Consider the following 72089-nt stretch of genomic DNA (forward strand, 5'->3'; position numbering starts at 1 on the left):
TTTGGGTGAAGTGCAACCCAAATGGACCATGTCGGGTCGGGTCAAGTATGTACCAAATAAGTTATGGACTTAGACACCTTATCCAAAAACATACTACTCTACTTAGCTAATCAGCATATAGTGTGCCAGGAGCCACTTCCTATTCTTTCATACATAATAGCATACAGTGCGCCAGGATCCACCTCCTGGTCTTTCATACATATTGCCTAAGGCTAACCCCGGGGTCTTCCTACCATACATAATAACATATTGTGTACCAGGAGCCGCCTCCTGGTCTTTCATGCATAATGCCTAGGGCTAACCACCGGGTCTTCTTATCATAAATAAACTAAATGGGCCGGCATTGGTGCCTTAGACCCATACAAACAGTGAGGAGACTCACCTCACTCTCCGAAGTCCCGTGGGTAAAGTTGTGACTGCTGGCTGATAGATTCCCAAATCTGTCAACATCAAAATAACACCCAATTAATAATCGAGTTCCAACACATATCCATAAGTCCACACTTGGGGTAAAAGACTACTTTACCCCTATCTTATCTTGATTCAAGCCTAAGGCCCAATCCAAAGGCCCAAAAGTCCAACTATGGCTCAAAGCCCAACATATGGCCCAATTTTCCCAATTAGGCCCAAACCTTTACATGGTCTTATTCAAAGTCCCAATCATTATATAATCATTAAGGTCCAATCTATGGCCCATCTATGGCCTAATTTTCCAAATTGGGCCCAACTCCTCATACAGGCCTTACCTCAAAGCCCATTAATTATTCTAGTCCATTTGCTTGATCTTGGATCGCCCATTAATAACCAAATCATCAATCCCCAATAGAAAGCCCCAACAATAAACCTAAGTGGGGTGCAGGTTTCACATAAAATGATGATTACGGTTAAGTGTTCCTCACTTAACCCATTAATGTAACATCCTGTTTCAGATCGTCTGTGATCAGGGTTCGCGGGCTACAAACCAGGTATGAGGAGGTCTCAGGGTTGCGACGAGTTGCTAGAATTTAGGGCATCTTGTCACCTTTCCGTTGGTTTGAGGTTCATGGGAATCTAGGTTATATCGAGGAAGCAATGGAAGTTTGACGATTATAGCAAGGTAAGTCCCTTATTTGAGTAAAGTGACAGCAGAGTACACTGGGCGTACATATGTGTACGCTTTGCATACTTGTATGCATCATTTTCAAGCGAAGTCACCTAGTATGTTGGGCGTACCAGGGGGTACGCTGGGCGTACTAGGCACAGAGTGGAAACCCTAACTTTAGATGTGTCCCTATATAAAGAATGAGATGGTCTCATTCCTGGCCACCATCCTCCGTCTATAAACCCTCTAAAACCCTAATCCTTCATTCATGGAACTTGTGAGTGTTGGGTTTTGAGCATTCCAACACTCCTAAGTGTACATGCAACCCTAAATACCTTGGATCTATGTTTTCTCTCTTATACATGCAAATAAGAACATCCAAGGTATTATCCTAATCTAGCATACAAAAACTATGAATGTAACAAGATAGAATACATACCTCTTGATGTAGCTTGATGTCTTCAAGCTTTAAGAGTTTAGCCCCAATAGTGTGGAAGCCTCAAGTGGAATCACAAATTACCAAGACACCTTGGAATACTTTAGAGAATATGATTACTTGGTTCTCTCTAGTGAAATTGGCTAGCCCTTTTTTAGTGTATCCACACTAGTGCCAATTTCACCAACCAAAGACATCTTTATATAGTATGGAGGATTAGGGTTAAACCCTAATACCCATGACCTTTCATTTCCTAGGATCCATGGGTTAAACACTCCATGGACTATCCATGAAAGCTTAGCCCAACCTAAATGAACTTGGCCCATTTTATATATATAAGAGTCCATATTTAATTAGTTCCTTTTGATCACTTAATTAATTATAAATTAATTCTTGATCAATACTAATTAAATAATATGATTCCATATTAATATATTAGAACTTATAATATATTAATATTAATCATAAACATACTATTCTCAAAAGATTATCCATATAAATTGTGTCGGTGAAGTGCAACCCAAATGGACGATGCCGGGTCGGGTCAAGTACATACCAAATATAGTTATGGACTTAGACATTAATCCAACAGTCTCCCACTTGGATAAGTCTAAAACTATTATTGCGTATGACTTCAAACCTAACTGGCAATCGTAGCTCTTAAAGCCGTTGTCGAACTCTGATCTTGTCAACGAACTTGTCCATTAGATAAGGGATCATATATTCCTCCATTCTAGATATCATATGGACATAGACATGGATTATAATCATTCTCTCTGTCCATTTGCTGTTTCCCAATTTTCGATTTATGACGACTGACTAATTGAACAAATCAAATCAGTCCTGGCCCGGCCGAGCACTTCCATTTGTCATCATCAAATCATCGAGGGGCCCACAGATATCGCTTTTATCCCGAAGGTAAAAGGAACGGATAAACTTCGACTCATATGGCTTGTTCTACTACTTGTTGAATCATACACAAAGGCACGTTTTATAACACCGAGTTACCGTATGCGTTTTCCTGCAATCAATGTACTATCAACTCATAGTAACAACTCATATCTCTAGGTTTGAAGAATATAAGATATTATCGTCTCATGATCACTCGTGATAAAATCCATGAAGTGATTCCAATGAGCGCGGGTTGAATCCAATACTCAGAACTTATGAGCACTCATGAGTGTTGTAGCCCTTTGTCCAACACCTTAGACCTCTACAAGCCAACCCATGACAGTCTTAATTCATATCTACTTCCAACATATGACCGACTGTGGATGGTTTGAATAACTTAGTCATTCCGGAAGAATAACCCAGTTTATTCGGGAAGTCAAAACATGCAAAATGAAACACAATAATAATTGAATCCAATATGGTATCAACCCTTTGAACATAAATAAAACACCTTTTATTTATCACCATATGATTACACATTATTCATTGTATACTGTTTCAGCTATCAACTTTATTCTTGAATTTAAAACAATAGTTGTCCCATGCTCCAAGCATGTACACTATGTTTTCTTAAACACTAGTCATGCCACACACCAAGTATGCATACTATGTTTGTCTATGATCTTTACTTTGTGAACTAGATCAATTGAACATAGCTTCAATGATTCTCTTTTCACACTCCCAAATCCTTACTGCAAATGCAAGAATTCCAAATTCATGCCATTTACTGAAATCTGTTAGATTCTAAACTTATATGCATTGATACTCTTGTAACGATTATGCACAAACTCACAAAGACTTGGCAACAATCATTACAGAGTATTCCAAAGGAGATCAACTCCTTGGAAATATCCTTCTTGCATTAAGTTTCCTTAATCTTACACAGATTGAAAAATTCTAACTTTGAAACATTTCCAGATTCCATTTTGACTATCACTTCTGAACAAGAGTTGCCTCGTTACAGATTATGTCAATATGGTCCTTCCAGAATTATCACTATACTTCCAATTATCCTTGAGTAAACAATCTTTGGTAAACCTTAGGTTGTCCTCAACAATTGTTTAATCCTTTTAGTCATATCCAGTTCTAAACCTTTTCCCTCCTTAATGCCCCAGGCATTTGGAAAATTTTAGAAAGGATGAATATAGCACATGTAATCGATCCTATATCCGAAGCATATGGGACACGATTCATGATGTCTCACATAAAGACTAAACCAGTCTTTTGCTATAACATTTCCATTTCTATTTGCCAAGTTCTCATAATTCAGATTATGAAAAGGGATGCCGTAATCATAATCGAATTTTAGAACGCAAATAATGGACCCATATACAGAATTTCCTTATGTTGAGCCATTCCAACATGAAATTCATATATATCCTTGACTAAATGATTAAAACCTCACGATCTAAGCTTATAGATTTGAGATGAAGTATAATTTCCTCTCCCTTAATTATAGCAAAACAACTTTTCCCAATTAAAACCTTTTGTTTTCTATAATTAACATTGCTAACTTGCAATATTTATCATAATTATCATGCTCCCACTAACATGACGATTATTAGCATAACACTTATGCTCCCACTAGCTTTGACATGTTCTCAGAAATCACCTGGACTTCTAGAAATCAATACTTCATTGACTTTCTTACCAAAGTTTAGATTTCTTATGCTAGATTGTTTTGATAAAACTTTATCAAAATCATACACCTTCCCTTAGATAGCACACTTGTGTATCTAAACAATTATGAAGAGGTATGCCGTAATCATAATGGTTAGACCTTTTTGCCACTTCTCACAAGTCCAGGTTAGTGTGCCGGTAAACCACACACGCTCCACTAACGACTTTGAGAATGCAAATATCACAATTGCTATCTAGCTAAAATCTACTTAGTGAAAGTGTTTCCTCACCATCATTTTCATGAATCGGAGAGAAACCTTATGACACTTAGATTTTTATGGTGTATGAGTTCCTACCCATATGAATTTGTCAAAACCATAATCACAAGACACAGATAATGACAAATCCAAAACCATATGGATTGAACTCAATCTTAATTTCTTGCCACCTGGCAGCTCAAGGGCCGGCCATTGCTTCCAAGTAGTTGTGCAACCAATTGAGAACTCTAAGAACTCATATGCAAAGCCAACTTTAACTGGAATGGGCACAGAATATGTCAACACGATAGGTTATAAACCTCAAGTCGTGTGCTAGGGAAGACCTTCAGGTTTTGTTCTTGATTAGTTCTTGAGACTTTCAAGACCTTTAAGACTCCCACTGTCCTCTTGACCTATAAGACTCCCTTGTCAAACATCCAAGAGACAGTGTGGATTCTAATCAAGACAAACACTTCACACAATTGGCCTAAGTTGGTCTTTGTTTTATCCAAAAAATCACAACTTACCAATTTTAAATGTACAAGAGTAGAAAACTTTTACTCTTACATTTAACAAGTGTTTTAAACCTTCTTTAAGACCTGTCACTCAAGTTACAATCTTGGAGTATGACTCTAAGACTTGTATTGGAACGAAGTATGACTCATCTTCTTGATTTAACCATTTCAACAATTCAAGTTCCTCTTCTTAGTCATAAGAATGCACTAAGATTTTCCTTAGAGAACTAATTTTGATATGGTTTCTTAATCATTAAGATGATCACAAAAACTGATACTAAAGTACTCTCCCATCTTTTCAGATTTGAGAAACTTTTATCCTTCTGCCTAATTTGATTCTTCTTATTCGCTCTGCCATACATTGGAACCTTTTCCAATGTCTCAGAGTTACACTTAAGCTTGTAAGTATAATCATATTTACTGAGCTTTAGTAAACTATGACGAATAGTCTTATCAAACTTTTGTGGTGGACTTAATCAGTGCACAAGAATGTGTACTCGATCCCTTAGTCCTTTACTTGACTCACACATCCATGTGAACAAGTAATTAGTCTTAATTTTTCCAAAACTTGAAAGTTCTCATTCATCATGCTATACAACTTGCATGATTCCAAGTTTCGGTCCAATTGAAACTTGGGTGATGAGAATCTTTCCTTATTTGGTAAATATAGACATTACCACAAATGAAAGAATCAATTTCATATTTCCACTCTTGCTCTTAATGGAATCATATAAGCAACAATTTTTCCTCAAATGCCATTGTAAGGATATTTTAAAATAAATAAAATAAAAATTTTCATATATTTTAAACTTTGCGGAAAACTTATCCTTACAATCCATATGAAAACTTGTTGTTACCTATTCCTAAACAATATCTCATAACTCCTAAGAAGTAGCTCAAGAATCCGATCTTCAAACTATGCGATAGAAATCCATCTACGCCATCAGATTCAGCATATTCTTTCTTTAAGTTTCTTCACTTTTCTTTGATTCTTAAAACATCACCATGTGACCCAGTCACATCATGTATCAAGAATCTCAGAATAGAAACTTAACAGAGTTAGATAGTGGAATTTACCTGAAGTAGAGTCAAACTTATTGACTTTAACATCCTTAGGTAGATTTGGCAGCTTCGCAACCAATGCCCCTTCCTTTGGCAACATAAACATATGGACCCTTTGATAATGGTACACGGGACTATCACAGACTTAGCTTTTCTCTTTACCATTTGGTCAACCGAGTTGACTATGGCCGATCCCTTTCCATCGGGAAGAGAGAGCTTTACTAGATATCCAATGTCATCATTGTCAATGTCCATAAAGTTTTAGGAAGTTGATCTTAGCAAATAGATAAGATCATTAAGGGTCTTGTCATAGTCTGTTTCATAGGTGTCCCAAAGGAACTCACTATGTGACTTAGAAAGTGATTGAACCACCAACTTTCTCAAGACTTTGACACCCAACTCTCCCGGCTTGTCAATATGTGACTACATCTCCAAGATGTGATCACACCTAGACCTTGCCTTGCCAATAGGGCTTGAGTGACCTTAAACTTTTCAAGAACTTGTGGGTTAGGGAGATTAGTTGGAGGAGGAGAAAGAAGTATGATATCCATGGGACATCATCTTCATTAGGAAACCTTGTTTCAAGAGATTTAGGAAGATCATAGGTGTCTAAACCAGACATCTTTTGGGAGATATTCAAGATAGTTGATTTAAAGTCCTTAATATGACACCCAATATGAAATATTAAGGTTAGGACCCAACAAACTATTTTATAACTTAGAAGAGGTATGCCGTAATCCAAGCTATAAAATATTTGAAGGTAGGTGAATGACGATTCACCAATTTCCACCAAGATAAACGAAATGTATTATTAGGTTTTAATTGGTTTTGAAACTCCTAGATCTTTGAGATTAATTGAACTGTTCAAAGGCATGTTTCAATCTCGAGTGTGCCCTTCAAGTTTTGTGACTGGGATGCCGAGGATCACAAAACAAGGTGTGAAGTAACCATGCAAATCACTTGGTACCCTTAATAAATTACCCCTCAATCGATGTGCCGGTTAACCACACACGCTCCATCGATACTATGATAAATATTAAGTCACCCTTTACCTACCTTGTTAAGTCCAAGTTAGTGTGCCGGTTAACCACACACGCTCCACTAACGACTTAGACAAAGTGTAAAGTGTAATTTCATGGGTTAGCACCTTATTCACATTTTTCCTAAGTAACTAAGATTGGGTATTAGTAAGAGTTTAGTTACTTAGTATTATCATTAATACTTTTAATGAAGGGAGAATTCTAGTCCTGTCAAACCCGTTCGGCTAACGACCCTCCACCAGTCAAGCAAGCGGTGGGTGAGAGTGGACACCCATTAAGTTGCCATTTTATAGGCAACAACCTTATACCCAACTTATAGACCAGCTTCGTGAATGAGACGTACTAGCGGTAAGACTGACTTTACTCTTATACATATATATATATATATATATATATATATATATATATATTATTAACTTATAATATTATAAAGTATAAGGGTTGAATTTTAACTTTTAAAATTCTAAGGGCTAACTTGGAATTAAAGTATTCATAAGTGAAAACTTTTCAAATTCCAAAACTTGAGGGCAAGTTTTGAAACTATTCAAAACTAATTAATTCCATAACTTATGTGTTTAAAGTAGTTTTAATCCAAAAACTCTTCAAGTTCCATAACTTGAGGACAAGTTATGGAAGACTTTAAACTAATAAAAGAAGTAACTTTTTCTTTATTTTATAACTTATGGATTTAATTATGGTTACATATTTTTCTTTAATGAAGTGACTCTTGAACTTCCATAACTTGAGGACAAGTTATGGAGTCATAAAAAAAATTATTCAATGACACAAGACTCTTCATTTTGTAACCATTGCCAACTTTTATGAGTTTTATGAGTCTTAAATGTGACTTTTCATGTAACTTGAGGACAAGTTACACAAACACATTTTATACTCAACTCTTAGATTAAAATGGATTGAAAACAACTATTTCAATTAGCTTTTCTATTAATCTAAGCAACTCATAAGAACAAGATAATTCAAATCAAACTTTTTCATGTAATTAGTCTAAACCTTAAACTAATACAAAACATGAATCTATTGACAATTATCTTTGAAAATGGATTAGCATGAACATTACCACATCAAAAAACACGTTTATAAGTTCAAAAACAACTTAGGGTAATGTTCCTAGTCCATTTCTAGCCAAAAAAACTCGAAAATATGCTGTCTGGGGGTCCAACTCGTCGAGTGCATGAACCAACTCGGCGAGTTGGATCGAATTGATCACATTTTAGGCATGGACTTGCCGAGTCCTCTAATGGACTCGCCGAGTCTGATGATCAGACAGCACCAAATTCGTTTTTTCAGCTTATATTGCAGGTATAACAAGAAAACAAACCTAGGCTCTGATACCACTGTTGGGTTTTGAGCATTCTAACACTCCTAAGTGTACATGCAACCCTAAATACCTTGGATCTATGTTTTCTCTATTATACATGCAAATAAGAACATCCAAGGTATTGTCCTACTCTAGCATACAAAAACTATGAATGTAACAAGATAGAATACATACCTCTTGATGTAGCTTGATGTCTTCAAGCTTTAAGAGCTTAGCGCCAATAGTGTGGAAGCCTCAAGTGGAATCACAAATCACCAAGACACCTTGGAATACTTTAGAGAATATGATTACTTGGTTCTCTCTAGTGAAATTGGCTAGCCCTTTTTTAGTGTATCCACACTAGTGCCAATTTCACCAACCAAAGACATCTTTATATAGTATGGAGGATTAGGGTTAAACCCTAATACCCATGACCTTTCATTTCCTAGGATCCATGGGTTAAACACTCCATGGACTATCCATGAAAGCTTAGCCCAACCTAAATGAACTTGGCCCATTCCATATATATAAGAGTCCATATTTAATTAGTTCCTTTTGATCACTTAATTAATTATAAATTAATTCTTGATCAATACTAATTAAATAATATGATTCCATATTAATATATTAGAACTTATAATATATTAATATTAATCATAAACATACTATTCTCAAAAGATTATCCATATAAATTGTGTCGGTGAAGTGCAACCCAAATGGACCATGCCGGGTCGGGTCAAGTACATACCAAATATAGTTATGGACTTAGACATTAATCCAACAGTGAGTACATTTGAGAGCCTTGAGTGGTTTTGGTGTGTTCTTGGAGTAAAGAAAGAGCTTTGGAGAAGAAGGGGTGAGAAGTCCAGGCCTTGGATCCGAGCATATCTGAGTTAGAAGCTTCATATGGAGGTATAAAGCTTCAAGCTTTCTCACTCTTTTGTTTTGAGCATCATATTAGAGCATTTTAGGGTTTTATCCCAAAAGGTGGAGACTTTATGAGTTATTGAGCTCCAAAGACCTTGATCAACACCCTTTGAGTGTATTTGGGGGAGTAATGTCATAAAATCCAATCTTGGACGTTAGAATTGAGTCATGCATCAGTTATGAGCTTAATGAGAAAAGAGGATGAGTGTTTTGAGCATTTGTGACCAAATCAGCCATGCAAAGGCTTAAAGTCACTGACTTTATGGAGTAAGAGATATTAGGGAGTCCAGATCTGAGAAATAAACTAAGGTCTTAACGGGTTAAGACCAAGGGAATGGACTAAAGCAAAACTGAGCGTACGTCCAGCATAAGATCCAATACGCCCCACGTACTGGGTTGGTGTCCCCGATCAGTTTCATGTATGCATGAATATGCTGAGCATACCAAGGGAGGTACGCCCCGCGTAACCTCAGTGTGGACTTTTGGGCTAAGTCTCATTTTGGGCCTTGAGTGTTGGTCCTAGAGTTTGATCTTGTTGCAATAGAGTTTCGGATTAGAGGAAGATGTATATGTGTGTTTTTTGGCCCTTGAGTTGGGCTTGCCTTTTTGGATTTGAGAGTTGGGCCTCGGAAGAGCCCATTTATTATTGGGCCCAATGGGTTTTAGGTTATTGATGGGCTGGTTAGTGGACTACCTTATGACCTAATGAGTGAGAGTTTGGACTTAGTTCCTAATTGGGTTAATTGTGAATTTGGCTCAGAGTTAGAGGTCGGTCCGTAGCAGCAACATTTTTAGGGGTTGTCCATCATCCGAGGTGAGTCTTCTCACTATACTTTACCTAGAGTGGTAACTTATGTGTGACCAGAGGATCTTATGTGTATGTGTTGTGTATTGAGATATCCTGCTATTTGTTTTGTGATATGCTTATTGTGTATTATATTGACCTGCTGAGTTAACGGACCAGAGGTTTCATCTGAGTTGTGGGACTAGAGGGACCCACTGAGACACATTGACGGGAGGGTCGTATTGAGTTATAGCCTCGAGTGGCTAATGTGATATGTGTTGTATTTCGGGGAACTCACTAAGCTTCGTGCTTACCATGTTATGTGTTATGTATTTCAGGTTTTTCTCAAGATCGCGGGAAGGCACCGGCTCGATTGTACACACCTGAGAAAGAGTTATGTTTAAGGATCGTGGATTATTAATCAAAAAGTTATGGAGATGCATTGTTTAAACTAAATAAATGAGGATTTGTGAAATGCGTCATGAGAATTATATGATTTTAAAATGAAAATTTTGTTTGGAAAAATTTGGTGTTACAATTTGGTATCAGATCCTTGGTTTGAGGGAGTCGGATGCACCTTAGGTATATCTAGACCCAAACTAAGGATTTGAGAAATATTTTCAAAAGAAATAATTTTTCTAAAACGAGCAAGAGTTTCTAAGAGAAAAATTAGAAGGAGCAGTGTGTAGAATCAGCTAGAGCCCGAACGGTGATTTCCTAAAATACTCTTACTTATGTGTGTTATGAGTTATTATTGAGATATTAGAGATGCATGCTAGAAGATAGGATAGGTATTTCATATTTTAGGGCTAGAGTTGCCTGATTTGTGATGTCGTAGCCTAGGAATTTTGCTATCTGTCATGTGTTTTGAGTATGTGCAGAGTAAGAGTATCCAGCAGAGATCTTTTAGAGAGAACTTGAGTAGAGGAATATTCTAGGAGAGATACCGAGATGAGCATTTGAGGAACCTACCGAGAGAGTAGTTAGATACCTGTGAAGGGGATGGAGTTGCTTGAGTTTATTGACACCATTTTGCGGGAGTAGAGCAATTGGAGTTGTAACCTAGAATGATTTTACATGCTGATAAAGATTATTCGATGCTCGAATGCTGCTTGCTTCGTGCTTTGTGGAACTTTTGATTGGTGAGATGTTAGTGGGAGTCGCAAGGCTCAGGGATGAGTAAAGATGATGCTTATTGGAGGATCGAGGTCTCAGTCGAGCTATTGACTGACGGATGAGAAGTCACCTTCTGTGGCAAGAGTTACGTTGTTCCCATTTCTGGGAGAAGCAAATGAGATATCAAGTTTCCGGTTTCAGAGTTTGGAGATAAACCCCGTGGGGTAGCATTAGTGGTGAGCTTTTCATCAGAGTATGTGTGCAGTTTGCCTGCTGAGAGGTATTTCCAGTACCATGGAGTCATTAGTGGAGGTTGAGATGGAAGAGACCCAAGAAGGTGCCTTTATGAATGTGGCATGCTTTTAGCAGCATTTTCAGGTGGTTAAGAGGAACATATCGGGGTGGTGGCCCTCGTTGTTATGTTGTGTGTTGGTTGTGAGAGTGAGGTCTCGTGCTTTGATGATGATTCCTGTGTTGGGAGGCTGGTCGAGGAGTCATAGATAAGGTGTGTGATAGTGCATTATTTCCGGACTGAGGGATAGGGTTATTTCAGAATAGTTGAGGTATTAAGTGGTGTGTTAGTCTGAGGTTTCGAGATAACCAGAGGTAGTCAAGTTGGGAGGATTCGGAGATTCTTGTCTGAGTTACGAAATATTTGGAGTCGCTTGGTTTCCATCGGGAAGACCATTGAGTGTTTGCGTGGTACGTTCCAAGAGTCAAGTGTGATGTATCTGGTGAAATAGTTTACATAGTAAATTGTTGGTATATCGACTGGTTATGGTTCGAACCCTGAGTGGGGGAGAATTGGGTATTCAATTGAGGAGATCAACAGTTCATTCAAGTGCAACTGATTATGGAAATCTATGGTGCGGACACATGAAACCTGGGATATTGGTGGATACGGAAAGGTGCGAGGCGGGATGATGTATGAGTATGTGCTTAAGGAAGGATGAGTGAATCTATAGCAGGTGGTCGTTAGTCAGAGGATTTATTATGGCTAGAGATTTTTTCTGGGTTTTCAGATGTTGAGTTCGAGGCGGATGAGTGCTGATTTCAGGGTGCAATAGCTGAGATTTATGGGTATGGGTATAGATTGTAACCTATACTCCAGAGGAGGGAAGCAGCTGGTTTGTCGACCAATTTCCGAGTCAGTATGAGTGGTTCGTATGGGCGGTGATCAGTAGAGGGTGGAGATTCGGATTTTCGTCAATGGGTATTCAGTCGTTGACGATTCCTTTGTGTTTCAATTTGGGAGATGGGAGTATTTCGAGGTTTCGAGTTGTGTAACTGAAAGATCAGTGGTAAAGGCAAGACAGCGTGAGATGTTGTGATGGTGTACCGAGGTACCCGAGTATGATGTCCTATTTTTTTCATGTTAGGACTCGAGTTATGAGATGGCGAGTGGAGTAATGAGTGCTTTTGTTCCAATGGGAACCCATCAGCTAATGGTCGCTGGAGTGAGACCGTCTAAGGGTGTCTCTGTGTAGAGACTAATGTCTTGTCTACGAGAACTTTCATCAGTGTGGTGATGACTTGATGATGAGGCTATAAGGTGATAAGGGAGCATGTGGATCCGAGTGGGAGTAATCGCTTGGGATTATAAGGAGAAACCGTGGAGTGAGCCCGTGGTGAGTCAATGAGCAAGAGAGTGTAGTAAGACTATGGGGAGTCGTAGCATCCATGAGTCAGTGGAAGAAAGTGTCGTGATACTACAGGGAGCCGTAGTATTCACTGGATAGTGGGTGAGGGTTGTGATACTGCAGGGAGCCGTGGTATTCACTAGTCAGCGAGAGAGTGTCGTGATGCTGCGAGGAGCCTTAGTATTCACCGGTTAACGAGAGAGTGTCGTGATGCTGCGGGGAGCCGTAGTATTCACCAGTTATATAGAGTATGTTGTGATGTTGCGGGGAGCCATAGTATTCACCGGTTAGAGAGAGTGTCGTGATGCTGTGGGGAACCGTAGTATTCATTGGTTAGAGAGACAGAGAGAGAGAGTGAGTGTGTGTGTGTGTGTGTTGTCATATTGCGGGGAGCCGTAGTGTTCACTGGTTAGAGAGAGAGTGTTGTGATCCTAAGGGGAGCCGTAGCATTCACAAGTGAGTGAGAGAGAGTATCGCAAGACTACGGGGTAGGCCGTAGCACTCAGTAGTCGATAAGGGTGATTACTGTTTTACCAGGGGCTGTAGTATTCACTAGTCAGAGTATGGTGCAGAGGAGTTCTTAGGCTTGGGTAGCCTTACCACTTGAGTCTTTAGGAGCCTGGTTGCCAAACCAGGGGCGAGACAAGGGTCTCCGTGTCAATCTAGAATTGTTATATCTCAAGATGAGTAGAGATTATCATAATTGGAAGTAAGTGAAGAGATTATGTATGAATAAATCCACGAGTATTGGTTCATGAGTTGAGTACTAGATTGGTATTGAGTGGTTCCAATTTTGCTGTTGAATCAAACTCTTGAGCTCGAGTCTGGATCCATTTGTATATTGAATAGGCGTGATGAGGTTTCAGATTGGTAGATGGGTTTCATTTTGAGAGGGTTTTTGACCTTTATCTAATACCTTAGGCTAGAGTGGATCAGTTTCATTGGTATGAGAAGTACCGCGAGATGCAGAGAACCAGTATTTGTTAGACGGTAGTGGTCGGAAGCGAGTCGATTTCAGGTAGGATTGTAGTATTCGCTTGGGGTAAAGCGAACTTCGTGACTTGTGTATTGCGATGAGATGAGATAGTTATTTTGAGAAGGAAGTCGGTGAGATGATTTCAATATATGATGAGTAACCTTTGGAGGTCCATCTTTTAGGTCGGGAGTTGGCCTGATGCTCAGTGTTGAAGGGATGTTTGAGAGGGAGCTGGGGATTATGTCTATAGATGTCATAGGATACTTCCAAGCGAGCATCATATTTTCTTGTGTTCGAGTTTTTGGGGTTCTTTCCTTCCGATGAGTTCTGATGACTGTTCAGGCAGTGGGTCCTTAGGGGATATTTTTAGAGAATCAGAGTTGGAAGAGTGTTCTTAGAGTCTGTTAGTCGATGGATGATTAATGTGATATTTTTGCGAGGGTGGTCTGGCAGGGAGACAGGCCACTAGAGTTTTCAAGTTCTGGAGAGTCAGATTGTGTACTGCAATGGTAGCTGGATCTGTCCTTCTTCGGGGTCGGGAGTCCCTGGCGGGTCCAGGTGCTTTTGGATGAGATTGTTCTAGTATGTGAGGTCTTTTCGATGTTGTTTCTCTAGTTTGGGTTTGATCTTTGTGCTGATAAGGAGCGATTTTGAGGGCGAAATCTAAGTCAAGTGGGGGAGAATTGTAACATCCTATTTCGGATCGCCTGTGATCAGGGTTTGTGGGCTGCAAACCGGGCATGAGGAGGTCATTGGGTTGTGACTAGTTGCTAGAATTTTAGGGCATCTCGTCACCATTCTGTTGGTTTGAGGTTCATGGGAATCTACATTATATCGAGGAAGCAATGGAAATTTGAAGATTATGGCAAGATAAGTCCCTTATTTGAGAAAAGTGGCAGCTGAGTACGCTGGGCGTACATATGTGTACGCTTAGCATACTCGTGTGCATGATTTTCAAGCAGAGTCACCTAGTACGCTGGGCGAACTAGGCACAGATTGGAAACCCTAACTTTGGATGTGTCCCTATATAAAGAATGAGATGGTCTCATTCCTGGCCACCATCCTTAGTCTATAAACCCTCTAAAACCCTAATCCTTCGTTCATGGAACTTGTGAGTGCATTTGAGAGCCTTGAGTGGGTTTGGTGTGTTCTTGGAGTAAAGAACGAGCTTTGGAGAAGAAGGAATGAGATGTCCAGGCCTTGGATCTAAGCATATCTATGTTGGAAGCTTCATATGGAGGTATAAAGCTTTAAGCTTTCTCACTCTTTTGTTTTGAGCATCATATTAGAGCATTTTAGGGTTTTGTCCCAAAAGGTGGAGACTTTATGAGCTCTTAAGCTCCAAAGACCTTGATCAACACCCTTTTGAGTGTATTTGGTGGGGTAATGTCATAAAAATCCAATGTTGGATTTTAGAATCGAGTCATGCATGAGTTATGAGCTTAAAGAGAAAAAAGGATGAGTGTTTTGAGCATTTGTGACCAAATCAGCCTTGCAAAGGCTTAAAGTCATTGACTTTATGGAGTAAGAGATATTAAGGAGTCCAGATCTGAGAAATAAGCTAAGGTCTTAACGGGTTAAGACCAAGGGAATGGACTAAAGCAAAACTGTGCGTACGCCCAGCATAAGATCAGTACGCCCCGCGTACTGGGTTGGTGTCCCCGATCAGTTTCAGGCATGCGTGAGTATGCTGAGCGTACCAAGCGAGGTACGCCCCACGTAACCTCACTGTGGATTTTTGGGCTAAGTCTCATTTTGGGCCTTGAGTGTTGGGCCTGGAGTTTGGGCTTGTTGCAATAGAGTTTCGGACAAGAAGAATATTTATATGTGTGCTTTGGGCCCTTGAGTTGAGCATGCCTTTTTGCATTTGAGAGTTGGGCCTCGGAAGAGCCCATTTATTACTGGGCCTTGGTGGTCCCAATGGGTTTTAGGTTATTGATGGGTTGGTTAGTGGACTACCTTATGACCTAATGAGTGAGAGTTTGGACGTAGTTCCTAATTGGGTTGATTGTGAATTTGGCTCAGAGTCAGAGGTCGGTGCGTAGCAGCAGCTTTTATAGGCGTTGTCCATCATCTGAGGTGAGTCTTTTCACTATACTTTACCTAGAGTGGTAACTTATGTGTGACCAGAGGGTCTTATGTGTATGTGCTGTGTATTGAGATATCTTGCTATTTGTTTTGTGATATGCTTACTGTGTATTATATTGAGCTGCTGAATTGAGGGACCAGAGGGTCCATCTGAGTGTGGGACCGGAGGGTCCCACTGAGACACATTGACCGGAGGGTCTTATTGAGTTATAGCCTCGAGTGGATAATGTGTTGTGTGTGGTATTTTGGGGAACTCACTAAGCTTTGTGCTTACCGTGTTATGTGTTACGTGTTTCAGGTTTTTCTCAGGATCGCGGGAAGGCACCGGCTCGATTGTACACACCAGAGAAAGAGTTTTGTTTGAGGATCCTGGATTATTAATCAAACAATTATGGAGATGCATTTTGTACACTAAATAAATTAGAATTTGTGAATTGCATTATGAGAATTATATGATTTTAAAATGAAAAATCTGTTTGGAAAATTTTGGTGTTACAATTAAGGACTTACTCCATTAAGTCCAATATGGCCTTAGGTTAATTACAATTGCTTATTAATTTATATTTTAATTTAGTAAACGATTCTAGTGTGGATCCTGATCAATCCAAGGCCCATATATCCAAAATTAGGGTTTTCTAAACCCTGACTAGGGTTTCCAACCCAACCCCAACCTAAAAGACCCAATACCAAGTCCTTAGGTCCATTAGGGCTCATTAGGCCTATTAGTCACATGCATGGCCTTTTAGGTCCATTAAGATTCATTGGGCCTATTAGGGTTTATTAGGACCATTAGGCCTCATTGGGCCCATTAGGGTTTAATAGTCCCTTAGTCCAAACATCCAAACGAGTCACGGTCCAACAAGACACACCGCCACCCGACACGGTGGCTGGTGGTGGTTAGGGTTTCTTTTCATTATATTTTTTTTGTTACAATATACAATGATAATACCAAATGTACACAAACACACACACTAAAATACACCCACCCACGGTGGTACACGTGGCAACCACCATCTCACGGTGGTGGTGGTGGTGGTTATTCTTGATTTTCTGGCTAGACCAACACACACGACATGCGCTAATACAAGCACACACAAAACACACACACACACACACAACCACCTCTCACAATGGCTGTGGCGGAAGAAGGAAGGAAATTTGGCGGCAGCCACCATGGTTGGCTGCCATGGTGGGTCACCTCACCTCCGATCGATATAACAGCTCCTCCACTCAATCACGGTCTCCAACAGCAACACGAGCGTGCACACCGCCCTAACCACCATTCTCAGCCACCAACATAGTGGCTGACTTCTCTGGAAACACTGAAATGGCGACCAAAAGCCACCGACTGCCAAGGACGACGTGCACAACGTCGAACCACATAAAACTTTACTATCCAAACATGGGAGGGAAAGAATGAACCGGGTTTAAGTCCCGTATCCCATCCAAACTTCCTATAACTTTGTCACAACCAGTCCCTCCTTACCATATTTTTTTTCAAACTAAGCCCAAACTTTACCAAACAGCCCTCATCTTCTAAAATCTTTGCAATTCAGTTCTATATGTTACCCCTTTAGCCCCTAATCTTCCCAAATCTCGTCAATTTGAGTCCTAATAATTACCCAATAGTCCATGCCTTCATAATTATTTACGAAAACCAATCTGAAACTCACGCTTTTAACTCCCGACTTCTAAAATTGTGACAATTAGCTCTTCGAGACCAACCTTTGATATATAATTATTGATTTTAGGGCTACTATACAATCATTAATTTGTTTACTTATTTATTTAATAAATGGGGTGTTACACGACACCTCCTCCCATATAAGAGCTCGAAGGGAGGCATGCTAATACTGGAATGGTGGTTATTATCGTAAGAAAACTCAGCCAAAGGCAAATAGGTGTCCCAACTTCCCCCGAAGTCCATAACAAATGTACGTAGCATGTCCTCGAGCGTCTGAATCGTCCGTTCGCTCTGCATGTCTGTCTACAGGTGGTATGTGGTACTGAAATGCAACCGAGTACCCAACTCCTCATGAAATTTCTTCCAAAACCTAGAAGTAAAACGCACATCTCGATCTGACACTATCGAGGTCGGCACTCCAAGCTGTGCTACCACCTCTCTCACATAAATCTCAGCCTGTTTCTCGGCTGAAGAACTCTCACTGATGGCGAGGAAGTGAGCAATCTTCGTCAACCGGTCTACAATCACCCATATCACGTCAACCCCACGCACGGTCCACGGTAGCTTGGTGATAAAATCCATCGTAATCTGCTCCCACTTCCACTGAGGAATCTCTAGAGGCTGTAATGGACCATGTGGTCTCTGGTGCTCCGCCTTAACCCAACGACAGGTCAATCACCTCTCAACTACCCATGGCACATCCCTCTTCTTACAGGGCCACCAGTAGTCTCTCTTCAAGTCCAAATATATCTTAGTGGCCCCTGGGTGGATCTAGAATCTTGATCTATGTGCCTCCTTCATCAATATACGGCGAGCTCCACCTATATAGGGCACCCAAATCCGCCCTCGGAAAGTCATAAGCCAACGATTGTCTGTCATAAACTCAGAAACCTGCCCAATCACCCTCTCCCTCTTGCGGTTCTCCAGTCTCACGACTTCCATCTGGGCCTCTCGAATGGTCTCTAAGACTGGAGTCATCACTGTCATCCTCAGGCATACAACTCGGATTGGAGCATTCACTGCTCTACGGCTCAGGGTGTTGGCTACCACATTAGCCTTGTCCGGGTGATATAAGATCGCGCAGTCATAGTCCTTTACTACATCCAACCACCTCCTCTACCTCATTTTCAGGTTGGTCTGATCCATGAGGTACTTCAGGCTCTTTTGGTCCGTATATATGGTATACCGGACTCCATACAAATAGTGACGCCAGATCATGAGGGCGAAAACCATAGCCCCCAACTCCAGATCGTCGGTGGGATACCTCGTCTCATGAGGCTTTAACTGCCTCGATGCATAGGCTATCAAGTGCCCCCTCTGCATCAACACCGCACCCATCCCTCAATGAGGGCTAACACCGGGGCTTCGTATAATATCTAGTGAAGAGTCTCAAATGAGGCCTGCTGCTCGGGACCACAAGTAAAAGTGACACCCTTCCGGGTCAACCTGGTGAGAGGAACAACAATTTTGGAGAAATCTCTGATAGTAGCCGGTTAAACCTAGAAAACTCCTGATCTCGATCGGGGATCTCGACACCTCCCATCTCATAAATGCCTCAATCTTGGCCGGGTCGACTAATATTCCATTCTGATTAACGAGGTGTCCCAAGAACTACACCTCTCGTAACCAGAAATCACATTGGGAGAATTTGGCATAAAGCCTCTCCGTCCTCAAAACTCGAAGAATCTCTCTAAGATGCTCTTTGTACTGCTCTCTAGATCTCGAATACACCAGGATAATGTCGATGAACACAATCACCAATCGATTAAACTTAGGCTTGCACACCTGGTTCATGAGGTCCATGAATGTTGTCGGTGCATTGGTGATCCCGAAAGGCATCACCACAAACTCGTAGTGCCCATAATGAGTCTTACAGGTCGTCTTCTGGATATCCTCCTCACAAACTCTCATCTGATGATATCCAGAACTCAAATCAATCTTGGATAACCAAGATGCCCCCTACAACTGATCGAACAGATTATCGATCCTCAATAGTGGATAATGGTTCTTGACCGTTAGCATGTTCAACTCCCGGTAATCAATACACATCTGGAGTGAAGCATCCTTTTTTCTTGAACAAAAGGATCGGTGCTCCCCACGGTAAGCTACTCGGTCTGATAAAACCCTTCCCCAGCAGCTCCTAGAGTTCTGAGGATAACTCCTACATCTCAGGTGGCGCAAGGAGATAAGGTGCCTCGGCAAAACATGCCGCTCCTGGATCCAAATCGATTTGGAAATCCACCTGCCTCTCGGGAGGCACACCTAATAACTCCTCGGGAAAAACATCAGGAAACTCGCACACTATCGGAACCTAAACGATAGAACTCGGCCTCTCTGTGGTAGCCCGCATATCCATCACAAACGTCAAAAATCCTATACAACCCTGTTGTAGACTCTGTCTCGCTTTGGCATCAGAACAGAAAGCTGATCCAAATCTGGTATACTCACCATACACCGTAAGCACTCCCCTACTAGGGTCCCGTATAGTCGCTAACTATCGCTCATAGTTGATCACAGCCCAAAATCGACTCAACCAGTCCATGCCCACTATGACACAAACATCACCCATCGCAATCAGCACCAGGTTTATCGGAAACTCAACACCAAGGATCTCTAGTACACACCTCCGGATCACGTTAGTAGCAAAAACCGCTTGCTCGTCGGCTGTAGAAACTCTCAGAGGTCGACTCAACGCCTCACGTCGGATACTGATGTGGTGACTAAAAGCTAAAGACACCAAAGATCGAATCGCACTCAGGTCAAATAACACCAAAGCAGGTACAGAACTCACAAGAAAAGTACCTACGCACATCATAATATAAGCACAACATATCTCAAAAGAATATAATAAAGTACACGTATCGGCCACGATGTCAGGTGTTGTGCGGACCTCCTCCGTTGTCAGCTGAAAGGCTCTCCCACGAACCCTTGGTGTCTCGACCTTCGTTGGCCGACTCTCAGTAGCTCATATAGCAGTAGGTGCAAATCCTTGTGCTGATCCCTGAAGAAGCTGGAGGCACTCGGTCTTCCGATGGCTGGTCTAGTTGCAGTTAAAGTAGACTGCAAACCCCTTGGGGCAATCCTTCGCTATATTCCCCTCTTATCCACATTTGTAGCAAATCCCCACTCGGCATGATTGTGACAACCTGATATTTCGAATCAATGTAATGACCTAAAAAGTAAAAATTTTGTAATCTCTTTTGATATAATGAAATTAGCATCGAAAATAAAATGTTCAAAAGTCTCTATTGGGTTGCCTAAAATGATAGTTATCATGTCAAGATTTTTAGAAATATAAAGAACACTGAAAACCGAGTCATAACGAAGAAGTTATGACCAACCAAAGATTCACAACAAAAACCGTCATTACGGTTAAACGTAAAACGAGAAATTTCAATAAAATAATTATTAGCCTTAGGTATTTAAATAAAAGTCGTAGCTATCATTAAACCATGAACATACATAAGAAGAATGCCCAAATCCGACCTCGTATGAGGAAGTTATAAATTTTCGAAGTTCGGTATAGCGGTAGACAGCTAAAAACTCGAAACAGAGATCGAGCGACTTTTGGCCAAAACGACCTAAATGAGAATCGAAGGTCTCGACAATGGTATTTCAATGGTAAAAAGTCTGGCAAAAACAAACATCGGATGAAGAAGTTATGGATTTTTAACGGACTTTTCCTGCCCCGACCTTTTAAAAATAAATAATAAAAATAATTTCAAAATTGGCCGACGGAGTCTAAACGGAAGTTGTAGAGCATAGTCTCACCTACGCGTGGATATAAAGAACGTCGAAAACAGAGTTCATATGAAAAAGATATGAATTTTTGAAGTTTATTAAATAATTAAAATATAAAAATTTAAATTAAAACCCGGTATTATCCGAAGGAGGAGTCAACAGACTGATCCGAGTTACGCCCAGCGTACCGAGGGTCTTCAGCCCCCTATAAAAGGGATGCGAGGGTTCCGGGTAAAATTGCTCAATTCCTCTCTTTCTCTTGCGTTTTTACTTCGTTTTGCATGCAAGAAATATCCCGAAGCGCCGGTTTTCATACCCGAGCCCCGAAGGAAGTTTACGCTCCCGAGATTCCCGAGAATCCCGAGAAAATCCCCTTTCTCGAGTCAAAGTTCTGCTCGGTTTTCGTCTCACCTTCTTAAATCTATCAAGTGAGTTCATACCCCTATAAACTACACTTTCAAATGTTTTATCAACGCTTTTTATACACTTTTAAGGGGGGGGGGGGGAATACAAGTAAACACATGGTTATTATCGTGTGTAACATAAAGTTTCACTATATACTCTTTTTATCAGGTCAAGCATATGTGATTCATAACTACTACATGGGAACTTTCGTATGCAATATATATATATATATATATATATATATATATATATATATATATTATCGATAACGTCTTGTCTTTTTGAAATAAAACATGTTTATATATATACACGAATCAAACACTTTATTTATACTTTAAGTATATGTGATCATTTATGTCACTATAAATGTTATACTTTACATAACAAGTGAGTATTACACTAGGGTTTACTATACGAACAAAACACCCATTTTGAAAAACTATAATAGGTATAGTTTACGAGAAAATCATGAACATTTACATACTAGAAACACTATATCAAAGAGATATTTTCATACACAAGAACAAATGGACATTTTCGTACGTAAATCTGTTTTATACTAAGTTTTGTGAGACATTTCACGTACTTTCGAGTATGCATTTTAAGTCCTGTATTATATACTAAAATCCCTTATAGGGGGAGCGTGATACTTGTGTAGGGATCTATACAGGATTGACAATCCCACACCAAAGTTGTTAGCTACAGCTAGACCGGTAGGTCTGGGGTGACAAACGTCATAACATTCCAACGCTAGAAGAACGTTGCTATAGGCATCCTGGTCAAATAGCATGGTTATAAGACTCACATGGAGTATTAAAAACACATTGATCTACGGGGTTCTTCAAATTCCTTAGCGAATTCTACATAAACCTACTATTTTAGGTATTAAAAGCACTATTGCATTACAAGTTTTGGAACAATTAAACTACCATCTACTATAGTAGAAAATACGGGATTTTCTAGGAACATTCAAACATGTACAAACCATTTCATTCTATTTCATACAAACATTATTACTAAATACTTATGAACTCACCAGCTTAAATGTTGATCTACTCTTTCAAAACTACTTGTATTTCTCAGGAATTCAGTAAAACAGGTAAACAAACAACTTTTAAAGAAGGGACGCTATGGCATCAATTTAGTTTCATTTTGACATCATATTGTAATTTGTTTTGAAACAAGTACCTTTCAACAATGTAAAATTTTAAATTATATATATGATGGTTGTCTTACTTTCATTACTATGTATTCAATTGTTACGATACTACATGAAGTCATACACCCTCGAACGATTCCGCTGTTCTGGTTTGGGGGTGTGACATATTGGTATCAGAGCATTGTTTATAGTGAACTAAGTATATCGAACCACATAAGATATACAAACTATATATGCATAGGGACTCAAAGTCTCTGAAAAAACGTTTTTACACCTGAACCGCGTTTCATTTTAACTTAAACTATTTGAGTCATAAAAGCACAAATACATGCATACAACGATTTATTTTCATATTTAGAGCAATATAGAAGTATTATAAATAAAGTGTGCAGTGCAGGTGTGCCTTGGGATATGTAATCGGAACTGTGATGAATATAGCATGATCAACTATATTTGACCGAGAGTCGACTAACGTATGCCAGGGAGTGTCTGCAGTGGACAACAAATTTAAAACTTACCAAGAGCATATCATTAAGAATACTATGGGAGTATTTGGGTATCTTCCACCGTCAAACTTAGGGGTAAATTTTACGTGCTTTAGCTTATAGTCAATTCTTAACCCTATTCACGTATAGACTCAATGGCTGGATTTCACCACCTCGGCGATCCCGACTACCCCAACCAAGGTAATGAAGGATGAATTGTAGACGACCCCGAGGTGGAACCCATGGAAGACGAGGAAGAGGAAGATTCAGATAGCTCAGCTTCAGAGCCTGAGGTAATCAATCTGTCAGCTGTCCGACCTCCATCGGTTCGACCTCTTTTCAGGATGGGATTTCAAGGACCAAATCCCATCTGGGGAAGCCACATCCACCATTGGAGCCAGTAGCAAGGACTGCGTCCTCCTTACGGTATGTGTCAGGACTTCTACGATGTTAGCGGAGGAAGTTCAGCTGATCGAGCTCTCCCAGTTGTGGTAGGCAAACTTGTCAATCAGGCTTATCAATCCAGAGTCCAAGCAAACTGGATTCTCGAGGTTGACATAACGATGGAAGAGAACGCAATTGATATCTTTCGCCTAGACATGCTACAAAGGAATGCTCAACTCCACACCAACTCCCTCCAGGAACAAATTGTTGGATATAGTGTCTAAGTCCATAACTATATTTGGTATGTACTTGACCCGACCCGGCATGGTCCATTTGGGTTGCACTTCACCCGAACAATTTATGGATAATATTTGAGAATAGTACAAGTTATGATTTATTAATATATTATAAGTTCTAATGTATTAATATAAGATCATATTATTTAATTAGTAGTGATCTATAATTAATCTAGGATTAATTTAGTGATCAAAGATATTACTAATTAAATATGGGCTTCTATATTTATATAGTGTGAGCTTATGCTTATTTGGAATGGGCTAGGCTTGGATAGAGAAGTCCATGGATACTCCATGGAGCTTTAACCCATGGATCTCATGGAAATGAAGAGACATGGGTATTAGGGTTTACATGGATGTAACCCTAATCCACCACACTATATAAAGGAGGCTTTGGCTCTTGAAATCAATACTAGTTGACACATGTTGAGGTGAGGGCCGATTTCAAGAGAAGTGTGACTAGTCTCTCAAAGTTCCAAGTTTGTGGTGATTTGTGACTTTCATTTGAGGCATCCACATTATTGGTGCTAGGCTCTAAAACTCCAAGGAATCAACTACAACTACAAGGTAAGTGTTTCTACTAGCTTTATTTGATTCAAGTTCCCCATGCCATGCTAGTTAGGATATAAGCCTTGGAAAAACAATTATTTGCATGTATCTTAGACAAACATAGATCCAAGGTTTATTAGGGTTGCATGTACACTTAGGAAGTGTTAGAATGCTCAAAACCCATCAGTGGTATCAGAGGCTAGGCTTGTTTGTTTGATACTTGTTGCAATATGCTTGAAAAAGTCAAAATCTTGCTGTCTGACTGATGGACTCGCCGAGTCCATGGGGGGACTCGCCGAGTCCACTTGTATCTTCAACCTACTCGCCGAGTAGGTTCATGCACTTGGCGAGTAGGGTCGACAGAGTGCAGTTTTTCGACTTTAGTTGCTGGAAATGGATTAGAAACATTACCCTAAACTGTTTTGGTACTTGAAAACTTGTTTTAGAAGGTGTAATGTCTTTTCTAACTCATTTACAACAACTAGTTATCAAAATTACAAAGATTAAGTGTGATTTTGATATATGAAAGTGTTCATGTTCATGATCTTGTTCTTATGATGTTTAGATGATCATAGGAATTATTTGTAACCTATGTGGTAGATTAATTCTTGATCATAATGTTATTTAATGGAGTCCATAACTTGTCCTCAAGTTATGGAAAACCAAAAGTCTCTTGGATTGAAAACCATTAAAAGAACACAAGAGTTAGAAAAGCGAAGAGTCTTCATTTTATTAATCTATTAAACTCATAAGTTACAAGATATGAAAAGTTTTGAAAGTTTACAAAACTTGCCCTCAAGTTTTGGAACAAGTAAAGTCAAGTTAAAACTTTAGTTCCAACCCTTAGAATTTTAAAAGTTAAAATTCAACCCTTATACTTATATTATTATGATTTAATAATTATATATATATATATATATATATATATATATATATATATATGTATAAGAACAAAGTCGTCTTACCGCTAGTACGCCTCATTCACGAAGCCGGTCTATAAGGTGGGTATAAGGTTGTTGCCTATAAAATGGTGACTTAATGGGTGTCCACTCTCACCCACCGCTTGCTTCACTGGTGGAGGGTCGTTAGCCGAACGGGTAAGACAAGGACTTATAAATTCTCATTCAAAGTATGATGAATATTATAAAGTAACTAAATGTTTTATTAAATTCCCAATCTTAGTTACTTTAGGAAAAATGTGAATAAGGTGCTAATCCATGAAATCACACTTTACACTTTGATTAAGTCGTTGGTGGAGCGTGTGTGGTTAACCGGCACACTAACTTGGACTTAACAAGGTAGGTAAAGGGTGACTTAGGGTTTATTATAGTATCGATGGAGCGTGTGTGGTTTACCGGCACATCGATTGAGTGATAAACCTTAAGGGTACCAAGTGATTTGCATGGTTACTTCACACCTTGTTTTGTGATCCTCGGCATCCCAGTCACAAAACTTGGAGGGCACACTCGAGATTGAAACATGCCTTTGAAAAGTTAATTGAATCTCAAAGAATCTAGCAATTTCTAAGAACCAATCAAAAACCTAATACTTAAATATTTCGGTTTTCGTGGTGGAAATTGGTGAATCGTCATTCACCTACCTTTCAAATATGGTATAGCTTAGATTACGGCATACCTCTTCTAAGTTATATTATATTGTGATTGGATCCTAGCCTTAATATTACATTTGGGTGTATTATTAATGACTCTCTTGTATCTAAACTAATCTTGTTCTCTTCATTTCAGATGTCTTCAAACAATGCTGCTTCTGGCTCTAATCCTAATGGCTCCTTTACCCTTATGAACTTGTATGGGAAAGTCACCTTTGATGGATCCAACTTCAATGAGTGGATCAGAAACATCAGGATGATTACCCGCTACGAGGACAAAGAATATGTTCTTGACAAGGAGCTTAAGGAGATTGATGAGACCACTGCAACTCCTCAGGAGATCGCTGAATTTCGGGCACATGAAAGGGATGCTACGAAAGTGGCTTGCATCATGATGGCCACGATGACAGCGGAACTCCAAAAGTCTTATGAGGATTTCTACCCTTATGAAATGCACCAAGATTTGATGGAAACATACCATCAAAGTGCAAGACAAGAGAGGTATGAAATCATCTACTCCATGATAACAACCATGATGAAGGACGGGGAATCCGTCACGAGCCACATGCAGAAAATGCAAAGGTATGTGGATCGTTTTCTGAAGCTTAATGTGAACTTCCCTGAGGATCTTGCAATAGATATCATTTTGCACTCCTTACCATCGTGCTATGATCAATTCCGCATGACATATCACATGAATAAGGAAGAGGTCACACTCAGCAAACTTCAGGGACTTCTCAAGACCGCAGAATCAGGTCTTAAGGGGAAGTCGGTTGCTATCACTCCTACTCCAATCTTAACTCCGGTTTTGGCAATTGGGAAAAGTCGATGGAGGAAGAGAAAGAGATCCTCGAAGGGTACCAAGGCTCGGACCCTTAATGGCTCTTCTTCAAGTGGAACCAAGAAAGGTTTCGTCACTCCTTCTTCTGACCCAAAAGAGGCTGAATGCTTCTATTGCCATGAAAAGTCTCATTGGAAGCGGAACTGCCCAAAGTACCAGCAGGATGTGAAGGATGGGAAAGTCAAACCCAACCATGTAGGTACTTACACTATCATTTCTAATAACTCACCCCATTCTAAATCTTGGGTCCTTGATACCGGTTGTGGTATTCATATATTGTTGTGACTTGCAGGGACTAAGAAGAAGTGAGGATGTGGAGCAAGAAAGAATAAACTTGATCATGGGGAATAGGAAAGCTTCACCTGTCACCAAGATTGGAGTTTATACTTTATCGCTAAGTAGTGGGTTTAATTTAGATTTGAATAAATGTTGTTATTCGCCAGGAATGGCAAGAAATATTATTTCCTTTCATGCTTTGTACAAACAAGGGTTTACCTTTTCATTTAATAATGAAGTTGGTTCTATAGATGTTTTCTATAATAATGTTTTTTTATTTTAAAGCATTACCTTGTGATCGTGTCTATGAAGCTGTATCTATTGTAGATAACTTAAGAAATAATGTTTTGTGTAATGATTCTACTAATAATAATAACTTGGATAAAGCATCATTATGGCATTGTCGTCTTGGAAATATAAGCAAGAAACGCATAGGCCAACTCCAAAAGGATGGAGTCTTGGAGTCGTTTGACCTAAAGTCAGATGATAGTTGCAAATCATGCTTACTTGGAAAAATGACAAAGTCACCCTTCACAGGCTCGTGTGATAGGGGTGAAGGTTTGTTGGACATTGTACACACGGATGTGTGTGGACCATTCAAACATGCCACAAGGGATGCTAATTGTTATTATTTGACTTTTACTGATGATTATAGTAGATATGGATATGTCTAGTTAATCAAGCATAAGTCAGAGACTTTCGAGAGGTTTAAGGAATTTAAACAGGAAGTCGAGAATCAATTGGGCAGGAACATTAAGATGCTTCGATCCGATCGAGGAGGTGAGTATCTTAGTTTAGAGTTCCTTGACTATCTTAGGGAATGTGGGATTGTCTCACAATTGACACCTCCTAGGACACCACAGTTGAATGGTGTGGCTGAGAGGCGTAATCGAACCTTGTTGGATATGGTTCGTTCCATGATGAGTCGAGCTACGCTACCAATCTCATTCTGGGGGTATGCCTTAGATACTGCCGCCCATATTCTTAATCTTGTCCCTACAAAGAATGTTGCCAAAACTCCTCATGAGATGTGGACTGGCAAAGTGCCTAAGCTAGACCACATCAAGATTTGGGGTTTTGAGGCTTTCGTGAGACGCGAGACTCATGATAAGCTCGAACCTCGAAGTGAGAGGTGTATTTTCATCGGCTACCCACAGCAATCCTTTGGTTACCTCTTCTACAGACCTAGTGACAATGTGGTCTTTGTAGCAAGAAGAGGAGTCTTTCGAGAGAGAGAGAATTTATAAGCCAAGGAGACAGTGGGAGGCAAATTGATCTTGAAGAAATTCAAGAATCAAGCGGTGAAGGAACTTCAAACACTAGCCCTCAACTTGAGGAGGAAACTCCTGTTGAGCCACTTGATGAGCCTGTACCTCTGAGGCGTTCCACGAGAGTTAGGAATGCACCTGAGCATTACTATGGTTTCCATATTACTGCGGAAGGTGAGACACTTATTAGTGATGAGACACTAGTAGGTCTGGATGAACCTAACAGCTATACGAAAGCCATGGCAGGCCCTAAGGCTGCTAAATGGAAAGAGGCCATGGATAGCGAGATACAATCCATGTATGACAATCAAGTTTGGAACTTGGTTAAGAATGTACCAGGTCGTAAGACTGTAGGGTGCAAATGGGTCTTCAAGAAGAAGACCGACATGGATGGTAAAGTACACACTTATAAGGCTAGACTAGTTGCAAAGGGCTTCTCTCAAATTCCTGGAGTGGACTATGATGAGACCTTTTCTCCAGTAGCCAAGATTAAGTCTATTCGGGTTCTGTTAGCCATAGCTGCATTTCATGACTATGAAATATGGCAAATGGATGTCAAAACCGCTTTCCTTAATGGAAAGTTGGCTGAAGATGTTTACATGAGTCAGCCAGAGGGTTTTGTCAGCAACGAGTACCCTAATAGAGTGTGTAAACTCGAGAAATCCATTTATGGATTGAAACAGGCACCTCGTAGGTGGAATCTTTGCTTTGATGAGAAAGTCAAGGAATTTGGCTTTTCGAGGAGTGAAGATGAATCTTGCGTCTATATCAAGGCTAGTGGGAGCATAGTCAGTTTTTTGGTACTGTATGTGGATGACATACTACTCATAGGAAATGACATCCCAACCATGCAGGAAGTAAAGTCCTGGCTTGGGAAGTGTTTTGCTATGAAGGAACTTGGTGAAGCTGCCTATATCCTAGGGATAAAGATTTTGAGAAACAGGAGTAAAAGGCTAATTGGACTTAGTCAAAGTACCTACTTGGACAAAGTGTTGAGAAGATTCAACATGCATAACTCCAAGAAAGGTGAGTTACCCATTCAGTGTAACGCCAGATTGAGTAAGACACAAAGCCCTAGTAGTGAGGCTGAAATAGCAGAAATGAGTCGACTTCCTTATGCTTCAGCTGTAGGATCGATCATGTATGTTGTGACGTGTACTCGACCTGATGTAGCTTTTGCTTTGAGCATGGTTAGTAGGTATCAGGTGAACCCTGGCAAGGAACACTGGACTGCGGTAAAGAATATCCTCAAGTACCTGCAAAGGACTAAGGACTGGGTCCTTACCTTCGGTGGGAGTGATGACTTGAGAGTTGTAGGGTATAGTGATGCTAGCTCCAGACTGATAGGGATAATTTCCGCTCTCAGTCAGGCTGGGTCTTTACCCTAAACGGAGGAGCAATTTCTTGGAAGAGTTCCAAGTAGGAGACAGTGGCTGATTCCACTTGTGAATCAGAGTATATAGCAGCAAGCGAGGCAGCAAAGGAGGCGATATGGCTAAAGAACTTCATCGGAGACCTTGGAGTTGTACCAGCTATAAAAGAGCCAATAGAGATTTTCTGTGACAGCAATAGTGCGGTTGCCTTAGCCAAGGAACCAAGGGATCACGGGAGATCCAGACACATCGACAGAAAATACCATTTTATCAGACATCGAATCGAAGAAGGACTCCTCGTGGCGAAGAGGGTATCATCGGATGAGAACCCAGCAGATCCCCTCACGAAGGGAGTGAGTAGGGTTAAGCATCTCCAACATGCTTGGAGCATAGGGCTGAAGGATGATATAAGTTTTAGTAGTTAGTGTTGGAATAGTGTCTAACGCTGCAACTATATTAGACAAGTGTTTGACCCGGTTGTGCATGGTCCTTTTGGGTTGCCTTCACCATAGCAACTTGATAGGATGATTTATTAAGAGAGAGTAAATATTATTAATATATTATGAGAGTTATATAATGAATAATATATTTGTTATTTGATTAATATAAGTCATAGAATTAATTAGAATTAATTTGGTGACTTAAAGAGATTAATTAAATAAAGGGGTATAAACTGTCAATTGTTTGATAGTTAAACTTTAGACTGTAAATCCTTATTGATATAGGATTGGACGATTTCTAGGGCTAGGATAAGCCAAAATCGTCCAAAGGGTTATCAAGGAAAGGATATGGATTAACTTAAAGTCTAAGTTATCCAATTAGGGTTTAGGTTGTAACCCTTAAGGAGTCTACAAGTATAAATAGACCCCATGGCATAGGGAATTCGACACATCTCATAAAGTAAGAGAACCCTGGTCGAATTCCTCCCCTCTCCTCTCTCCTAAATCATTCTTCTTGCTATTGGTGTTTGTAAGCCATTAGAGGAGTGACATTTGTGACTCTAGAAGCTCCAAGACCTCAAGATCAACAAGGAACTCAAAGGTATGATTCTAGATCTGTTTCAATATTGTTATTTAACCTAATTAGTCATTAGAAGACTTGGATACAAAGCATGTTTATTAGAAAGCCTAGATCCAAGCAATAGGGTTTTGCATGCGCACATTGGAAAGTTCTTATGGCTAAAACCCATCAGTTAGATAACCCAGAAATTTGTAAAGTGTAATTGACATTTGATGATGAATAAAAGGTGTTTTATTTATGAGTAAAGTGTTGCTATCTCTTGTCGATCTTTTACTATATTTCGTTTGCATGTTTTGACTTCCAGAATAATTATGTTTGGTATATCATATTATTCAAACCTCCACTGTCGGTCATATGTCGGAAGTAGGTTTGAATCAAGACTGTCATGATTGGTTGCAGAGGTCTAAGGTGTTGGACATGGCTACAAAAATCATGAGTGCTCATAAGTTCTGGGCATTGGACTCAACCCACGCTCACTGGAATCACTTCATGGAATTTTATCTCGAGTGATCGTGAGATGGTAATATCATATAAGTCTTCAAACCTAGAGATATGATTTGTTACTTACGAGTTGGTTATGCATTGATTGTACGTAAACGCATTGGTAACTCGATGTTATAAAACGTGCTTTTGTGTGTAATTCAATGAGTGGTAGAAAAAACATATGAGTCGAAGTTTATCTGTTCCTTCTTGGATTAGAAGCTGATATCTGGGCCCCTCGATGATTTTGTTTTGACCAATGTACCGGGCCCGGTCAGAACTAAATTGATGTGTTCAGTTGAGTTCTATGTCAAACAAATCGGAAATCGGGAAACAAATGCTGGACAATAAGCAAGACAATGTTCCATGTATTTGTCCGGCTGATATCTAGAACAGAGGATTATATGATCACTTATCTAAATGGCGCGTTCTAGTTCAACGGAGTTTAAAGAGCTACGATTGCTCATCGGTTCCTGAAGTTATACTTGCAAATATAGTTACTAGACTTATCCAAGTGGGAGACTGTTGGATATAGTGTCTAAGTCCATACCTATATTTGGTATGTACTTGACCCGACCCGGCATGGTCCATTTGGGTTGCACTTCACCCGAACAATTTATGGATAATATTTGAGAATAGTACAAGTTATGATTTATTAATATATTATAAGTTCTAATATATTAATATAAGATCATATTATTTAATTAGTAGTGATCTATAATTAATCTAGGATTAATTTAGTGATCAAAGATATTACTAATTAAATATGGGCTTCTATATTTATATAGTGTGGGCTTATGCTTATTTGGAATGGGCTAGGCTTGGATAGAGAAGTCCATGGATACTCCATGGAGCTTTAACCCATGGATCTCATGGAAATGAAGAGACATGGGTATTAGGGTTTACATGGATGTAACCCTAATCCACCACACTATATAAAGGAGGCTTTGGCTCTTGAAATCAATACTAGTTGACACATTTTGAGGTGAGGGTCGATTTCAAGAGAAGTGTGACAATTCTCTCAAAGTTCCAAGTTTGTGGTGATTTGTGACTTTCATTTGAGGCATCCACATTATTGGTGCTAGGCTCTAAAACTCCAAGGAATCAACTACAACTACAAGGTAAGTGTTTCTACTAGCTTTATTTGATTCAAGTTCCCCATGCCATGCTAGTTAGGATATAAGCCTTGGAAAAACAATTATTTGCATGTATCTTAGACAAACATAGATCCAAGGTTTATTAGGGTTGCATGTACACTTAGGAAGTGTTAGAATGCTCAAAACCCATCACAAATAACTGCAGCTCTCTCCGAAATGAGAAATTTTAGGGAGCAACAAGTTGCCTTTGACAGGTGTCTCATGGGAGCCAAGCAATCGGATGCGGAGTCAAGCTCCAAGCGTAATCCGCGCAATAAGTAGTGCTCGCCTAACTCCCAAAATTTTGATATAGAATAGGACCATCGGCTAAAAGTCTTACCTTCTTTAACTTTTTGTAATCAAAGACCTTTAGAAAGGTCAAAATTTTCTAAATTCGGATGTAACGCAACCATATGTTTAATATATATATATATATATATATATATATATATATGTGGCATACCTCTTTCGTGTGTTAATTATGTGCATTTCATTCGAGTTCATGAGTTTGTTTATTGTTATTCAAACTCCATTGGTGAATCAAACTCAAAGCCCTGTGTTGGTCAAACCAAATTCTTGAACTATTAAAGATAGTTAACTCATTATCATTCAACTCTCAACCACCAAAACTTATAATCTTTTATTTTTATTTCTTGGCAGCGCGATGCCTCCTCATCCAAACCTAAGACCCAGGTCGGGCACGATACCTCCACCACCACCACCTCCATCGACGGAAAATGTCGCATTGATAGCTGCTATAACAGCTGCGGTAACAGCAACAATGGCACAAATGAGTAATAATGGGTCGGGAGGAGGAGTGAATAGCTCTATGAATGGCCAACGTCCATGTCGTTCAGGGGATTGTACCTTAAAGGACTTCACCAATAGCAAGCCCATGACTTTTAACGGATCCGGAGGGATAATGGCTCTATCACAATGGATAAAGAAAACAGAAGCGGTTTTCGAGATCTGTGCATGTCTGGAAGTAAGCAAGGTAAAATTTGCTGCTTGTACATTCTCCAAGAGAGCCCTGACGTGGTGGAATGGACACGTCAAGTGACTAACCCTGGTAGTGGCAAATTCTATGGGCTGGGAGAATCTAAAACAACTGTTAATGCAAGAGTACTATCCAAGGGGCGAAGTACAAAAGCTAGAGCATGAACTTTGGGGCCTTACTATGGTAGGCTCGGACATCACGACCTATACCAATAGGTTTAGTGATTTGGCAGTCCTTTGCCCAGGGATGGTTTCTCTAGAGAGCAAGAAGATCGAAAGATACATCTGGGGACTGTCACCCCAGATTCAAGGAAGTGTACTAACTTCCAAACCAGTCACTTTCGATAGTACCAAACAGTTGGCACAAGCTCTCGTTGACCATGGAATCTGTCAAGGCTTCACAACTGCTTTCCTGAAACAAACCATAGGAAACAACAACAACAACATTAGTACCAACAACAACAAGAAGAAGAAGTTTTGAAACAAGAGGAAGGGTCAGTCTTCACAGGAACCTTCCAAGAGGCAACAAACAGCGGCAGTCCATGCCGCTACTACCCCCACTGCTGCTCCGGTTACCCCTGCACCAGCGAAGCAATATGCGGGGTACCTACCAAAGTGCAACAAATGTAATTTCCATCACAACAGAAATTGTCGGGAGATGCACTGCAACAATTGCAGCAAGAAAGGGCACACTGCCCGTTTCTGTAAAGCACCGGCACGACCAATCACCCAAGTCCCTGGAGTCGGGGTGCGCCAGGCATGTTATGGATGCGGTGAGGTTGGACACTACAAGAGGGACTACCCTAAGGCAAGGAATGTTGGCGGCATAGGAAGAGTACTGGCAATAGGGCAGAACGAAGCAATAGCTGATCCCACGGTGGTTACGGGTACGTTTCTCCTCAATAACGCTTATGCATGCATACTCTTTGATTATGGTGCGGAGAGGAGTTTCGCGAGTCATAAATTCAAGCACATACTAAAACAGAACCCTCAATCACTCAATAAGATATTCACAGTAGAAATGGAAAATGGTAGAACAGAAAGCACAAATGATATGTACATAGGCTGCACACTAACTCTAAACGAACATTCATTTCAAATCGATCTAATACCGATCACTATAAAGAGCTTTGATGTCATCATCGGTATGGATTGGTTAAGCCTACACCATGCCGATATACTTTGTCATGAAAGGGCCGTTCGCCTAAACCTGCCAAACGACAAAACTCTTTTCATTTATCGTGATAAACCCGGTACCAATTTCCAAATCATCTCTTGCGTCAAAGCCCAAAAATACTTGCGTAAGGAGTACTACGCCTTCTTAGCCCACGTAGTAGATAAGGAAGAAGAAGGGAAATACCTCAAATACATTCCAGAAGTCTGTGATTTTCCTGATGCCTTCCCTGAAGATCTTCCTAGTGTCCCACCAGAACGACAAGTCGAGTTCAGGATCGATTTAATTCCCTGAGCTACCCTAGTGGCTAAATCGCCGTACCGTCTAGCGCCAGCTGCGATGCAAGAATTATCCGGCCAATTAAACGAACTACTCAACAAAGGGTTCATCAGACCGTGCTTCTCACCTTGGGGAGCGCCAATCCTGTTTGTAAGGAAGAAGGATGGATCTTTCCGCATGTGCATCGACTACCGGGAACTCAATAAGCTTACTATCAAGAACCGATATCCCTTACCACGCATCGACGATTTGTTCGACCAACTCCAAGGAGCGAGTTATTTCTCGAAGATCGATTTGAGATCCGGGTATCATCAGTTGCAAGTCTCGGAAGGAGATGTTCCCAAAACATCCTTTCGAACTCGTTATGGTTACTACGAGTTTTTAGTGATGCCCTTTGGATTAAAAAATGCACCGATAGTGTTCATGGACTTAATGAATCGAGTGTGTCGTTCATTCCTGGACAAATTTATGATCGTGTTCATAGACGATATACTCATCTATTCAAGGAGTAAAGAGGAACATGGTCAACACGTCCGACAAATCTTCGCAACTCTAAGAAAAGAAAAGTTATACGCAAAATTCTCAAAGTGCGAGTTTTGGATTCGGAAAGTAGATTTCCTAGGTCACGTGGTTAGCAAAGACGGGATACACGTGGACCCCTCCAAAATCAAGGTAATCGAAAACTAGTCAGCTCCCAAAACCCCAACGGAAATCCGACAATTCTTGGGCCTTGCTGGCTACTATCGAAGGTTTATACAGAACTTCTCGAAGATTGCAAAACCACTTACCACCCTGACCCAAAAGGGTGTTACTTTCAATTGGGGAGAAAGACAAGACGCTGCATTCTAAACATTGAAGCAAGCTCTATACAGCGCACCTATATTGTCCTTACCAGAAGGAACAGAAGACTTTATGGTCTACTGTGATGCATCTAATCAAGGTCTTGGATGTGTTCTAATGCAACGAGGAAAGGTCATCGCCTACGCCTCAAGACGCACGAGGTCAACAACACTACACACAATCTTGAACTAGGAGCAGTCGTTTTAGCGCTAAAGATCTGGAGACACTATCTCTATGGCACGAAATGCATGATTTTCACCGATCACAAGAGCCTTCAGCACAGTCTCAATCAAAAGGAACTCAACATGAGGCAAAGACGATGGGTTGAACTGCTGTATGACTACGAATGTGAGATTCGCTATAACCCAGGAAAAGCGAATGTAGTAGGTGATGCTCTTAGTCAAAAGGAATACTCAGGCCGCCAAGTGTAATCATTAACCATGACGATCGTTCACACCTGTCCACCAAAATCAAGGAAGCTCAGAGGGAAGCCTTGAGAATAGAGAACGTGGCAAGTGAAGCCTTAAGGGGAATGGATAAGAATCTTGAAGTCAAGGGTGACGGAGTTCGTTACTTCGTGGATCGGATCTGGACACCAAAGTTTGGGGGATTCAGAGACATGGTCATGAATGAGGCTCATAAGACTCGATACTCCATGCACCCAGGTTCGGACAAGATGTATCTGGACCTCAAGAAACTGTATTGGTGGCCGAACATGAAAGCAGAGATCATTACCTATGTGGGCAAGTGTCTGACTTGCGCCAAAGTCAAGGTAGAGTACCAAAAGCCATCGGGATTGCTACAACAACCCGAAATACCCGAGTGGAAGTGGGAACGATAACCATGGACTTCATAACCAAATTACCCAAGACAGCAGGTGGGCTAGACACCATCTGGGTAATCGTAGATAGAATAACAAAATCCGCACACTTCCTACCCATAAAGGAAACTGACAAGATGGAGAAGTTGGCTCGAACATACATTCGAGAGATTGTACGACTACATGGTGTGCCAATATCCATTATCTCTAATAGAGATAGTAGATTCACCTCACAATTCTGGCAGTCGCTACAAAAATCTCTTGGAACGAAACTAGACATGAGTACTGCTTACCATCCACAAACCGACGGTCAAAGTGAGAGGACCATAAAGACCTTGGAAGATATGCTAAGAGATTGTGTAATCGATTTTGGTAAAGCGTGGGATACCCATTTACCACTAGTTGAATTTTCATACAAAAATAGCTATCACACCAACATTAAAGTTGCTCCATTTGAAGCCCTCTATGGCCGCAATTGCAGATCACCACTATGCTGGGCTGAAGTGGGTGACATGCAACTAGCCAAGGGACAAGTACCCGACAGCACTCTCACTGGCCCGGAAATCATAAGAGAAACAACCGAGAAGATTGTACAAATTCGGGAACGACTAAAGGCTTCAAAAGACAGACAAAAGACGGAAACCCTTGGAATTTCAGGTTGGGGACCAAGTGCTATTGAAGGTCTCGCCCTAGAAAATACTAATATGTTTTGGAAAACGTGGGAAACTAAACCCAAGGTATATCGAACCATTCGAGATCCTCGCAAGGATCGGTCCGGTAGCATACAAACTTCGATTACCACAGGAACTCAATAACGTACATCCTACCTTTCATGTGTCAAACTTGAAGAAATGTTTGTCCGATGAGACACTCGTCGTCACTCTAGACAAAATCGAAATCAACGAGAGTCTCCACTTTATAGAGGAACCGGTTGAGGTCATGGATAGGGAAATTAAAAGAACAAAGCAAAGTCGCATACCCATTGTTAAGGTCCGCTGGAATGCAAAGCGAGGACCTGAATATACATGGGAACACGAAGATCAGATGTTAGCTTTATAATAAATTTCGGGATGAAATTCCCTCTAATGGGGGGATGATGTGACAACCCAATATTTCGAATCAATGTAATGACCTAAAAAGTTAAAAAAATTGTAATCTCTTTTGATATAATGAAATTAGCATCTAAAAGAAAATGTTCAAAAGTCTCTATTGGGTTGCCTAAAATGATAGTTATCATGTCAAGATTTTCATAAATATAAAAAACATTGAAAACCGAGTCATAACTAAGAAGTTATGACCAACCAAAGATTCACAAAAAAAGGGACGTTGTGGCGTCAATTTAGTTTCATTTTGTCATCATATTGTAATTTGTTTTGAAACAAGTACCTTTCAACAATGTAAACTTTTAAATTATATATATATATATATATATGTATATGATGGTTGTATTACTTTCTTTACTTTGTATTCAATTGTTACGATACTACATGAAGTCATCCACCCTCGAATGATTTCGCCATTCTGGTTTGGGGGTGTGACAATGATCCCTCGTGACTCTTGCCGCACTTACCATAAGTGCGGCCCTTCTAGCCCCCATTCCTCGTATCAGCGGCGGTAGCCCACTTCGTCGACGGTTGTGACAGTGTTGGTCTCCTGTCCCTCCCCCGGGACTCCTCCTCATCTCTCGTCTGTAACTCTAGCTCAATCGCCCTGCGCCTGGCATTGGTATGAAGCTTAGCCAATGTCTGGTATGATGAGTTCGCCATGAAATACTGTATATCACTCCTCATTATGCTCAGATAAAGACTCACACGTTCCTGCTCAGTAGACACGTACTCAAGGCAGAACAACGCCCTTTCATGGAACATTCATGTAATCTTAATCATCGAATCTGTATTCTGCATGAGAGACAGAAACTCCTAGGCCAAACGTTCGCTTTCCACAGGCGGAACATACTTATCTCAGAATAACTAGGTGAACCTCTCCCATGTCACTGCAACATGATCTGCGGGAGTAAAATTGGTAGTCACAAACTTCCACCAGTCCTTTGCCCCCTCACGAAGTTGTTTCAGCGCAAACTGAACCCTCTAATGATCAGGATATGAACATGTGTAAAAACACCCCTCGATATAAGAGATCCATCTCATCTCAATAATTGGATCCTGAGTTCCATCAAACTCTGGTGGCTTCCTGTTGTTGAACTCCCGAAACAACAGCGAGTCACCTCCCTGTGGCCTGGCAGCAGTGACAGCTGCAGTTGCTGCAGCAGCAGCCACGGTAACAGCAGCGTACCGCTCATTAAATGTCTCGATCAGGGTGGTCTTGATAGACCCAAACATCTCCGAAATCATCTCTCGTATGGTTGCGGCCACCTCATCATTAATCATCCTGCGAATCTCATCGTCGCCAGAGCCACTACTCCCTGGGTTGTGGCATGTACCCACCATGATGTCTCTGAAACACAACACAAAATCATCATATACTCGCTCGAGTATACTCACACTCGATCACTCGCCCCTACTTACTCCTTAGCATCCTAAAGATTCTTACTTGGGTTGCTTACAGATCCGGTGCTTTCAGTAGTACGGGCCCAATACTACCTTCCACACCAGCCTGTAGTCACCCCAAGTCCTCCTCATAGGATCTCGATTCATAATTATTGTATTTCTCACAAATAACATACTACTTTCTAGGTAAACCCCTCGTAAACTCATCTAGATATCTCTCCTAGATTATCACTTGACTCAAAACTCTCTCTCTAGGTGATTCCTGCTAAGTACTCTTACTAAGCACATACTCAAATCACATAACAGATAGAAGTAGCTCCTAGGCTTAGGCATCACAAATCAGGAAACTCTAGTCCTAAAATATGAATTACCTAGCCTATCCTCTAGCATGCATAACCAATATCTCGTAAGTATCTCATAACACAAAAGTAAGGGTATTTTGGGAAATCACCATTTGGGCACTGACTGATTGTACACACTGCTCCAACTTGTTTTCTCTTAAACTCTTTCTCATTTTAGAAAAAATTATTTCTTTTGAAATTTTTTTTTCTCAAATCCTATGTTTGAGTCCAAACACACCCGGAGGTGCATCCGAATCCCTAAAACCAAGGCTCTGATACCAACATGTAACACCGTAAATTTTCAAACATATTTTTCATTTTTAAACAAAATAAAACTCATGTACATTTTCTTAAAAACCACAAGTATCTCAAGTGTCAACAAATCCACAAGTAAAAATCACAATCCCAAAATCATAGCAATAATCTCGCTCCAGTGTGTACTATCTAGCCGGTGCCTTCCCGTGATCCTGAAAGGTACCTGAAACACATAACACATAACACGGTAAGCATGAAGCTTAGTGAGTTCCCCATAATACCACACACAACTCATTAGCCACTCGAGGCTATAACTCAATAAAGCCCTCCGGTTAATGTGTCTCAGTGGGACCCTCTGGTCCCACAGCTCGGGTGGACCCTCCGGTCCTAACTCATTAGCTTAGAATAAAACACAGCACAAATCACAAAGACATAATGCAGGATATCACAATACTCAATATAACACATAAGACCCTCCGGTCACACAAAGATTACTACTCTACGTAAAGTATAGTGAGAGACTTACCCCGTAAGCTAGCAGGTAATAATCTCGTACTAGCCTCCACCTAACACATAAGATAATAATCTCTAATTAACACTTAAATCACGACTCAAAATAAACTAGGCTATTGTCTCTCTTAAACACTTGGAATGGGTAAAAGACCATTTTACCCTTCCATGGTTCACACTCTCCCTGCCTTGACCAAACCCTAAAGTCAATAGAAGTCAACACTCCAATCAACCGTTCATGTTGACCTGACTCTCCGAGTGCATCTATGTGACTCGCCGAGTCCCCCTTGTTTCTTCAGAACATCGCGAAAACCCAACTCAACTCGTCGAGTTGTCCCATCAACTCGCTGAGTTACCCATGTCCAAACTCATTGGGGAAAACCCTAGCCGACTCGTCGAGTCAGATCGTTGACTCGGTCAGTCCCTTCAGTCTGAATTCTCATTTAGACGTTTTAAGGCAGATCTACCACTCCACACTCTAGATCTAGGCTCCCAAGGCTCGAATGTCATGTAAGGCTTCGATCCTTACATTCATGTATGGCATATTTTGCTCCAAAATGCCAATACAACTCTAATAAAGGTGTTTAAACACAAATACTCTTATATAGTTGAATAAAGCTGGGACCTTTGGACTCTATGGACCTCAAAAGGTCTAGATTTAAAGTCTAGACCTCCTGATAGACTCAATGCACTCAATGTCCCAATAAAAAGGTGGTAAGAACCCTAAACTTCCATAATCATGAGATCTAACTAATAAGATGAGAAAGGTGTAGGATTTTTACCTTCCACAGAAGCTCTGGTCAATATAGCACTAGATCCAACAGTTTCTCCTTGTTCCTTGTTGGATAATCTCATTCTTTTCCTCAAAAGATGCACTAGAATACTCAAATATTAGCCTTGTAACTCTCTTAGCTCACTACACACGTTTAGGGTTTCACACATGGAAGTTAGGTAGCTGGTGAGGAGCAAATGAGGTCATAAGTTCTCTTAAATAGGTCCCAAACTTGGAGATTTAGGTTTTCATCTCACAGTGCCAATTCAGCAAGTCGGCTCTCTGACTCGTCGAGTCAGTTATTAGACCCATGTGGTTAATCAGTCTCTACTCGACGAGTTGAGGCACCAACTCGTCGAGTTGCTCAATAGATCTAAAAAATAAATAAATAATATACCTGGGAGTCCAGATGTTACACTAGGAGTCCAATCATCCTCATGATGGAATACTCTCAGCCCACAACCATTAGGTTGGAATTCCCCGGTCTGTTGGCTCATGCACAAAGCAGTAAAGCCTCAACCACCAATCACATATTCTCATATAACAGATAATCACATAACAGTCTACATCCAATCAACAGATCTAACAGATCACCTAGCATAGTAACATCCTTTTTAACAGTATACCGATCTATCATTACAGCATAATAACATCCTTTCTACCAGGATACCGATCTAACATATCATACATGTCACACCCCCAAACCAAGGATGGCGGAAACGTCCGGGGGTGGAGGACTTCATGTATAGTATCATAACAACAAATACAATAGTGATTTAAGCAAACACAACCAACATATATATAATTGAAAAAGTTACATCATTGTATGAATTACATGTTTCCAAATCAATTACAATATGTTGACAAAATGTGAAAAGTTTGATGCCTTAACGTCCCATCCTCAAAAGCACTTGGTTACCTGTTTAGTGATTTCCTGAGAATACAAGTTGTTTGAAAAAGTGTCAACACAAAGGTTGGTGAGTTCATAAGCATTTGTAGACAGTTTATGAAAAGCTTTTTCTTGTAAAAGAAGTATTTGTTTCAGAAAAATCCAATATTTTCCTTAATATGTAAAAGTAGTCTTCAAACCCAAGACCGAGGTGTACAAGAAATTTGTTATGCTTATGATGAAATATTGCAAGTTTAAATCTACGTAAACTCGTTTGATCTACATGAATTCCCCATGAATTCTATGTTTGTTAATACTTAATGTGAGCTATTATAACTATACTATGACCTAGTTGGTCTGAAACGACGTTCTTCAGGCGTCGGAACTGTTATAACATTTGTCACCACAGACCTGCCGGTCTAGCTGTTGCAAGCAGCTTAGGTGTGGGTTTGTCAATCCCAATATAGATCTATACACAACTATCACTCTCTCCCTCCAGGATACTCTGGTTACAATACAGGACTTATTCGTAAAGTGAAGCAAATGTCTCACAAAGCCATTAACGAATTCACGTGTAATGTAATGAAAAATTCCTTTTTTGTATGAATGTACCCTTTTTGTATGAGTGTGTTATGTGATGTATGATAAACTATATCTATTATATTTTATCAAAACAAGGGTAAAAGTGGTAATGTACATAAACTATACTTAACATAGTTTATTCGAATGTTTGTATGTAATAGATGTACTTTGATTATAACAAATTGTTATTTCTATGCTTTGTCTAGAGAAAATCCATTTGTTAACTGATGTATGTCTACACACTGAGACAATATTGTCATATATTGCAATAACATATAATCACATAAAGATCTACACCTTGCTTAACATGTTACAAGGTGAAATGAAATTGATAGCATTTTTCTGTTGATAACATTTTTTGTCCCCGTTCTTATAAAATTTGTACAAAAATCATCAAAGGTCCAAATCAGAATCCAAAAATTCTGAGAGTTTGGAAAATGATTCTAGTTTCTCCATAATTTTTATCATGATTTTTAACGACCTCTAACTTGTTTGAACAAGTCCATAATCACAGACTTGTCCGGATTGATGTTTGAAATGATAGGCAGTTTTGTAAAAATCACCATAAATTGTAGAAAAGTCGTATGGAGATGTGCAAGTAGTCATTTTAAAGCTAAGAACTTGAGCCAATTGAAACTAATATAGTTTTGAACCTAAAATGTTTAAATTGTCCAAAACAGTCCGTGAATGGAGTCCAACTTTTCTGATGAAGGCTGTTAAAAAAGTTTAGTTATGTTTTTGGTGTTTTAGCTTGTATTCCCCCCCCCCCCCCCTAAAAACTTGAGAAAACATGAAAATGTAGGGGTATGAACTCACTTTGAGAGATTTCAGTGGTTGAATGTTGAAGAAGAGAAGTGTTCAACTCAAGAACACTTCAAGATTTGCTTTGAAGATTCAAGAATCTAACACAATAATGATGGAGTTTGTGTAAGCCATCAATGATTTGAGTAGAATGAAAGGTAATAACTATAAGGAGGGTGATGATACTTACCAAAATGAAGGATAAAAGCTGGAAAATGCCTTGGAAATCTCGAATTTGTGTGAGAGAATTTAAGAGAAAAGTGGTGTTTGATTTGTGGAGGAAATGAGTGAAGTGAGTGAAATGAAGAGAGATAAGAGTCTTCAGCCTTTGGCCATGAGTGAGGCTGGTCAAAAGGTAGGGAAAGTACTCTTGATTGAGCAGGTATGGTGGGGAGTACAATGGCTGGTCATGGGAATGGGTATGGGGTGGTTGTTTGTGTCAAATATTATGGTAAGATTCACACTCCACCTCATGATCTCACTTAATAGATTTTATTCTAAAATATATATTTCCATAAAAATATGTCTAAATTATGAATATTTAGGGTCTTATATGTTAAAATATGAGTTTTGGAGAAAATACCACGTTAAAATGATTAAAAACGGGCTTAAAATGCCAAAAATACTGAAAACCGGGTAGGAAATGCTGAAATCCGAAGTTCAGGGCCGCAGGTGCTAAGGCTCGGTCATCAGCAGCCTTGGAACCGGAGTGGCTCGGCTGCTGAGGAGGATCCGAAGTGAAGCTCAGTCGCGGATGTTGAAGGAAGGTGCTGCGGTCCGAAGGGAGTTCTGATGCGGGGCTTTGTTCCGGGTTCGGTGGCTCCGGCTTCGTGGCTGCGGTCTTGACGGCTACGACTCTGGGCTTCGGCTCGGTGGCTGCGGCTGGATGGCTGAGGCTACTCAAGGGGCCTCAGACTTAGTTCAAGTGGCCTCGGATCCAAGAGGACTTGGCCCCTATAGAGAGGCTTCGGCCCTAAGGGGCTATTTTCCAAACTATCTCCCCTCTTTGAGTGGTTTCTCATCAAATCAAGTACCAGGATGCCCTCAAATGATCAAAATAAATCGAAAGAGGTTAGATTTGGGAGAGATTTGACGTTCTTGGAGAGATTTATCATACAGAGAGAGATTTGGGAGAGATTTCACATTCTTGGAGAGATTTCTCATACAAAGAGAGATTTGGGAGAGATTTCACATGCTTGGAGAGATTTCTCATACAAAGAGAGATTTGGGAGAGATTTCACATGCTTGGAGGGATTTGGAAGAGATTCTAGATAAGGAGAGATAGAGTGAAAACGATTGAGAGAGGTTTTGTGTGTGGCATTTGTGAGTGTTTGGCTTCACAACACAAGGTCCGTAAGCCCCCATTAAGCCATGTTTTAGGATCTTACACACTCCATATGAGTATGGAATATTGTTTTATCAGTTTGGTTCATTGTTTAGCACTAAGGCTAAGGAAAATTAAACACACGAATTTTCCAAGTGATGTTTTCTCATTAAAATAGTGAGTTATACAGTAATTACATAACGTAAACCCTAATATACAAGGTTTAATTGAGTTGACCGGTTTGACTCGTTGACTTTGTTTGACTTTGACTTGACCCGAAATTGACTATTGTCAGAATACAGTACTCGAGCATATAACATATCATGATAACAATCCAAAGGGTCGGCCTTGGTGCCTTAGACCCTTGAGTATAATGAGGAAAACTTACTTCACGCTGCTGAAGTCCCGCGGATGAAACCCTAACTGTTGGTTGACAGATTCTCGAACTATCAACATCAAAACAACACCCAATTAATAATTGTGTTCCAAGTCCAAGGCCCAACTCACACTCCAAATGCCCAAAAGTCAACAAATGAACCAAAGCCCAACATATGGCCCAATTTTCCAAATTGGGCCCAAACCTTTTCATGGTCTTAACCTAAGGCCCAACCATTTATTCCAGTCCCAACACTTAGCATTCTCATGGCCCAATGTCTCATAATCATCAAGGCCTAATTATGGCCCATCGATGGCCCAATTTTCCAAATTAGGACCAAGCCTTTCTAATGGGCCTTATCCTAAAGCCCAATCCAAATATTCTAGTCCATATACTTTTTCTTGAATGGCTCATCACTAGCCAAATCATAAAGCCCAACAAAAGGCCCAACTCAAGGCCCAAGTAAAATTAGGGTTTTCACATAAAATGACGATTAAAGTTTAGTGTTCTTACGTAAACCATTAAGTACATAATCCATTAAGTCCATCATTCTACTAGGTAAATCATACAGTGTGATTAGGTGTACTTCATAATTCAATTCCAATGGCCAAAAACGTGGGACCCGATAAGTCCAAACCAACAAATCCAAAATTAGGTTTTTCTAAACACTAATTCGCGTTTCCAACCCAATCGCGTGTCCATTAGTCAAATGGTTAGGTTTTTAGGTCAATTAGGAATTCATTAGGTAAATTAGGGTTAAATAAGTTAGGCACCACCCACTACGACCTTAAGTAGTGGCGATCAAAGGCGTCGCACGGTGGTGGCCACCACCTCGTGGTGGTAGTTATGATTTTAGACTAAATATGTACAAGCATCTAAACTAAAAATCTAAACACACAATGCACACGGCCACCCAAAACCGCGGTTGGTGGGAGTAGAGGGTGATTGCCACCACCTAAACACACAATGCACACCGCCACCCAACACGGCGGCTGGTGGCGACAGAGGGCGACAGCCACCACCTCACGGTGCTGGTGATGGGTTTTTCCTTGATTATTCCGACCACAATACAATGATACAACATACATAAAACAAATCTCCAAAATAAACACATACAACAAAATACACACACAGCCACCCTTGTAGCGGCAGACGGTAGTAGATGATGACAGCCACCACCTCACGGTGGTCGTGATGGCTTCACTTTTTACATTTCCGATCAAAAAAAACACACAAACATGCCTTGCTCAAAGGATGAACCCAACCACCAACCTTGTGGTGTTTGGTGACAACGATGGCATGAAATGGCAGCAACAACAGCGGCCAACGGCGGTACTAACAACGTCATCGGCGGCAGCCACCATGGTCGACTGCCATGGTGGTTCTTCATGACTGCGACTCAACAGAAAGCCCACACACACGTGCATCCACATCACAAGCAATGAAAACTACCACCATTTCTCAATGATAAAAGAAAACACAACAAGATCGTCAAACCACGAGAAGGCAGGCGGCGGACGTTAGTTACTTGCTGCGGAGAAGAAACAATAGTGAAAGGTGACAGGAACAACACCAGCAGCTGCCATGCACGGATGAGAATGGCGACAGAAAGAAGGAGAAAGGAAGGAAGTATGGTGATTTAGAACAACAACATCAGCCGTGGTATCGGCCTTCCATCCTGTCACCGGAGTTGCAGGCGGTCGTCGGTGGTTCAGTAAGGTGTCACGGAGGCAGCATCAGATGTGGGTCATGTGAGGGTAGCAGTTGATTAGTGTGTCTAGGGTTAGGGTTTTGGGACGGGGTGATGGGTTTATAAGTCCCGTCCATTCCAAATTTTGATCCATATTGACACTTTTAGTCCCTCGTTCTCCTTTTTTTTTCAAATTAAATCCAAATGTTACCAAATGACCCCTCCTCCACAAAACCTTTTCAACTTAGGTCCAGAATTTACGCTTTAGCCCCTGTTTCCATAAATCCCTTCATATCCCAAATGATACCAAACACCCCCTGACTTCTAAAAATCTTTACATAATAAATCCCAGAATTATACTTTAACCCCCGAAACTCTAACTTATATCATTTGGCTCCCCGAAACCAACACCCCGCTAAATATTATGAATTTTAGGGCTACTATAAAATAATATAAAATAATTTTACATCTTGGGGTTCCGGGTTTATTATTTAATTACTCTATTTTAAACGGAATGTTACAACTCTCCCGCACTTAAATTAGATTTCATCCTCGAAATCATTCCTTACCATTCCTGACACGCCAAATAACTTGAGCAACACGGCCACAACTACAAGCATACCCTAGCCTTTCCAAGGCAATCGTAACCAACCCTCGCAGGGTTCTGAAACCTAAAGATAAATTAATTCCTTCCAATATGATCACATTTACTCAATTTGAAATCTTAAGTCTCGAGATGGTCTGGCTCCCTGACAGACCGCCCACACTGAAACATTGTCGAATTCATTGCACTTAACTCCCAACTGCCTTCTCCACTTCTGATAACTTGCAGTTCCTACTAGATGATAGAGTCACAGGCCCAATTTCCCTGCAGTAGACTTATACTTGACAGAAAGCTCATCTGGAATACCAAATTCCTACCCGGTTGTTGAACCAACGAGCAATCTTACAGTAGCTCCACGCGACCTCTGAAGGACTTCGACTAGCAATAACTTCCCTAGCTATATCACCACTCATGGCTACATCAATCCTTCTGGTCCATCCAATCATAATAGCCTGAAAACCTGTCACCACCGTATCCAATACGAAAAGTGAATGCTACCAGAATAATTGTAGTCTTACATCATGTCCAGTCTCCAATGACCTACCGTTTCCTAATTCCAATCATGTTGTGGTCTACCCACAATCTTGCAAACTGGCCCAGGCTGACCTAATCATTTGAAAGAATATGTGAATGCTACGAGTCATCCTGCAGTCTCATAACACTTTAATCCCAACTGACTACTAGTGAATGCTACGGCTCCCCTATAGTCTTACAATACTTTCACCTCACCACATTCACAACCCTATGCCTTACTCTCAATCTATCAATCCAAATACCTTCAGAGTCGAGCACACACTCGACTGAACACCTGAACTGCACTCAACTCATAACTGGAACCCCAACCTGATTCCCCAAATTCTACTATCAAGCATTGAGAAGACACGATTCACATGCTATGGAGTTTTACCAAACTCCCAACTGACACAACCCTCAACCATACAGCCACTTGGGCTGCCATCCTCCCTGACAGGAATGCGAAACTTATCCCAATTTCGAAACCGCTCCTACTTCTACATTTCAAAACGATTCTCCCCCACTTAGATTCGACTGAATCTTCACAATACATGAAAAATGGAGAATTCCCGATCCTTCTCACTTACCAAATATCGATCCGATGACAACCAGCTCTTTCCCAACTAGTTCTCCATTACTAGCCAATCCCAAAAGATCAAACTCTTCTAAGAACCAGATGAACACTTCTTGAATCCCAATGAAACCGACAGTACCTAATGCTTGAATGATACCACACTCAAATCTTGAAGACAGAAAGATAGATGCTCCAACCAATACCTCAACAACAAGCTACTTCCCTCGGCGCTTTCATCCGACAATCAATAACGGTTACTAAAACCACTGAATCCTGACCATGCTGAATAACCATCCTGTGGGACCCTATCCTCAGACCTCCCACATAATCCCCCTCTTCCCAATATGCTCCAAACAAATCTGCCACTCTTGGGATCTAGAAATCATATCATTCAAGATCTCGCACCGTGACTCACTCACCGGCTCAATCGTCCACAGCTGAACTGCAGTAGCTAAAGCAACCTCTTCCCTAAATCGTGTTGCAAACTACTCCAAAGACATAGTCTTCACTCCAGAAAGCGTAGTAGATCCCACAATCAATCATGTTCACCCACTACAAGAGATCCAAGGCTATCCAGACCTTAGCTCCTATGGGTAGGGAGTGTGGTCGCATATGCCTCACAAGATACTCATGTCACATAGACCCACCTGCGCTCACCGGCGCTGAAATACTATCGCCAACCCCTTTGACCAACTGACCCCGAACTAGAATACAACCTGATCCTGGGGACACAAGCCTGCTCACTCCTTCGAGTTTGGAAAACTGAAAGGGCATAATCCTTGCCATAGAAAACGACATTCCAATCCATCAATCAACCATTTTATTTCCAGCTGCAAAATTCAAGCTGATTATAATCATCACTTCCTTCCTGAGTTCCTCGACTCACATCCCGTCCTCGAGTAAAACCCCCGAAGCCTTAAACCGAAACTCACTAGGTATACACCAGATAATAAAAATCAGTAACTCCACTGGGCTCACACTAAATACCATGACCATCCTCATGTCTGAGCAACCACAACCAAAAGATTGACAGGAGCAGAACCACTGTAGTGAAGCATGGTATCCAACCATGCTACCTTCCCTAAGCAACCCTTAGAATCCCTGAGATCTTCCTTGATTCGAGTATGGATCTTGTGCTTTCATTAGTACGGGCCCGATACTACCTTCCACACGTATCCATACTTTCCTCCAGAATTATCTAAGGTCCTCTAAGTCCTAGTCACAAAATACTTTTGAAACCTACTCCTTGGCTAAACCACCACACTAATACTCCCTAGGCTATCCTAGGACTCACCCACACCCCCTCTGCCATCAGCTGCTGAAGAACTCCTCACCATATCAATTAGTCATTCCATGAATACAATCACATGCAACAAAGCTTGGATAATCCTTCAAGTAACTGACTCATCCCTATAATGGTTGGACTCAAACAAGAGCTGTGAAGCAGAGTCAAATCTGTCACTCTGAGATTATCCAACCTTTTTTGCATGTGACTTGACATATTCATTTAATGGCTAACTCACATTACTCATGACTTCCACAAAGCACAAAGCAAGCAGCATTCGTGCAGACGAGTCAAATGATAGTAAAATGCAATAAGATCTGATAGATCCTCCCATGAAATCCTCGATCTCAGACTCCCAACATATCGCACGCATCTTCCCCTACCCATACTCACTTAAGCATGGCTCATTCCTTCCTCATGCTGACCCACTATGAATTGCGCCCAAACTAGGGAAACCACTGCTACCTCGTCCAATAATGCTATTGGCTGGCTGACCCCATACGACTCATCCATACCACGCTTTCCATACAACCCTCCATTGGTTCCAAATGACTATCGCATGAATACAATCACATACCCTGCCGTTTAAACAATCTTAGGCTAAAATATTCAATCCACAACGGTTGTGCCGCAAGACCAAACCTCTCAGCCTAAGATCTTTTAAACCATACAGTATGTGACTTAGCGTATCCACTTAATAGCTAGTTCACACAAGAAAGATTCACATATCATCTCAAAAAGAGAACCCTATAGGAACTAAGGCATCATATAATAAGGCAATTTCTGAAGATCCCTACCCTATCACTATCATGTTGTTCTAACATATCACAATATCAAATAACTGAATAGTCTTTTGGGGTCTACTTACTGGCTCCGGCTGATCATACACTCTGCATCCTCCTTTAGTATTTTGAAAATCCTTTGAAAATCTTTTTCTTGGTTTGGGACTAGATTCACACGAGTGTTCCTCCAATTTACTCAAACCAAGGCTCTGATACCAACTTGTAACATCCATAAAATTTCAGTAAAATTTAAAACTTTTTCAAACTTCCAAAATAAATTAGTTATTAAAAAATGTTTTCAAAATAGTTTCATATCAGACTTTCCCAGAAACCATAAGACCAAAACATGTGGATGTGTATGGTCACGCCTTCGCCTTCCCAAAACTTATGAAACACCTGAAACAATAAACCGAAATCGTAAGCAAAAAGCTTAGTGAGCTCCCCCAAAGTACCAACACGCAAACAGTAGCACATATACAAATAACAGTGTACTATGGGTCCAATCAACCATCGGGTTGGAATACCCCAGGCCCCTTAACCATTGGGTTGGAATGGCAACATACTATGAGTCCAATCATCCTCAGGATGGAATACTCTCGGCCCACAACCATCGGGTTGGAATGAACATATACTATGAGTCCAATCATCCTCAGGATGGAATACTCTCAGCCCATAACCAACGGGTTGGAATTCCAACATACTATGAGTCCAATCATCCTCGGGATGGAATACTCTCAACCCACAACCATCGGGTTGGAACGCGCACATAATATGAGTCCAATCATCCTCGGGATGGAATACTCTCGGCCCACAACCATCGGGTTGGAATGCGCACATACTATGAGTCCAATCATCCTCGGGATGGAATACTCTCGGCCCACAACCATCGGGTTGGAATGCCAACATACTGTGGGTCCAATCATCCTCAGGATGGATGTCACAACTGGAAAAAAAAAAAGTTAAGATGTGAATTCCTAAACAATATAATCTCCTTGTATAAGCCCAAAACTCGATCCAATAAGTCAAATCCAATCATCTTTGGGCCTTAACCCAATAATTCTCAACCCAAAACCCTTATTGGACCAAGACTCACTTTTTGGGCCCTAATGAGCCGAAAACCTCTTAATTGGACCAAAACCCTTACATAGAATGTTAGTGGGCCAAAAAATCTTGTGGGCCAAGCTAAAAATCGAAGACCCCTATTTTTGGGCCACCAATTCGTCTGAGAACCTCCTTGTTTCGGTTGGCCCATATAAAAAAAAAGAGAAATAAGAGATAATGCATGTGCCACCTCAATGTTGTCCATCATACATCTATGCCTTTGACCAACATGTATCAAGGAGCACATCTCATCAAGTTTTAAGAAGTCAACTTCTCCTCCCTCCCTTATCTTATTCTCGGCCAATACACACACAATACACACACTTCACAACTCCAAATTCCACATATTACTCTCAAGAACAATCCTTCTTCTCCTCTTAAAAAATTTCGAGTTTTTCATCAACAAGGAGGGATTAACGTTGTAAGATTTATGCCATGACAGGCGAATTAGTCACTATCATGTATGGTTATAACGAATCACTTAGAGGAATTAACGCTGTAAGATTTATGGGAAATCATCCTAAGTTCTTTTTGGATAAAACGGGAAACCTTCTTTTTGATAAAACGGAAATCTATACGCACCGGTACTCAACCAAGGGGGTTAAGATTCCAGCATCATCTAACGCAGACAACACCAGGTTGTCTGGAAATCATTCTCTTTCTATTTTTGTAAACATGAACACACATGCATTAATATAAGATCGGACACAAATATTTCAAACCATTTCTTATTAGAAAATATCGGATTTTTGAATGCACTATGAAAACAATTCTAAACAAGTACAAAAACCATTTTTATTTAAAACTGCTTATGAATTCACCAACTTTTTTTGGTTTATGCTTTTCAAAATGACTTGTATTATCAGGAATTCCAGTAGCAGGTAATAAGCTAGACTATGAGGTCAAGTGGTGCAACTTCAAGAAATTTTACTTTCTTATTTCTGTGTAACTGATGAACAAATTCAATATGTAAACTATGTAAGCGTGTAACTTCAATGTATGATGTTTGGTTGCTACGTTTCATTCATATTCAATTTTTATGATACTATACACGAAGTCATCCACCCCTGGACATTTCTGATGTCTAGGTTCGGGGGTGTGACAATGGAATACTCTCAGCCCACAACCATCGGGATGGAATGCCCCGGTCTGTTGGATCAGGCATAAAGCAGTAAAGCCTCAACCACCAATCACATATGATCATATAATCGATAATCATATAACAATCTACACATAATCAAATGATCTAACAGATCACTAAGCATAGTAACATCCTCTTTACCATGATACCGATCTAACAGATCATAACAGCATAACAACATCCTATCTACCAGGATACCGATCTAACAGATCATACAGTACTCGAGCATATAACATATCAGGAAAACAATCCAAAGGGTTGACCTTGGTGCCTTAGACCCTTGAGTATAGTGAGGAAAACTCACCTCACATTGCTGAAGTCCCGCAGATGAAACCTGTGACATCCCTATTTTCATGGCCAGAAAAGACTGATTTTTGTTTATGCTTTATAAAATTAGAGTACCTATTTTAGTAAAAATGTTGCAGAATTTGTTCCCAGAAAAACATGATAATTACATTATCAAAGCATTTCCGAAGAAATGTATTTTAATCAGTTTAAAACATTGGGATGTCATCATCAACACAGAAACATAAGCATAAACAGAACTTACATTTATTTACATTAGTGATTTATATCTCCTTAATCTCTCAGTGTAATGTGACTTCATATCAACACTTATAATATAAATAAACTGAGTAGGTCAGGTTAGGAAACCTGGTGACTACATAGGGTTTTCAACCCACAATAATATAATTATTATGTTTAATCATCAAACGATTGACCCAATTACTCATCCCCATTATCTTATTTACTCTTACGGATCTACCCTAAGAATCAGTTATTTCTTGTTCATTCACTCCTAAGGATCATCCTAAGAAATCGAAACGAAATCCATTATTGCCAGGGTTTTCTCAACGGGCACTAAATCCATAGTTACCAAGGTTTTCTCAACAGGCGCTAACTCCATAGTCGTCGGGGTTTAATCAACGGGCGCGAACTTCATAGTCGCCGAGGTTTACCTCATTTATTGATAGTATAGTTTTCGAGATTCCACTCGCAATACATGTCAATGGGTTTTTAGAGTACACCGGTGAGCACATTGTTCACAACACCTACAGGTTGCGAGCCTGCTAGTGTTCCACTGGACTGTCTAGATAAGTCCATGGTTGACAGATGACGGGGCCAACGCTTGGTTCATCGCTTAGTTCATCGTTTTGCCTCATCACTTTGGCTCATCGCTTAGGTCATCGTTTGGCTCATCGTTTTGGCTAATCGCTTAGGTCATATCTTCTCACCATATTTTACCACTTATATATCATCGCTCATCATTCATCTCATCTCTCATCGCTCATCATTTATCTCATCTTTAATTTACCCATGTTCTACCCAACACATTTTGCAGATATAAAATATGTATACAGTTTAAATCATTTAAAACATATATAAAATCGTTCATTCATCATAAACAACAAGTATTCAAGTAATATGCACACATAGCATGTAGTTTATATAAAATACTTCATATCTATGTGTAATATGAAAGTAACTATGCACTCACTTGAAAAGGTGGTGACTCAGCACTTGGACAGCACTTCGTTACTCTTAACACAATTTTCCTCGGACAAAACCTAGTATCATTACCACTAAAGTTTATTCTAATATTCACCGAGACTAATTACCAGTCTAGCTATTATTACTATTATATAAGCGTTAAACGATACTTATATAACCCATAATAATAGCCCAAGTACTTATTATAAGGTCCTAATAAGATTACTATACTAAAACATAAGCTATACTAAAGATAGGTTAGGTGTAGCTCACTTACATCGGGTTTTTCTCAAAACTAGGCTACGCTGGAGCAGTGTTTCCAAGCCTAAAGGTTGTTTTCTCGGGACTTCGGGAGACTCGGGGCTTCCTTCGGGTGCTAGGGGCTTACCTAGGCTTAGGGGGGTTTTGGGGGCTAGAGAAAGAGAAGAGGTTGGAATGGTGTGAAGAATGAGGGAACCCGGCACCTCTAGTTATAGGCTGGAAAACAGCTCTACTCATCGAGTAGGAGGACCCACTCGTCGAGTCCATTCCATATGTCACCTTCCGGTGGCTTGCCTTGGGGAGAAAGCCTTGGCCCATATTCAGCCACGTCACCCGATTTCGCACAGCACTCTGTCGACTTCTAAACCCCGTAACTTTCGCATATGAGCTCCATTTTCGACGTTCCTTATATCTATGCATAGGTAAAAACAAGATCTACAACTTACATCTAGACTCTATCGGCTAATTCTCAACCGATCTTAAATTTAATAGTGGGAGGAGATTATATCGTTAGATGTCCGCGTAAAATTCATAACTTCTACATACGGACTCCGTTTTCGTCTGTCTTTCTATCGTTGAGTTCCTATTATTGAGATCTTCAACTCTCATTTAGGTTGCGTAGGCCAAAAACCGCTCAAACTAAAATTCGAGTTTCGGGCCGTGCACTACTATGTCAAATCTTAGAAAATTCATAACTTCCTCATACGAAGTCAGATTTAGGCGTTCTTTTTTTTGTACATTCTCGGTTTAAAGTATACTACAAATTCTGTTTAGATTTATAAGGCTAAAAATTCCTCCATCGTAAATTCACTATTTACGTCTCCCGGTGTCGTGTCGATTTTGCCGTAAAACTTCGACGGACCATAACTTCTTCGTTATAACTCGGATTTTGGCGTTATTTATATGTATGGAACCCTTGAGACATATTCTACAACTTGGTTAAGATTATTTATTCTAAACAATCTATTGTCAAAAATTCGTTTTCGACCCCTATTATCACTAAACTGATTAGTTCAAATGTACAGGCGTTACAAAACCCTAGCTGCTGGATGACAGATTCCCGACTTGTCAACATCAAAGCAACACCCAATTAATAATTGGGTTCCAAGCCCAAGGCCCAACTCACACTCCAAAATTCCCAAAAGTCTACCAATGAACCAAAGCCCAACATATGGCCCAATTTTCAAAATTAGGTCCAAACCTTTTCATGGTCTTACCCTAAGGCCCAACCATTTATTCCAGTCCCAACACTTTCCATTCCGATGGCCCAATATCTCATAACCATCCAGGCCCAATTATGGCCCATCTATGGCCTAATTTTCCAAATTGTGCCCAAGTATTTCCAATGTCCCATATCCTAAAACCCAATTTAAGTATTTTAGTCCATATACTTGTTCTTGGATAACCTATCTATAGCCAAATCACCAAAGCCCAACAAAAGGCCCAACTCAAGGCCCAAGGAAAATTAGGGTTTTCACATAAAATGACAAATAGGGTAAAGTGTTCTTACTTAACCCATTAACGACTTAATCCATTAAGTCTATCATTCTACTTGGTAAATCATACGGTGTGATCGGGTGTACTTCATAATTCAATTCCAATTGCCCAAAACGTTGGTCACGATAAGTCCAAATCAACAAATCCAAAATTAGGGTTTTCTAAACCCTAATTAGAGTTTCCAACCTAATCGCGTGCCCATTAGTCAAATGGTTAGGTTTTTAGGTCAATTAAGGCTTCATTATGTCAATTAGGATTAAATAAGTCGGGCACCACCCACTACCACCTCGGGTAGTGGTGGTCAACGGCAGCTCACGGTGGTGGCCACCACCTCGTTGTGGTGGTTATGATTTTTTGATAAATATGTCCAAGCATCTAAACTAACAATCCAAATACACAATGCACACCGCCACCCAAAACAACGGTTGGTGGCGGCAGATGGCGGCAGCCACCACCTGACAGTGGTGGTTATGGGTTTTTCCTTGATTATTCCATCCACGATACAATGACACAACATACATACAACAAATATCCAAAGTAAACACATATAAGAAAATACACACATACACAACCACCCTTGTGGCGGCAAGCAGTGGTAGAGGGTGACAGCCACCACCTTACGGTGGTGGTGATGGCTTCATTTTTTACATTACCGGTCAACAAAAACACACAAACACGCCTTTCTCGAAGGATGAACTCAACCACCCACCTGGTGGCATTTGGCGATGGCGGTGGCATGAAATGGCGACAACAACAGCTGCTAACGGCGGTAACAGTAGTGTCATCGGCGGTAGCGACAATGGTCGGCTGCCATGTCACAACTTCTACTCGAATGAAAGCCCACATACATGTGTATCCACATCGCAATCCACAAAAAACTTCCACCAGTTCTCGGTGATAACAGAAAACACAACAAGCTCGTCAACTGAGTAGAAGGCAGGCGGTGGACGCCGGTTACCTGCTACGGAGAAGAAACAGGAGCGCAAGGCGACCGGAACAGCACCGGTAGCTGCCATGCGCAGCTGAGAATAACGATAGAAAGAAGAAGAAGGAAGGAAGGAGGTCGATTTAGAACAGCAATAGCAGCCGCGGTATCGGCTTTCCATCCCGTCATCGAAGTTGCAGGCGGTCGTCAGTGGTTCACTAAGGTGTCACGGAGGCGGTGCCGGAGGTGGGTGATGTGAGGGTGGCGGCTAATTTGTGTGTATAGGGTTTGGGTTTGGGACGGGTGGTGACAGGTTTATAAGTCCTGTCCATTTCAAAATTTGATCCATATTGACACTTTTAGTCCCTCCTTCTCGTTTTTCTTTCAAATTAAATCCAAATGTTACCAAATGGCCCCTCTTCCACAAAACCTTTTCAAATTAGGTCCAAAATTTACTCTTTAGCCTCTGCTTCCATAAATCCTTTCATATTAAGTCCAAATGATACCAAACACCCCCTGACTTCTGAAAATCTTTACAAATTAAATCTTGGAATTACACTTTAACCCTTGTAACTCAAACTTATATCATTTGGCTCCCCGAAACCAACACCCCGCTAAATATTATGTATTTCTAGGCTACTATAAAATAATATAAAATATAAATTTACATTTTTGGGTTCCAGGTTTATTATTTAATTACTCTATTTTAAACGAAATGATACAAATAGGGAAATGGTGGATTTCCGATATGATACTTGATTTCATTTGTTAATGGTGGCAAGACTTTATGATGAAAAAAAGTTAAAAAGACCGGCCAACCTTTAATTTAAGTTGATATTATCCTAAAGAATATTATGTTATTTTGTTGGTTATTTCTTAATATTCGCAAAAATAAACGTATATACAAATAAATATAAACTTTGTATTTAAAATATATGACAAATGTACATATAAATACGACAAGCAAGTCGTATCACGGACCATGAACTACAGTTAATGACCGCTACCCACAAAAATCCATATGCATGACCGGTACCCCCCCCCCCCTCTCATTCAATGATTCGTTTCCATGACCCATGCTCATACGTATAACATGCACTGGAACCGTGGTCCCATGCACGATGATGGAGAACACATGAAAGGGAAGCCTTGTGACTTGTTCCTTGACACTAGACTAATGGCTGGCACCCCCAACGCATGATCCACCTATACCCTCATGATTGAACACGTAGCCGGCCTTGCACCCACACCATGCATACTCGCCTATTAGAAGAACATAAGAAAATCAAGTTGTGTCCTGGACCATGACACGGTGGTGACGAACAATGCTCCTGAAATAACATTAATCTGTATCAATGACCCACACGCATCCCCACACCATGGTCCACAGGGTGAGAGCACATGAATATAAATTTGTGTCCCAACCCATATATGATACTAGATCGAGTTGATGACCGTTACCCCCATGCAATGATCTGTATCCATGACCCACACTCATACATACCACATGCATTCCTACTGTGTTTCCTACAAGATGATGCACAACACACGAAAAGGAAGTCTTGTGTCTCGTTCCATGACACTAGACAGATGGTCAACACCCTCAATGCATGATCCACATATACCCTTAAGTTTAAACACTCGACCGACCCCATACCCACAACATGCTTGGTCCCTTGTTCGAAGAACATAAGAAAATCAGACCATGACATGACGGTCATGTCAACGCCCCTCAGATGACATCAATTTGTATCCATGATCTATACGCATCGCCGCACCATGGTCCCCAGAGTGAGTACAAATGAACAGAAATCCATGCCCCTACCCATATATGATACTAGATCGAGATGATGACCGGTACCCCGATGCAATGATATGTATCCACAACCCACACTCGTACATACCACATGCACTCGTAATGTGATCTCCTGTCGGATGATGGATAACACATGAAAGGGAAACTTTGTGTCTCATTCCATGACACTAGAATGATGACCAACGCCCCCAATGCATAAACCGCATATACCCTTGAGTTTGAACACGCACCCAGGCCCACACCCACACCATGACGGTCCCTTATATCGTAACTTCCCAAATTTTAAGACCACAATTTTCAGTTTTATAATAATAAACCAATATCCAAAACATGTTCATAAAACCATAAAAGAAAATCAGAGTATGTCAATAATTATCCAAGTACATCAAGTCAACAAAATGCAGAACATTGTGGTGTGTGCGATGCGATCATCCCGAGCCCTTCCCCTTCGATCTGGAAGTACATAAAACATAAACTAAAAACCATAAGTACAAAGCTTAGTGAGTTCCCCAAAATACCTCATACCACACATATCAAACATACAATGGGCCTTGGCCAACAACCATCAGACCCCGCCCGACATCGAGCCTCGCTCGGAACAGATACGTCAATAACATGAGATGGGCCCTACCTCATCACATTCATCAGGCCCCACGTAGCATCAGTCCCCACTCGATATTCACACAGACACATAAAACACATGCAAGAATCACTAAGGCAAATAGCATACTATACACTCATCAGGCCCCACCTAGCATCGGATCCCACCCGGTATACATATCACATACTAGTAATGCAAGAGTCACACAGACAATTAGCATCCTAATCATGATAATTCATGGGAAATCATTGGTGTCTTAGACCTATTAAGCACTCTGAGGAGACTTACCTAACACTACTAAAAATCAGATAAATGCTCGGACTGCTGATCTAGAAAGTCCTCGCAGTAAATAACCAATAAAACCCCAATTAATAATTGGGCCATAAACCATAAATAGGAATCTATTTCATTGCTCCAACTTTTTGGGTGAAAGACTATTTTAACCCTTCCTTACTTGGATCAATAACCGAGGCCCAATCTAATGGCTCCAAAAGCCCAATATGGCCAAAAACCCTAAATGATGACCAAAACTCATAATGGGCCCAAATCCAGGGAGGCCGAAAGCCTAAAAATGGCCCAACATTAGAAGGCTAGTGGCCCAAAAAGGAATATAACCCCAAATAGCCTAAAAACGGCCCAAAACACAAAGCCCAATGATCACGCCTGGTACGCTATGCATACCAGATGTATGCCCGGCGTACTAGGTCATGTATCGGATTGGGGACTCGGCAGTGTACGTCAGCATACACCCAGCTCTTGCAACCAAATATCTAAAGATCATATGTAAGCCTTTTAGAACGTATTAATCCATAAAGTCATGAACTTGCAGCCTTTGCATGGCTCCAAAGAACCTAAACCTTACTTTAGCATTCTATTGTCACCAAATGGACCTAAACAAATGCATGGTTGATCCATAACCATCAAGATGCTAACTTTATGGACTAGGGACCTCGTAAACATCAAGATAAGCAACTCCTAACTTCTTGAGTGGAAGAAACTCACTAGATCTCATCAAAGGACTAAAAAGGGACCAAAACTTCATAAAGCCTAGATCTAAGCATACAAGGAGCAAGTTCCAAGCTTTATAACTCAATAAAGCTGGAAATGATGTGTGAAATTTGGATCTACAAGTACTTCTTTGATCAAGGCTACTTCTTCCAATGTAGCACCTGGTTCTTAGTACGTATTCTTTTATTAATATTTTATCATTTTGGCCTTGGACTCGGCGAGTTGAAGGACCAACTCGCCGAGTAGAAGCAGGATGAGACGCGAGGTTTAAGCAGTGGACTCGACGATTCAGGTCCTGGACTTGGCGAGTAGGTCCTGTCTGGACAAAAACCCTAACCCGAGGGTTTGCACCCTATTTAAACACCTTAACTCGGCCTCCTTCATACCATTTGCTCCCAGAAGACCCCTATAGCAAACCCTAGCCGTTATTGAACCAATCTAAGGCATTTGGAGTGATTTTGGTGCTTTTGTAACCCAAGGAAGGAAGGAAAAGCTTGAATGATCGAGAGGAGGCTAGAAGGATCCGATTTTGAGCATCAATTGCAGTCTTCAGAAGGTATAAAGTCTATACCTTGTTTGTTCTTTTGGTATATCCCATTTTGTGGAGTTTTAGGGGTTTTCTAAGCCATTTTGGTCACCAACCATGATTGCAAGCATGATTAGGGGTTGATGTTTCAGATCTAGGCCCTTATAGGGGTTACAAGGCAGAAAGGAGTGGCTCTTGCACTCAAAGAAGGCCCCATGAATTTTAAGAGATTGTTTTAGGACCTTTTGAGCTCAAAGTCCCATGCAAGCACGTAAAGGTTGTAACTTTACGTGCTAGATCGATGTAGAGGCATAGATCTATCTTTTAATCCAGGGTTGTACATCAGAAATCGAAGATTTAGTGAGAGGATGTGACCAACTCGACGAGTCCATTCTTGGACTCGGCGAGTCCAAGGTTTCTGTCCCATATCAATTGAGGTTCATAAGGACCCAGTTGAGTGTGGAAAGGTTTTAAGGGGATCTCGAGGAGTGACCCAACGTTTTGGACTAAACCATTGTTCTAGAAGTTCATGCGACTCGGCGAGTGCATGAGCAAACTCGGCGAGTCCAAGGCAAACTTCTTAAGGATGAAGATGAACTCAACGAGTTGTTCATACAACTTGGCGATTCAAGGACAGGACCTGTGTATCAGTTGAAGATGAACTCGACGAGTTGTTCATACAACTTGGTGAGTCGGACGAGGATTCAGTCAATGTTCTTTTAGAAGGAAAACTCGTCAAGCCATCGCCTAACTCAACGAGTAGAGACGGGTATAAGGACAAATGGAAGGATAGGGACTCGGCGAGTTGGCGAGCCAACTCGGCAAGTCAGGTCAACTAGAAGTTGAATTTGACTTTGATTTAGTCAGGGGTAAAATGGTCATTTTACCCTAAGAACAGTTAGCAGTGTATGACTAAGTGTTTTGTGGGAATTATAGTCGGACGATTTCCGGAGCAGCAACGGCAGCAGTCAGAGGATTCCCGTACAGATCAGCAGCTACTACGAGGTGAGTTACCTTCCAGTAGCGGTGGGTCTACGGCCACAATGCCAGCCCACCAGTAGGAGTTTATGATTAGATGATTGTCTTTGTGATATCATCTAGGTTTGCTACTACCTGATATGTTATATGCTGGCATGATATGTTATATGTGATAGTAGTAGAGTTCGGTTGTTAGGACCGAAGGGTAGGTCAGACACCCCAGATATGTCTGATAATATGTGTTGATATGTTTATATGCTGGCATGATACGTTATATGTGATAGCGGTAGTAGGAGGGGAATAGTCCCCAAGTTCGGTTGTTAGGACTGAAGGGTAGTTCGGACACCCTAGATATGTCTGATAGTATGTTTATGTTATGATATATGTGATATTAGTAGTAAGGGGTGGAATAGTCCCCGAGGGTCGGTTGTTAGGACCAACGGGTAGGTCAGCACCCCAGAATGGCTTGACATAGGTAGAACGGCACCCCAGAATGGGCGCATGGGTAAGACGGCACCCCAAAATGGCCGCATGGGTAGGTCGACACCCCAGAATGGCCATACTAGGTAGGTCGGGCACCCCGAAATTGCCCGGTAGTATGTATGCTATGCGATTGCATGGTATGTGGTACGATGGGGGAACTCACTAAGCTTTGTGCTTACAGTTTACAGTTTTGGTTTCAGGTACCTCTTCAGCGAAAGGGAAGGAACTGGCACGGTAGTGGCACATCATACACACACTCTTTGTTTTCCGCATTATGAGTTATTCTGAGATTTGTACTCTGACATTATTAGGTTTTTACGATTCGGTTTTCAAATACGAGACATGCTTTTATTAAATGATATGATCGGTTGATATTTTGATACAAATGTTGTGCAAATCACTTAATCAATAATTGAAATTTTTGGTCATTGAAATTTGGGTCTCCTCAAATATCACCAACAGACACTAAAACAAACACACAAGAGGGTCAAATTAGCTCAAGAGGGGCTACGGTTTCGAAATGGGACTCAAAGGGCAATGGAGGCTGAGAGATGAGAGGATTATGGAATATAATGTTTTCTAAATATGGTCCAAACCCTAAAATCTAGGGCTTGTCCCCTAGGTGCGTACGCCCCACTTACTCCAAGATTGATTTTCGGAATTGGCAAAACTACCCCCTAGAGACCAAATATGCAAATTATTTACATACCAAGGGTCAAAATTAAAAGTACCTTGAATCGGGTGTTACATATATGTAAAAATTAAGAAAATCAGGTTGTGTCCCGGATCATGACACGATGGTGATGACTGATACCCCTAAGATGACATCAATATGTATTCACGACCCATACGTATCCCCGCACCATGGTCCCCAAGGCGAGAGCACATGAACGGAAATATGTGTCCCGACCCATATATGATACTAGATCGAGTTGATGACCGATACTTCCCATGCAGTAATGTGTATCCACAACCCACACTCGTACGTACCACATGCACTCGTACCATAGTCCCCTGCTCGATGATGGAGAACACAGGAATGGGAAGTCTCGTGTCTCATTCCATGACACTAAACTGATGGTCGGAACCCCCAATGCATGATCTACATATACCCTCAAGTTTCAACACATAGTCATCCCCACACCCACACCGTGCATGGTCCCCCGTTTATAGAACATAAGAAAATCAGTTCGTGTCACGAACCATGACCAACCCCCCTAAGATGACATCAATTTGTATCCATGACCCACATGCATCCTCGCACCTTGGTCCTAAGAGCGAGATCACATGAACGGAAATTTGTGTTCCGACCCATATATGATACTAGATTAAGATGATGATCGGTATCTCGATGCAATGATTTGTATCGACTACCCACACTCATATATACCACATACACTCATACCATGGTCCCATGTGCGATGATGGAGAACAGATGAAAGAAAAGTATTGTGTCTCGTTTCATGACACTAGACTGATGGACGACGCCCCCAATGCATGATCCACATATAACCTTTAGTTTAAACACGTGGTTGGCCCCGATCACACACCATGCATGGTCCCTATTTGAAGAACATAAGAAAATCAAGTCGTGTTCTGGACCATGACACGGTGGTGATGACTGATGCCCCTAAGATGAGATCAATTTGTATCCATGACGACCCACATGTATCCCCACACAATGTTGCCCAGGGCGAGAGCACATGAAGGAAAATCTGTGTCTCGACCTATTTATCGTGAGTATTTTTCTCTTATCTTCTTATTTATCACTTGATTATACAATCTAGCAAAAAATATGTTTTTTTTTATTTAACCATCAAACCTTTTTAAAAAAACTCCAATTTCACTATAAAAATGCTAAAATTGTGTAATTTCCAATCTAATCATACATTAAAAACATCCCGTCAGGTATAATTATAATTATTAACTATTAAATTATTTTTTATGTATTTATAAAATTTTATTCATGTGTTTATTATTGATTCTATTATTTTAATTTTGAAGAGGAAAAATCAAATTAACAAGAGTGAAATATCAGTTCCCTCGTATGAAATTTAATTATTAATTTTAGTTCCCTCCGAATCCCAAAAGAAAAAGGATTCAAATTATCCCAAAATTTCAATTCCCTCGATATACACACTCCACGTTGAAATTTGATTTTACACAAGTCATAAAGTCTCTAAACAATTCATGGTTTGATTATCATCGTCATTTTTTTGGTTTCTAAATATAAGTATATTGTTTTCGATATCCAACTCATATTTCTATACTAATGGATGCCATCGACTTGGAAATACAAATCAAGAACCATGGAAACAAAGATGAGATTTTTAGCGATGACCTGGAAACAAGCAAAGATGCTTCATCGACCGGCGCTGAAAATACTGATGAAATTATTGCCAAGAATGATGAAGATTGATAAATATATATAGTTCTTCACGTATTTTAAATCTAGTATTTATTACTTACATGTGTTGTTTGGTTTAAGAAAATGCATCAACAAGGGTTAGCAGAGGGAAAACTAGATTACCAAAAGTTTAACGACTTGGATAGATCTAGAGGCAAAAATGTAAAATTGTTCATTATAATGAAATGGGTAAAGTTTCTGGTGAGAATGCACCCCTATTTTCAAGTTTTTTGGGTAAGCTTGTTCGGAGACATGTGGGGCTCAAATAAAGGTAGACATGTATGAAATGTAATATTTGAATTCGGCTACATTAATTGTTAATTTTCATTTTACAGTATATATATAATTGATAGCATGTTAGACCAATTGTCCTCTAATAAACATCATTTTGGTCCTAGTTTATAATGTTAATTCATCCAAATGAACCACTAAAAACACCATTTTAGTGTGTTGGATAAGTACTCCACGCTTCAAATATAGAGAATGCTTCTATTTAAAAACCCATAAAAGTTGATTCCTTATTCAAAAGCTTCTACAGTACTCCATTCAACTCATAAATAGTTGAATAGAATGTTTTGCAACTAGCATAAAGAATGTTTCTATTCTTAATAACCCATAAATTTGTACTAAAATATATTCAACCGTTTAACGAGGATTGAACTCCACACACTCACTCTTCTATATTATAATCAAATTTAATCCACTAAACTCTCATTCACCAAAAAGGATGTGTTTTCTATATAACACAAAACCTAAAATTAATTAATTAAAGTTGATATCTATTTTTACAAAGTGTACATGTAGATTATCTTAATTAATTAAACAATTAATTAACTAAAGTTGATTACTAACATTCAGCTTACTACTCATGCAGCGGTTTTTTGTTATCGATGAACATGCAAGAAAAAACGTTTTGTCCCATCTTGGTACACTTCAGAGATCTTTCAGAAAATCCGTTAATAATCATTTCGTAAAGGCCTACATGAGTAGACCAAAGCAGCTAAATGTAATATCACCTCAGTTTTGTTTTTCTAACACACAAAGTAATTAGGAGGCATTCGTTAAAAATGTACAATTAGAAGAATTCAAGTTTATAAATTAAATTGGTCCAAATGTTAATTTTATTCATGATAAGCATTTTCATTATATTTTTAAATAATTTAGAAATCCATTGATATCCTTTTATTTAATGTGTGTTGAAGGCTAAGTCAAATATAGAAAAAGCCACTCGAGCAAAGTCCTATTACTCACATACCATGGGATGTGAGGGGTATGCAAAATTAAAAGAAAAATTAGTAAGTACATTGATCGATATTTCAATTGTTGAACTTTAACTTATTAATTTCTCGTTTAGTTAATATGATATATATATATATATATATATATATATATACACATGAAAATTGTTTGATTTCTGCTTCATCGATTGATCATTTTTCAATAGGTGAAAGATAAAGTGACTGGTGCGAATGAAGTTCCCTCGCAATCTCTAATGTGGAGGAAAGGACAAGAAATCAAGAGGGAAAACATGATCGAGAAGAAGTGAAGCTTGTTGCAGAAGAGTTGGTATATAGTGTCAAACTAGCAGCTTCTATCTAGTTTTGGTGTTTGTTAATGCTAATTGATAAAGAAAACAACTAACTATATTTATTAAACAAATATTTTTTCCAGATTAGTCATGAAACTGTAATTGAAGAAGGAAAAATCATTCTTGAATCAGTCATAATTTTCCCTCTCTCTGGTATTTGGAAAAGAACATGGTGGATTTGTAAGAGGGGTTGGCACGAGAGTCACTCCAACCAGATATTAGCATACGCCTCAAGCCATATCCCCATCAAAAGAAAAATATTATTTCTTCAGCAAATCCTAGAGGAACAAAAAAGAACAAATCAGGATCTGAGGTCGAAAGTTGACTATCTTATGAGTTTCGTTCCTCCTGTGGGCAATCATAATACTGTGGAGTCTCCAATAACTACTACTCCATATCCAAAAAAAAGTCTCCTACAGAAAAAGTAAGTAATTAAATGAATTTTTTATGATAGCTTATTAACAATGGACTGCTAGTTAATGTTTTCGTTACATAATGTCATCCTAAAAAAGGGGAAAATTATGGGTATATCAGAATCGTAAATACCACACAAAGAGTTTCAAAATAATGTAAGGTGGTATATAATAATAAGTTTTTACATTGTATTTTCCAATATTGTCAATTGTTTTTCATACTAAACATGGGACACTATTTTCAGGAAAGTTTGAATAATGTTGAAGAAAATCTTGCATTTATATGTGATGAGCCAAACGAAAGTGTGATAACATCACCTCAACCTAACACACTCCTACCATTAACAAAAGTACGTATATCTGACATGTTTACATAGATATACATGTGTCAGTTAAACTTTATACTTATAAACTTATTAATATTTACATCTATATCTTTATAGAAAATAAACAGCTCACTGTCAGTGTGTGAACGTAGCAACGTTGTGAAGGGTTATGTACACTATTCTATCGATGAAAACCATACACTACATGGAATATCACTAATGAATGATTACTATAGAGTTTCTATGGATAAAGTGTAACGTCATGATTTTTACCATTAACTTGTTTTTTCTTTTTAAAACATTTATTTAACAGAATACGTTAGCGGAAGTCTTAGTTTTTAAAACATTTTCATACCACAATGTTACTTCAAATTTTCACACATAATTCCACACTATTTAAAATGTAAACAAAAATAATTTAAAGTAAATAATCAAAAACTTGTCCAAGTGTGGTATTGTTAATATAAATCCACTACCCATAAGTAACCTCTCTCACCAATGCTAATCTTCTAAGTTGCCTGGACCAATCATAATGCACAAAAAAGAAAAGATACAGGTGTCAGCCCCTGCTGACTGACTTCATAAAGTTGCATATAAAACATACAAACTCCAAATGGGTCAATTATTCATTTTATGATGAAGCATAAAAATGATATACAAATAAAAGATAGCAAACAACCGCATAATATAGTTAACAAGTCATATATTCCACCGCATACATGCATAAATGTTCAACCGCAATTCAACCACATAACATATATGATCAACCAAATACCATATAAAAATTGAGTAGCATGTAAACAATCACATATCATATACAGGTAACCTTTACTTGTTCAACCTTTTATTAATAACCAACATCATGTTACACATTCAACCTTTTAATATATAACCAACATTTTGTTATGGATTCAACCTTTTAATATGCAACCAACCTTTTTATTATCTATTCAACCTCTTATTATATTCATCCAACTGATTGATAGAAAAGTATCCCTTAGTGCTACCTAATCCAAGAGAAACACAACGTTCACCACTTGTGCATGGCCAGCTGAATGCTCTAAGTGGCTCATGACTTCCACCCGAAACACCAATCTTGTGACTCCACTTTCGCTACTTTGACTTCGCAAAGTAAAAGTACCCCACGGTGTCATTCAAGAATCAGTACAAACGGTGCCAATTCTATCGCAACACCTCCCGACTCCCACGTGATGTTTGTGTTGGCTGCGAATGAGGGACCAACATCACTCCAGCCCACGAACACCAAAGTGTCTGCAAACCATGTGTCACATGGTCGTCTAGAAAAACCGTCAACTAACAACCTCTATGGCTATAACTCTTCCTACAAGTACTCTTTCAGCCTAGTAGGTACCCTTAATGATCCGGATAAGGTTTTAGGCAAAGATCGTTAACTACTTAAACCCTCTACACATAACCCCGCAATGACATTGTAACATCCCATTTTTTAAATAAATAAATAGATAAAATTAAAAATAAATAATAAGCCCTAAATTATGTATTTTATATACTATTTTATCGAAACCCTGAAGCCATAATAACTTAATTAGTGTTAGTATTGGGAGCTAAATGCTATCAGTTCGGGAATTATAATCTAAATAATATCAATTGGACTTGTATTGAATAGATTATTGAGAGCAGGGGCTTAAGGGTTAACATTTGGAGTTGGATTGTAAAGATTTCAGAAGACAGGGGCTGAATGGTAATATATGGAGTCAATTTGAAAGAAGAAGGAGAATGAGTGACCAAATGTGGCATTATGGGATGAAGTTCATGGAGTCGGGGTATATAACCTGTCACCCTCCCGGTAACCCTAACCCTAAAAACTATTCATAGCCACCACCCTCACTACCCTCATTCTCCAGCCACCGCTATTGGCTCCGACTACCTAGCACCATCGAACGACTCTTGTTACCGGCAACAGCGAAGACCGACAGGAAATGGGAGTGAAGTTACACCGGTTGGAGAATCGGAGGAGCGGTGATGCCATTAGGAGCCGCCATCCAGTACCGTCGCTACTCACTTTGCTGACAACGAAAAGGACCGCTGACAAACGTCCCTCCCTCTGTTTTTGCTGCTAAAGCTCGCGTTGCCACCTCCTTTCTCCGTTCTTCGCTTGATGCGCCTCAGCCACAACCACCACCGCTGTTCTCGGTTGAAGACGCGCCTTCTTCCTCTTCTGTACCAATGTGAGCCGTTGTTGTTGCCACCATTTATGCCACTGCAGTCGTTCATCGTTGCTGCCTTCCGGCTTGTTCGTCGTGACTAACGCTCTCCGACCGTTGCATGCCACCAGGTGGGTGGTTGGCTTCATCCTCCAAGCAAAAGATGTGTGTGTGTGTTTTGTTTGACTAGAAATCTTAAAAGCGCAGCCATCACCACCACTGTGCGGTGGTGGCTTTCACATCCAACCACCGCCTACCACCACAAAGGTGGCTTTATGTGTGTGTGTGTGTGTGTTATTTTGGGTGTGTGTTTATTTGGATATTGTGATGTAAAATGTATTCTATAGCCGAATTATTCAAGGTGCTGTTCGCCACCTCACGTCGCCATTCTGTTACCACCAGCCGCCACCTTGAGTGGTTGTGTGCTTTTGTGTGTGTGATTGTTATTTTGGGATGATTGGACATTTTTCTTAGCCAAAAACCATAACCACCACTATGAGCTGCCGCCACCGTGAGCCACTGTTGACCACCACTACCTAAGGTAGTAGTGGGTGGTGCCCAACTTATTTAACCCTAGTTGACCTAATGAAGCCCTAATTGACCTAAAAACCTAATCATTTGACTAATAAGCACGTGATTGGGTTGGAAACCCTAATTAGGGTTTAGAAAACCCTAATTGTGGATTTGTTGGTTTGGAATTATCGGGACTCGCGATTTGGGCCATTAGAATTGAATTATGAAATTACACCAGATGTAACACCGTAAATTTTCAAACAAAAATTTCTTTTAAAAACAACATAATCATCCTATTACGTTTCACGAAAACTCTGTATAATTTATTTACAAAACACAACTCTATTTTTTTTATAATAATAATCCATGATCCTCAAATCTTAACTCCTTCTCTGGTGTGTACAATCGAGCCAGTGCCTTTCCACGATTCTGAGAAAACCTGCAACACATAACACGGTAAGCACGAAGCGTAGTGAGTTCCCCAAAATACCACATACACAACTCCTCAGCCACTCGAGGCTATATCACTGTAAGACCCTCCGGTCAATCTGTCTCATTGCGACCCTCCAGTCTCACGGTTCGTTGGACCCTCTCGTCCGGTCTGTAAAGCTCCGCATAGCATAAATCACAAAGACATAATGCATAGCATACAACATAAAGTAGGATAAGGTACTACTCAATGTAAAAACATAAGACCCTCCGATCACACATAAGTACCACTCAAGGTAAAGTATAGTGAGAAGACTCTCCTCAGATGATGAAGAGCCCCTATTACGCTGCTGCTACGCACTGGCCTCTAACTTTGAGCCAAAACCACAATTAACCCATTTAGAAACTAAGTCCCGCCTCTCACTCATTAGGTCTAAAGGAAGACCACTAACCAGCCTATTAAAAGCCTAAAACCCATTGGGCCCATAAAGGCCCAATAATAAATAGGCTCACCCGAGGCCCAATATCAAAACTAAATGGTAAGTCCAACACAAGGGCCCAAGGAAAAATTATAATATTTCTCTACTCATAATCTCTAATTCACAAGCCCAAAGATTCAGGCCCAACCCTCACAACCCATGATAAGATCCAGCCTAAAAGCCCATATTGAAGTTATGCAGGGCGTACCTCTCTTGGTACGCTCAACGTACTTACGCCTACATGAAACTGATCGGGGACTCCAACCAAGTACGCGGGGTGTAGTGGAACTTACGCTGGGCGTACGTCCAATTTTGCTTTAGTCCATTCTCTTGGTCTTAACCTGTTAAGACCTTAACTCAATTCTCAGATCTGGACTCCCTATCATCTCTAACTCCATAAAGTTAGTGACTTTAAGCCTTTGCAAGGCTAATAAGGTCACAAACACATAAAACTCTTATTCTCTTAACTCAAAATACTCAAATCTCATGCATGGGTTGATTCTCACGTTCAAGACCTCATTTTTATGGATCCTCACTACTAGAAACACTTAAAAGGACATATATTGAGCTCTGGAGTGCAACAACTCATAAAGCCTCAAGCTTTGGGACCAAAAGCCCTAAAATGGACCATATCATGCACAAAACAAAAAGGATGGGAAAGCCTTGATCTTTATACCGCCAAATGATACTCCAACCACAGAAAAGCTTAGATCCAAAGCCTAGACTCCATCTCTATTCTCTTCCATGCTCCTTCTTCACTCCAAAATTCCACAATAACACTTATAAGCTCACAATGGTCACACACACAAGCTCAAGAATGAGGATTAGGGTTTAGGGGTGTTTATTGAATGAGGATGGTGGCCAGGAATGAGGCCATCTCATTCTTTATATAGGGACACTCCTCTTAATTAGGGTTTTCTTCTGTGCCTAGTACACCCAGCATACCCTCTGGTACGTCCAGCGTACTAGGTGGCTCAGCTTAAATGTCACGCACATGAGTACGCTAAGCGTACACCCAACGTACTCTGCTTCCATCAATTTCAACTAAAGGACGTATTTTGCCAAATCATCAAACTACCATCGCTTCCTCGATATAACCCCGATTCCCACAAACCTCATACCCTCGGATAGGTAACGAGATGCCCTAAGCTCATATCAACTTGTCACAACCCCGAGAGTCCCTCATGCACGGTTTGTAGCCCATGAACCCTAATCATGAACGATCAGAAATAGGATGTTAAACCAGATCACAATGTATGATTTACCTAGAAGAATGATGGACCTAATGGATTAAGTCCTTAATGGGTTATATAAGAACACTTAACCCTAATCGTCATTTTATGTGAAAACCCTAATTGTGTTAGGCCTTAAGTTGGGCATGTCTGTTAGGCTTTGGTGATTGGGCTATTGATGAGCCATCCAAGAACAAGTATATGGACTAGAATATTTAGATGGGCTTTAGGATAAGGCCCATTGGAAATGCTTTGGCCCA

The sequence above is a fragment of the Lactuca serriola genome, chromosome 4 (genome assembly GCF_051521515.1).
Source record: "Lactuca serriola cultivar US96UC23 chromosome 4, Lser_US96UC23_V15, whole genome shotgun sequence".
In the NCBI taxonomy this organism is placed as follows: domain Eukaryota; kingdom Viridiplantae; phylum Streptophyta; class Magnoliopsida; order Asterales; family Asteraceae; genus Lactuca; species Lactuca serriola.